The sequence below is a fragment of the Lygodium microphyllum genome, chromosome 7 (genome assembly GCF_053477565.2).
Source record: "Lygodium microphyllum isolate KBCC chromosome 7, Lygodium_microphyllum_v1.1.10, whole genome shotgun sequence".
Lineage (NCBI taxonomy): Eukaryota > Viridiplantae > Streptophyta > Polypodiopsida > Schizaeales > Lygodiaceae > Lygodium > Lygodium microphyllum.
The window spans coordinates 5,262,909-5,334,997 of NC_141141.1; the positions used below are offsets into that span (position 1 = coordinate 5,262,909).

A 72,089-nucleotide genomic window follows, 5' to 3' on the forward strand; every position below is an offset into this window, starting at 1 on the left:
ATTTAAAGAGTGCCGACCAGGCTTTGCTGACCCATGCAAATTGTGAAGGTAGATGGGCGGTAGGAAGGAAGCTAGGAAGATAGGAGAATAATGGAAAAAATGGCCTAGGCTATGGCCGCTCATGTTAAAAAGATAGAAGAACAATGTAAAAAAGGGCCTAGGCCATGTAAAAAGGGGATGACCGCCCAAGGAAAATAGGGTTTTATATATAAAGTTCAAAAAGTAAATGAGAGCTCATTCTTTGGTGCGTCAACTATGTGAAAGGTAGCCACTACTGCTCGCATGAAATGCTTGAATAATAAGTGGTCCATGGGTCTTGGCGGTTCTCAACTTGTGCTCACCTCTACACTCAGATCTTATGACAAATGGCATGCAAGTGACCATGTAGGTGAGGTTGTTGCCATGTGTAGAAGTAAAATTACCACCACTTTAGAATAAAATGTTGCCTTGTGTATGAGCAGCAAGCAATCATGACTCAGGGTGAGAGATGTGCATGACCAGTCAATAAATGTGCACAAGGTGGTGACCGTCAGGCTAGATCTATGCATGGGTCCCCCATGTGTCCTAATTTTTGTTGGAATGGATACCCATGCTTATCGACGTGTTTTGTTGGAATGGGGGACGCATGCCTGATCTTAAGGAAAAGGCCACAACTAGGACCCCTATGCACCCATTACAAAATTATCACTTGTAAGAAAATAACACATTGAACTTTATGTGAGTCATCAGCATATAGTTTATTAGAATAGTTAAAATCTATGAAATACCATGTGTTTGAGTCTCCACGATGTTTGCAATTTTGTGCAAGTTCAATGTAGCATACTATATTGGATTAAACTTACAATGTAAGTATAGAGTGTTATCTATAAATATTTTAGATTTTCTTATATACAATTAATATTTGCTATGACCAAAGTGTATACTTATAACTAAAAATATATATCATATATAGCACGTTGGCTCAGTGCCTAGGGTTAAAGGTCACCACAGGGGTTTGGCAAGAGAAGAATGTATGGGGATTCAAGAGCTTAGACTCCAGGGATGGTAGAGATAAGAGAAGGGTTGAAGGTTTCAAGCCAAGTTCTTGGAGTTAAGAGACAGCAGGGTGAAGGTAGATTTAGGGAGAGGAGTAAACGAAAGAAAAGGAATTCAAAAAAATTGAAGACGTAGAAGAATACTCAAAAAAAAAGAATTAGAAAATGTAGAAGAATACTAAGAGAGATGAAACCTGTAAGTTTCTTTCAGCATTATGAGAAGATATAACTCTAATAGACAAAAACATGTACAAAATAATACCTTCCTCTATGTTGCTTAGATCGCCAATCTGATGCTTCCATTGACTTTGAAATGGGGACAAAACACCAGCACACCTAGCTAGAATTCTACCAGATCACTCCTTCTTCATCTCCCCCTTTGAAGTGTTGTTCATTGTCTGAACACAGTGATCGAGCATTGCGTGAATTTGTCAATCTCTCTTTTTACGTAAAATCCTCTTCAATTGGTTGAAAGCTACATGTTTTATTTTACATGTCATCCTAATCCAGAAGTTGTCTATAGTTTTATATATTTTTACAAGATATAATATCTAGAATATCAAAAATTGGCTAAAAACTTGTCCAAAAAACTCTAATATTTTGAACCATAGACACTAACACTAATGCCTAAAGTAGCATTGGCTCTCTAAATCTAAAAGGAAGCCACACTCTAGATTTTTTATACGATGTGCACGTAGCGGCACGACATCCACCCGATGTCACAGTGCGTAGGATTGAAGGTCACCACAGGGGTTTGGCAAGAGAAGAATGTATGGGGATTCAAGAGCTTAGACTCTAGAGATGGTAGAGATAAGAGAAGGTTTGAAGGTTTCAAGCCAAGTTCTTGAAGATAAGAGACAACAGGGTGAAGGCAGATTTAGGGAGAGGAGTAGACGGAAGAGAAGGGGTTCAAAGAAATTGAAGATGTAGAAGAATACTCAAAAAAAATTTTAGAAAATGTAAAAGAATACTAACAGAGATGAAGCATGTCTATTTCTTTCAACATTATGAGAAGATATAACTCTACTAGACAAAAACGTGTACAAAATAATAACTTCCTCTATGTTGCTCAAATTGCCAATCTGATGCTTCCACTGGCTAGAAAAAGGGGGGTAAAATACTAGCACACCTGCCCAGAAGTTTGCTAGATCACTCCTTCTTAATCTCCCCCTTTGGAGTGTTGTTCACTGCCTGAAAACAGCAATCGTGCATCGCGCAATTTTATCAATCTCTCTTTTTACATAAACTCCTCTCAAATTGGTTAAAAGCTACATGCTTTAATTTACATGTCATCCTAATCTAGAAGTTATCTATAGTTTTATGGATTTTTACAAGAGATAATATCTAGAATATAAAAAATTGGCTAAAAACTTATAAAAAAAAACTAATATTTTGAACCATGGACACTAACACTAATGCCTAACGTGGCCTTGTCTCTCTAAATCTAAAAGAATGCCACACTCTAGATTTTTCTACAAAGTTTGTCCGTAGCGACACGACATCCACCCAATGTCGCAATGCGTAGGATTGAAGGTCACCACAGGGGTCTGGCAAGAGAAGACTATATGGGGGTTCAAGAGCTTAGACTCCAAAGATGGTAGAGATAAGAGAAGAGTTAAAGGTTTCAAGCTAAGTTCTTGAACATAAGAGACAGTAGGGTGAAGGTAGATTTAGGGAGAGGAGTAAGCGGATGAGAAGGGGTTCCAAGAAATTGAAGACGTAGAAGAATACTCAAAAATAAGAATTAGAAAATGTAGAAGAATACTAACAGAGATGAATCAACATCATATTGGGGAACATGGGAATTTCTCATAAGTTTGGGATACATGGTCAAATATTTGGATTTGTCATAACTTGAACACTATAACTCCAAATTGAGTGCTTTAAAGCTCAATAGATTCCATTTTTCAAGCACTTTCCAATGATAGGTTACATCATATGGTTTTGATAAACTTATACGCATGTTATTCAGGTGCCACCTTTTTAGTATTCAAAAAATGGGAGTTGGGAGATTCCCAAACTCGCTAATATTGTGTTAATCCTGTTAGTTTCTTTCAGCATTATGATAATATATAACTCTAATAGACCAAAACGTGTACAAAATAGTACCTTCCTCTATGTTGCTCAGATCGCCAATTTGATGCTTCCATTGGCTCCAACAGGGGATAAAATACTAGTACACATGGCAAGAATTCTGCCAGATCACTCCTTCTTCATCTCACCCTTCAGAGTGATGTTCACTACCTAAAAACAACGATCACGTGTTGCGCAATTTCGTCAATATCTCTTTTTACATAAAATCCTCTCGAATTGGCTGAAAGCTACATGTTTTAATTTACATGTCATCCTAATCTAGAAGTTGTCTATAGTTTTATGGATTTTTACAAGAGATAATATCTAGAATATCAAAAATTGGCTAAAAACTTATGCAAAAAAATCTAATATTTTGAACCATGAACACTAACACTAATGCCTAAAGTGGGCTTGGCTCTCTAAATCTAAAAGAATGCCACACTCTAGATTTTTTTACGAAGTGTGTGCGTAGCGATACGACATCCACCCGATGTCGCAACGCATAGGATTGAAGGTCACCACAATGGTTTGGCAAGAGAAGACTGTATGGGGATTCAAGAGCTTAGACTCCAAAGATGGTAGAGATAAGAGAAGAGTTGAAGGCTTCAAGCCAAGTTCTTGAATATAAGAGACAGTAGGGTAAAGGTAGATTTAGGGAGAGGAGTAAGCGAACGAGAAGGGGTTCAAAGAAATTGAAGACGTAGAAGAATACTCAAAAGTAAAAATTAGAAAATGTAGAAGAATGCTAACAGAGATGAATCCTGTTAATTTCTTTCAGAATTATGATACGATATAACTCTAATAAACAAAAACGTGTACAAAATAGTACCTTCCTCTATGTTGCTCAGATCGCCAATCTGATGCTTCAATTGGCTCCAACAGGGGGGTAAAATACCAGCACACCTCGCCAGAATTCTACCAGATCACTCCTTCATCTTCCCCTTTGGAGTGCTATTCACTTCTTGAAAACAGCGATTGCGTATTGCGCAATTTCTTCAATATCTCTTCTTACATAAAATCCTCTCAAATTGGTTGAAAACTACATGCTTTAATTTACACGTCATCCTAATCTAGAAGTTCTCTATAGTTTTATGAATTTTTACAAGAGATAATATCTACAATATCAAAAAGTGGCTAAAAACTTATGTAAAAAAATCTAATATTTTGAACCATGGATACTAACACTAATGCCTAAAGTGGCATTGGCCCTCTAAATCTAAAAGAAAGCCACACTCTAGATTTTTTGCACGGTGTGCACGTAGTGGTATGACATCTACCCGATGTCACAGCGCATAGGATTGAGCATCACCACAGGGGTTTGGCAAGAGAAGAATGTATGGGGGTTCAAGAGCTTAGACTCCGGAGATGGTAGAGATAAGAGAAGGGTTGAAGGTTTCAAGCTAAGTTCTTGAAGATAAGAGACAACAGGGTGAATGTAGATTTAGGGAGAGGAGTGGGTGGAAGAGAAGGGGTTCAAAGAAATTGAAGACGTAGAAGAATACTAAAAAAAAAGAATTAGAAAATGTAGAAGAATATTAACAGAGATAAAGCGTGTCAGCTTCTTTCAGCATTATGAGAAAATATAACTCTAATAGAAAAAATCGTGTACAAAATAATACATTCCTCTATGCTGCTCAGATCGCCAATCTGATGCTTCCATTGGCTCCGAAAGGGGGGTAAAATACCAACACACCTTGCTAGAATTCTGCCATATCACTCCTTCTTCATCTTCCCCTTCAAAGTGCTATTCAGTGCCTGAAAACAACGATCGCGCGCGTGCGATTACGTTAATCTCCCTTTTTACATAAAATCCTCTCAGTTGGTTGAAAGCTACATGCTTTATTTTACATGTCATCCTAATCTAGAAGCTTTCTATAGTTTTATGGATTTTTTCAAGAGATAATATCTAGAGTATCAAAAATTGGCTAAAAACTTGTCCAAGAAAATCTAATATTTTGAACCATGGACACTAACACTAATGCCTAAAGTGGCATTGGCTCTTTGAATCTAAAAGGAAGCCACACTCTATATTTTTTTACACGATGTGAGCATAGTGGCACAACATCCACCCGATATTACAACATGTAGGATTGAAGGTCACCATGGGGTTTGGCAAGAGAAGAATGTATGCGGGTTCAAGAGTTTAGACTCTAGGGATTGTAGAGATAAGAGAAGGGTTGAAGGTTTAGAGCCAAGTTCTAGAAGATAAGAGACAGCAAGGTGAAGGTAGATTCAGGGAGAGGAGTAGATGGAAGAGGAGGGGTTCGAAGAAATTAAAGACATAGAAGGGGGTAAAATACAAGCACATCTGGCCAAAATTCTGCTAGATTACTCCTTCTTCATCTCCCCCTTCGGAGTGTTGTTCATTTCTTAAAAACAACGCGATCGCCCATCGCGTGATTTCCTCAATCTCTTTTTTTACATAAAATCCTGTCAAATTGGCTGAAAGCTATATGCTTTATTTTACATGTCATCCTAATCTAGAAGTTGTCTATAGTTTTATATATTTTTACAAGAGATAATATCTAGAATATCAAAAGTTGGTTAAAAACTTGTCCACAAAAATCTAATATTTTGAACCATAGAGACTAACACTAATGCCTAAAAGGGCATTGGCTCTCTAAATCTAAAAGGAGGCCACACTCTAGATTTTTTTACATTATGTGTGCATAGTGGCACAACATCCACCCAATGTCGCAGCAGGTAAGATTGAAGGTCACCACACGGGTTTGGCAAGAGAAGAATGTATGCGAGTTCAAGAGCTTAGACTCTAGAGATTGTAGAGATAAGAGAAGGGTTGAAGATCATAACTACTTATTTCTTAACAATATGTCTCCATAGACATTGTTACATGATGCAAAAATTTCTAGTTATTTCTTCACCATTCTCATGTAGCAAACTATGTATCCATACACATAATGTACAATCCTATACTATTTTTAATCTAGTTCTCATTTCTCTTCAATCACAATAATCTAGTAGGAAGAACACAATTTTGCAACATTCCCTTTCTTATTCAAAGTAATCTTAAAGGAAGGTCTTATTAATATTGAAATTTTTTTATTTTTGAGATTTTTATTATCCAAGTATAATCCCAAATTTTCAATTTTAACATGGATTTCACAATATTATTTCAATACATATATAGAGAACTCTCTACTCAAGGCTTCTCTTACAAAACCATATTTTGACAAGAAACTCATGGGCGAAGGATTTTATGATCTCAATTACATAATTTGGTTATGGTGGAAAATAGTTTGTGTTGAGATGTTAAGCTTAGTACAAAATGACACTGATGTACTTGGATGATCGTTTCCACATTCATATCACTAATGTAGTTGGTACCTACATTGGTATATCATTTTAGTGATACTTTATAATAGACATCAGTTAGTCCATATATCCAAGTTACATTATATCTATCTATTCATCATTCTAGTTTACATTATGGACCACTTATATATTATGTATGTTATAGTCTATATTTATTCTTGCTAGATTCTTATAATGAAGAAGAAGAAGAAGAAGAAGAAGAAGCAGAATAAGAAAAAGAAAGGCTAGGGATTTTAATTTCTTATCATGTGTGCATTCTCTATGTCTTGCAAGAACTTAAGCTCCCTCTCTCCCTCCCCTCCCCCAATCTTTTCATGGTATCAGAGTGGCATTCAACCAACGAGCTTGAGTTGCAAGCATAAGAGTCTACAAGGAAGCCCCGTTATGAAGTACACACGTGGAGATCTCTCTCATATGATCTCTAATTAATGAGTTGTTTTTAGAAGCTTGGAGTGCTTAAGGGTGTTGGAGATCTCTAGTCTCATCATTTCACAAACAAGTTGCATGTGTTGGGTATAACAAATGGTAGTTGTAGACTATTAGCTATTACATGTTTTTCTTAGAGTATGCTTATATACCGAGTTTAGTACAGATGATAGTTTGCTTGAATTAGCAAGCTATTTATAAAGCCATTTTTTAAATTTTGTTACATAATATTTGAGGGGTTTGATTGGATTGTTAAGGACAAGCTTGACAAGCATAAAATTTTCCTTTCTTGAAAGTTTTGATTAATAAAGCCAAGGTTCTAGAGTTAACAAAGGAAAATGCCAGCTTAAGTAGGCCAGGTCATTTAATGAATGGAATCAAGGTACTCAAAAAGTAATGTATTGACTCTTCATTAGTGTTTCAAGTAACATGATTGGATATATATAGGATGTGAACAATCCTATAGAAGCATAGAATAATCTAGTCAAGCTATTTGGTACAAATATCAAAGCAAAAAATTATAGTTGAAGTGTGAGCTAAACAATATTTAAGTATAGCAATCTATATATAAATAATTATACATTGAAAATTAAGCACATTAACATTGAAGCTCTTGAATCTATTAAAGTATAGATTAATGATGATGATGTATTGGTTGCATGTTTAGATGGTTTAGATTATGAGTATAATAAATTCTAAGCCTCCATCACAGCACAAGAGACACCATTCCTCATTTCACAAGTCTAATATCGAGGCAAGATGAGCCATAGAGCATATGGCAATAAAAAAAGTTATGATAACAATGAATGGTATACTTATGGTTAAAAAGAATATATTATATATGATTATCCAAAAAATAGAAGAGGTGAAAATTACACAAATGGGAGAAGGTAGTATAGCAATTATGCATCTACCAGCAAGTAGGTTGATAATGAGAAGTTTGTGATGCAACACATGATAAATGTAGTGAACACAAATGCATTAGAAGTAATGATCAATGTGGATTCAAGTGCCTCTAACTATATAATGCCTCATGAAGAGTGGCTTAGAGAAATAAATGTGGTTGGACATCCCATAGGCTTACCATCTTGTATCTGTCATTTCTCTTCATTTACCTTTGAGATCTACCCTATGCATGATGTCTAATGCCTATTGCGTGTATGGTTTTTAACACACTATAGTTGTGATAGTCTTCAATGCCAGTTGTTCTTGCCTTTTTCTTTCTTGGTTACTGATAGTTGGTTGTTGGCATATTGTTGCAATTTATTATAGCAACCAGCACTATATTAGGGAATTTCCATGCACTTTGGGAACCTCCAACAACTTTGTTATTTGATCACATGGTCAAATATTGTTGTCTTACTTACAGCGTTAGTTCTATGCATTCTATTTGAGGACAGCTCATTACTTTAGCAGTATCTCATGTCTCCCACTTGATGTAGTAGTGGTTATGGGGCTGATTTGTAGGGTATTATAGTAGCTCCTCTTGCCAATTTCCACTCAATGTAGTTTTCAAAATTAAGGAGATAGATATCCTTCTCAAGAGCAAGAATGCTAAGGAACATTACAAAGCCAACTATAAGAGATTCCTTGATCTTAGAACAATTATATAGCCTAGAAGGAATGTGGTTCATTCTTTTAGTAAGCTGATTTTTAATAAAATCATTAGATATGATATTCAAAGAAGTGGTACCCACATGGTCATGATTCATGAAGTAAAACTACCTTGAGTAATTTCTATAATAAAAAGAATCATGGGTAACAAAAAAGTGGCATGTAGTTTAAAGAAAGTGGATTTAATTGATTGTAAAAATCTCTAGCTAAAGAGGATGTCATTGAACACATGCAAAGGTAGTGGTTGCTTGATAAGGAAGAAAATTTCCTTAAAACTTTTTTTGGGGGAAATATTATCCATAAGACCATTACAAAAGTTAAGATAGATTATCTTACAAGATAATATTTCTTTTACTACTTAACGGTGGAAATGCAATCATCAAGATGCACTCCTTTTCATTAAGACTATGGATTGAAGCTCTATTGGAAGCTTGAGTAGAGAATGTTTATACTCTATTGTCGAAATGTTAAGGCTAGTAGTGATTACTAGGATGAATAGATCCCTTAGATGTAGTCTTATAGCTTTTGGTTGTAGATTCATTACCACTCTTTAAAATTTGGAGGATTGAAGCATCTCTCAGTAATTTAACACATTCACCTTTTTTGCTTTGTAGAAGATTGGCACCATTCTTATTCACCATAAGATTTTTGGTAGTTGTAAGGATCATCTCTTTGAACTAGGAAAATACCAAAGAGACTTTAATAGCCTCATAGGCCTCCTTTGCAACCTAATTCAATAATAGAAACATAGACCCATGTAAATTTTTGGCACTAAAGATGGAATCCACATTATGCATAATGAACCATATGGCATGGTCAAACCATAACATGGTATTATTCTTGCATTTAGATATATGTCTAGAGATATCACAATAGCATTTTATGAAAGGCTTGAGATAGTTGAAAATCCCATAAAGTGATTTTGCATCATGCCTACAATCATTAAGTTTGGTAGAGTTTGTTGCAAACAGATACCATACAAGGAGGAACATCTATCTGCTATAAATATTGACATACTCAAAGGGCCATTAAGGACAGTAGTTTTTGAAAGAGAGCTGCAAGCATCCAAAGAAAGAGAGGAAAACTCTTTTTTGGTAGCCTCCATATTTTCTTCACTAGTAAGGAGAAGGAGCCACATTTTGGTCAGTATGGGAGCGATAAGTATAAAGATAGTATAAGACCAAGTCTGATGATTATATGCTTGTAAATATATTTCAAGGAGACCTGGGGGGATAAATGCATCAACATATGATCCCTGCTCTTGTTTTTTAACCCACTTGGGGGTCTCCCATGTCACATTAAGAAGTTTGGACTCTTCATTAAAGAAGTTCATAGGAACTAAAGCTTTACTTTTAGTGCTATCCGAAGGGATAATAGTCTCAAATCCCAAAGATTTTATGGGACATGGATTCTTAGCTTCTTGGAAAGGAATCCCAACATGAAAGAACAAATTCTTGATGATGGACATTCAAATAATCTAACTAGTTGATGTGTGCTTGTGTGTAAAGGGAAACATCGACACTAAATGGGATTTACAGTTTTAGTGTTTCATGTAAGCATGATAATGTAAAGAAAGGATTGTGCTTAGTTTTCTTTCTATATGTATGTGATACAATGGATGAGGCACTTGTGTGTGTATGTGTGTGTGAAAATGGTTAACATATGTGTTGCCATTAAGGAGTTGCAGAATTACTTGCCCAATGGCACACTTTGAAAATGGACTTAACAAATAAAAGTAGGGGGATGATGGGTACATTTCACAACACTTTATTTTTTCCACATGAACCCCCTATTAGAAACTTACAAGATGTGCATAGCTTTATAGTACATAGTTTGAGGCTTATGTAAGAATCAACATTTGTAGGGGCTCGTATAATGAGTTCAAAAAATGATATTTGCATGAAGAGAGCAACCCAAGGGCCAAGAGCGTTTTTAAACCTAAAAGAATACATTTACAATGAGTCCATATGTTAACAATGTTTTGAGAATACTGTAAAAGCAGAAGTGCCGGCTATTATTTTTTGGTAGATATTATTTTTGTGGAGCATCAGTGCCTTTTTTTTTTGTCACTTGGATTATATTTGTACTATATGGACATCACCACATTATCATGGATATATTACTTTGTGAGAAATGGGCTCACTCCCATGCACATTGTATTCACCACCACTCGCAATTGTATTTGTCACACTTGCAAGTGTTGCGTGGGTTGCACACATGTATTCATTAGGCTTGGTCTAATTAGGCTAAGGTTGAAGCGTGCAATGATGATTGATCAGCCTAGAGTCCACAAAGTGGGTAGGATGCCCAAGAGAGGATGCAAACCCTAAATGAAAAATGTAAAAGGGGCACAGACCCTAACCCTAACCCTATTCTTGGTCTCACCATACAAATAAGCTCTGCATAAACCTAGAATATGTTTCAAGTCTAGAAACAAAAGAGCTATAGATAGATCTTTTTCAAGTCTACACTTTTCTTTAAACAAAAAACATAATAGCTAAGAGAATCATGGCAGTACTAAGAGTAATGACCATAGGTTGTAACTTAAGAGACAAAGTAAAACGTTGAAGAAAGCTACTTAATGGCTTGATGTAGCTCCCTTATAGTGAATGTAGACAAATGTATGAACTTGTATATTCCTTCATTGAGTGCCAATCTTTTTTAATATATAGTATAGGTGTTTGCATGGCATGTACTTTCTTCCTTACTCAATTGGAAGCCCATGCAAGTACATGATGAGAACCTTGACATGACCGCCTTATATGTCTCTTCTCTTCTTTGGCTACCTTCAAAAGATATAACATACTCTACATGTTCATGTATGCCAATCACTTTTTTGCTATATACAACACATTCCATTTGAGCGAAAGAGTTTATTCTTGCATGTATTTCTTCTATCACAGTCTATGTCAAAATAATAGATTTATTATCGAGATGCAAGGGTCTCACATCCAAACTTGTAGCATTTGCATCCAAATTGTCCACATTAGCAAGCATTTCTCTCCAAATAGCCCTATGTTTTAAATTGAATCCTCCTTGCTCAAGCTCTTTATTTCTTATGCTATCAAATGAGTGCACCTTACAATTGGTAACTCTTGAGGAGACCTTTCAAGATGCTCTTCAACAATGTTGGATGGAGTCCATGTATGATCTAGATTGTTCCTGCAAAACCATACCATTTGCCTACTATAACCACACACATTGACTTTGCCCCAAAAGTTTAGAGCTAGGACACCAATCAAAGCAACCCTATGTTTTGATCAATTAGCTTATTACACTTTTTTACTTTGTCCTCAAACGTACCCTTAACATCTCATCTTGCTACTAGCATTGCTTTTCCAAATCACCCACATTGTTTTATGAACATATTCCTCAATGTTGGGGGAGATCCCTACCCTTTGAATGCTTCCACCCATCCCTAGTTTAATTTTTGGAGCTTCTCATATGGTGCATACATGGAAGAAGCCTTGATCCACCTAGGGGACAAAAGACAACAATATATTTGTACTTAAAAGGATTGGTAATAAAGGCCACATCCACAAATGGTGAATGCTTTAGATCCTTTGAAATTATTATTCCAACCTATATCCTCTATGTATCTCTCTCTAAAGTAGGCTTCCTTTCCCTTTTATGAGTGAGAAAATCTTACAAGAAATGCATATTCTTCTTCCTATTTTCTATTCTTATCCCCTTGTACAATCATCCATCTTATTATGTAAAATCTCACATTGAACTAGTAATGCATATGCACATCTCTCACATTCTCCATCCCTTGTAATCTACCTTCCCTCTTCCTTATCCTTTTCTTTTCCTTAAACTTTACTATCAAGACACCATGCACACAAGACGACTAAGAGCATTATGAAAGGAGATCCCATGCATCCTCTTACATTGCATAGCATATCACCCGAATCAAGACTATATCAAACCAATGTTAACTTTGATTACCTTGAATTAGCAAATAATATAATCCGACCAAAGGCCCATAAAAGAAGACCTCTTGGGCCTTTAAGGGGGCACAAATGATATACTCCACTCTATTGCTATCTCTATCCTCTCCCTCTTCCACTCTACCGTCTCCCTCTCCTTCATCATTTTCCCACCATTTTTTCCACTCCACCATTATCCTTTTCCCCCATCTCATCACTCCCCACCCTCTTTCTCTTCCTCTCAACCCATCCTCCTCTTTCCCGCTCTCATATTCTCCATCCTTTATTATCTCTATCATCTCTCACTTCACCACTATCAATCCCCCAAGATCATCCTCCATTGTCCCCATTTTATCCTCCATCAACATTCCCATTCCTCTTCTACACTGTTTGTTCCCTTCTCACATATCATTATGCCTTAATTTTCATCCTCCTCTCTCACCATACTATAATTACTATCATCCCCTTTATCTGTTCTTGTAAAAATATCCTCGACCATATATCCTCGACCATTTCTATATTCACTAATATTGTCTTCATTTGTTCACTATTCCATTGTACTATATCATCTATTCTCTATTCATTTTATCATTACCATCTCTCTCTCAATTCGTGTTAGTAAAAAGTGTCCTAGTCCACTTTTATTTTGACTAGCTAGTGCTCCATTATCTACCCTTAATAAAGAGAGGAACAATAAATGTAATTGTACTAATACTACAATTAGGAGAGATTCGGACTCAAGTTTGGACCTTGTAAGAAATTCTACCTTAGCATAGATATAGGTAATTCAAAAATCATTGAAAACAATATAGATTTAAAAATTAAATTTTCCTCTTTCTTAAAAATGCATAAATTAGCACAAAGTTTTTAAGTTATCAATTACCATCAATTAAGAGTTTAAAGGTCAGTACACAGAAAATAGATTGGTTAGTGCTTAGAATTTGAAGGCTTGTATCTTGATCAATTTGAAATAATGATGCACTTTCTTTTCACCAAAACTTGAGCCAAAATACCATGCCAAGGCTTCTCATTTCTTTGTAGCAACTTTAGATAATACTAAGAAGCTTGTGAGGATGGCTTTGGCTAAATCAACATCACAGAGGGAGATGGATGGGGCCTAATCATCGTGAAAGAGGTACAAGAGAGACATATATCACCTCCACACCAAGCTTGATAGATACAGATATTTGATGAAATGGTCTGATCAAAATGTATCAAATTCAATAGCCTACTTCACATGACCAACTCAGAAAACATGTTCAATTATCTAGAATGACAAAGATTTCTAACCAAGAAATTACATAGAGATTTAAGTACACAGAGTACAAAAACCACATAAATATACCTAAAAGTGACTGAGGCAGTATCAATTAACTTTTTAGTAATGAAACGAGCCAGAGAGTATCTAGAAGTTCCACATGGCACTAAATTGTTTCAAAAGTAACAAATGTATCAAAAATACAAAATGCTACAAAAAGATTAAGAGGAGGTACCAAAAAGCGCCAACTACACCAAAGGTTAAAAAATAATATACCAAGTTCTATCAAATGCTTCAAGTATCAAAGAACCTAAAATATACCAAAGAGTGCAAGAACTACCCAAATATCCCAAAAAGAGCATGAGGCAATATAAATAAGCTTATTACTGATGAGAACAACCAAACATAGTACCAAGAAACACCAAATGGTATTAAAAGGGTTTCAAGAGTACCAAATGTATCCAACACAAACAAGTTCTCCAAAATGATTAAGAAGCAATAAAGCACCAATTCCACCAAAGGTTCAATAATCCCAAAGTACCAAAAACCACCAAATTCACCCTACATTTTCATGTGTACCAAATGCAATCCCTAAATCTAATATAGCAAACAAAACCAAATGTATCAAACAAGACAAAATGTACCAAAGAGGACAAGAAACACTAAAATATACCAAAAGAGACAAAGTTTGTACTGATAATATTTTTAGTAAGGAGATCAGCCAGAGAGTTCCAAGGAGCACCAAAAGGGATTCAAGAGTACCAAATGTATCTAAAACCACCAAGTGCTCCCACAAGATTAAGAGACAATGCTAGGGACAAACCAAGACAAAGTACATTGAGTATACCTACTCAAGCTCAACCTCTTGTCCCTTTATGTTCTCACTAACACCGAGATGTTGTAGCATTCATTGGTCCTAAGTCAGCCTCCACCTCCTTTGCCTCTGCATCATTACACAAAATTTAATGTCGGAGCTCTTGAAGGCACACTTCATACACTTTAATGTCATCCTTTATGCACATTGGCCAGTGCATTTGACCCCTCATACCTAAGAAATGCCTCCTTTTGCTAGATCAAAGATTTCAGTTCCAACAACCTATTTAGTGTACTCTTGGTCTTGCCAGTCACCCTCTCAAACAATAGCTCCAAGTCACTAATTCAATCACAAAGTGGCCATACATACCTAGGCCTTGGCTCTATACAAATCTCACTCGCAGACTTTGCAAAGTGAGGATTCTTTCCAGGAAGGACACTGGCCTGAGAGACACCATTCACTCTACTCCATGTCTCAATCTTCCGCTCAAACGCATATCACTATACAAACCTAGTTATGATCTCATCAAAAGATGGAGGTTCTTGATACACTTTGTAGAAAAGCAATCTACAATCTTCTGCCAAAGTGAGGGTGTATGTAGCACAAGTAGATCTTTGCATCTTTTTGGTGCTTCTACTTAAAGACAGTCAACCACTGGTCTTCAGGAAGGGCATCTTTGCCTAAGTCCTTTGGAATCACCCCTTCTAGACTTAGGTCATACTATTGGTGCAACTCCCTTGCCATATAGCAAAATTTTCTCGGTTGTGGAAACTCTTCTATTCTATTTTTCCATGAGAGATGTCAATTGATACTTGGGGTTTGACATACCATGGCCCTGTTTTGAAAGTAAAGCAATACTTAATGCATATAAAATCTGGGATGATGTTAGACACACTTCCTTGGAACTATTATCAACTATTGCTCATTAGTGGGACTGCTAGAAGTTGCAATGTAGCTCATTTTCTTTATCAGAATTCGGTAAAGATTAGTCAACTCTAGTTTCCACTATCTACAATCAAGTGTGCAGAGAACCTTAGATTCTTAAAACTTTTCTACAACTTTTGAGCAAATGCTTATAATGCCATTGTTTATAGTGCTAGTTATAAAACAACCTACTCTCTACAAGATAATTTGGAGTAGCAAAATGGCCAAAATACAAAACAAAAATAGAGAGTCAATAACAAAAAAATATTTAGAAAATAAAGATGGATCTTCTATTTGATCAATACAACTTTGTCTAAATCCAAGGTGCAAATTAGCAAACTCAATATTGGTCCATTTGCAAGAAGTTTTGCAAGCAATCACATGGCACTACTGTATTATTAATTAAAAGGCTTTCTAGTGATGGATTGATCTACTTTGAATCTCAAGGAACAATTTTTTATGTGCACTATACTAGCCTTGCTACAGTTCCCTACTCTTTTGAAAGCGAACCTTCCATTGCTTGGTTCTTAAATGAACATTTTCCATGTTCAAATGTATAAACATAGTTAGCATCTCTGACCTTAATTTTTTGCTTCTCTATCTCAAGTACGAGTGCTAGCTCTATATCAATCACTACAAACTAGGATATTCATAGAAACAACTATAATTTCCCCTTCCAATGTGTTGATCAAGGCATATGCAACTACAAACTAGAGGGTTGCAAATTGCTTTGGAAAGTATACTAACTTCTCATTGTGCCCACATAGCACATCCTTCTTCATATCTTCATATATGTTTTGTTAAACCAAACCTAAGCTTAAAGAATAACCCTACCATGACATCTTTCCTATAAGATATTGTAGCTTCTCATAAATGTATTTTCTTTGTGGGTGATATTTTTTGGAGACTAAAAGGATTGAGTATTTCATTTGGCATCAATTCACCAACAACATCCTAGCTTCTTCCAAGCCTTATTTGCAACTTGAATGACTTCAATCTCTCCTGTATCCTCTTGCATTTGCACTACTACATAAATACTAGCTATGTAGATGTAGGATCAAGCAACAATTTTATCTATCTCAAGGATACAATCAAAATCTAGCCTCCTAAGCCTCATGGCCAACTTGGCTTGCATTGGGAAGAGTTGCAATTACCATGCATATGCAGGGCTACAGACAAAGGAAGGGTAGGCCTGGTTGCAATTTTTAGCACTGATTGACTCTCTAATCTATAGGATTTTCTCACCTTCTTGAACACAATTGTCACCCTCACCGCATATGAGGGTCATGACCATGTGATATGAGGGTCTACCACCCTTAAGATGGGGATCTCTCACTTAGTGCTGACGTATATGAGGTCCACCAAGCAATATGGTACTCTCTGCCATTGGAAGGGATCTTTCTTGCTTACTAGTGACCAATTGTGGGTTTAAACCTTATGAGGCTCACGACTGAGCAACAAGCTCTTAGGAATCAAAATAGTGAGATTGACCATATGTGCCAGTATGGCAAACTACATGAAGTCCTAACTAAATGTGGAAAAACATAGAACAAACAAATTGAATCCCAAACAAACTAATACCATGGAAGCTCACCTCTAGGTTTCGTCAAGGATTTCTCTTCATCATTAAATCGGATTGACATTATCTCATACTACTCCATGGAGCTACTATCCTTGCTTGCACTAGTGGTTGGGGTCCACATCTCCTCTGGCACAGATTACGGTGCCTTGTTAATGCTAAAAAGGGAATTTCATCCCCTCATTGCACTTCCTCATTGGGGGCTTTACTAGGGTGGTTTTAATGCTACCTTCCTTGATGGAGTCCTCATGGCAATAGTAAACAGGCAAATTGGTGCAAAGCACCAAGAAGAGAGTTTGAGCAACACAACAAAGCACCAAGAAGAGAGTTTGAGCAACATAACAAAGAGCCCTGAGAGCTACTTTGAGAGCTTAATGGCTAGTGGGGGCCTGTATTGTATCTCGAGTAGCGAGCTTTAGCATGTCTCTTATGCCTTGTCGATTGGATGATGGCAAGATTCATTTGTAGGATAGGACATTTCTCAATAGTTCAAACTTGAGTCTACTCAATTGAACTCCATCCATACACAATCATAATGACACCGTAGACGTAATTGTAGCTTGACATCATTTGGGTCGGTGACGTACTTAAAATGATATACAATTTTAAGTTTTCATATCTAGGGATCTCCCTCCAAAATCTAAATTAAGAATTAATGGAAGCACCAATTGGGCACATACAAAACTCGTCCTTTTATTGTACCACCAAGTCATGCTTTCACCCACCAAGTGCTAATTTTTTTGTGGTTTTTTTTTTCTACTGGTGTATTTTATAAATTGCACAACACTTTCTCTCTCCTCAATTTCTTACAAGGCAAAAAATTGACCTCAAATCTCCCCTAATGAACCAGTAAAGTCTTGCATTGGTTCTAGGTATATCTCAAAAGCAATGGTTAAACAAATCACTTATAGTTGGTCTCCAAAGGATGCCTAGGACATACCTATACACAATTATGGCAATGTAACTCATGCAAGGAAAATTCAATTGAAGTAGTAGTTAAATATATGTTAAGAAATGGCTGAAGTATACAAGCTTATACCATAGAAATCAAAACAATTGCAAATGAGCTTGCTTCTATTGGTTTGAAAGTTGAGGAATATACCTCCCTGATTAGGATGAGTTGCATACATTGTTACTACATGAAAAAGTCAAACGTCGGTTGAATACAAGTTTGAGTGGCTCTCTGAGCAAAGATACCATCTTTTATATTAGTCAAAGAGCTAGAGATGGTAGGGCTCAAGGAGCTCCTTGAGGTCATGGACACACTCAAAATAACTATGGGTAGCACCAACAAAATGCTTGAAATGATCAAAATATATAAGATCAAAGAGGATCAAGATCTTTTAGATGTAGGGGGAGATCACCCAAATGTAGAGGTGGTTCTTGGCAATCTAATGATCAGTCAAATAGAGAGAAGGATTGTCATTATTATGGTGGGTATGGACATATAGCAAAATATCATCATAAAAAGTAAGTTGATATGAAAGCTAAGGGCATACAATATGGTAACTATGTATCCTCTAATAATGATATTGATGATCAATCAAATAGGTTATTTTCCATGACACATGTATCAAAGGATATGCATAAGCAAGGTAAGGTTGATGAAAAGTGGTACATTGACTTAGGTGCCTCAAATCATATGACCCCACATGGAGAGTGCTTTGATAAGATGACTGCAAGCTCTCATGGCTATGTATCTACAGGTGATAATATGCAACATGACATCAAGCATATAGGTAGGTATCATTACTCATGCATGATGGGAAGAAAACGTGTCTCTATGATGTTTTACATGACTTGATCATCATTGGAGATTATGACTTTGGCTAAAATCATATCCATGCTTCAAGATGAATTTAAAGTGAATGACTTGGGAGAGCTGAAATATTTTATTGCAATTAAGATAGTGACTACACCTCACAATGACTTGATGTAGTAAGTCCTTTCCTAGCTTTCTCTCCTCTTCCTGTTCAATCAATATTTCATTTTCTACCCTCCCCTTGTACACTACCCTCGTCTTTTGATCATATTGCTCTAAAAGAAGTTGGATTTCTTCTAGGAATCCACTAGGGTAAAAACTAAAGTTATCCATGTTGTATCTCAATGTAAACATGGCCTTTGACTCTTCTTGTATAGGACTAGAGTTTCAATGAGGCTAATCAAGTCAAATAAGGAAGCAATCATTCTTGAGGAAGTCACTTTCTGCTCTTAGAGTTGGCAAAATGATTCATTTGTTGGTTGCTTGGGATCAGGCTAACTTTCTCATTTGTGACCTTCATCAACTAGTTAGGCATGTTAATGGCTAGGTCAACTTCTCATGGTATTTTTCAATGGTGGGCTTGTTATTCTGAGTGTGTTTCCTCCCTAATTTGTTTGCTATGGTTTCCTAATTTGGGAAAATTTAGTGTTTTAAAATTTGGTGTTAACTAGAGAGGTTATAATGGTGGCCAACACTTCTACAATGTCCTTTTATGTCTAAGGAAGAGGCCTACCAAGTTTGGTTGTCATCGAGTCAGTATGGAAGAGTTATTATAGGCATTGGAAAGTTGGTGGTGCTAACTAGGACTACATGCAAGAAGAGAATTGCAAGCTACACACAAATTTTTTTGGGTATAATCTTTTGGAATTTGGTCCTGATGTATTAATAGTAGTTGTAATTGGGAAGGAGTTGTCTATTGCAAAGTTCATATGTTCTAGCTCCAAGCTAGGCTTGTGCAATTTTGCCTAAGTGGTTTATAGTGGTTGTGGTTTTGCATTCAATTGATATTCCCCCTTGGCAATGTGTCTAGGGCAAGCCTATTTAAACTTAAGTACATGTTTTACCTTGCGTTGTAGGAGTTTAGGTAGGGTTCTAATTTTGTCCCTATAGCTAATTTCTAGAGTTGTTTCTAGAGGCATTTCTAGGGATATGTTAGGGCAAGAGTGGCATCTTGCATGTAATTAAGATGGGATTGAGGAATTTTGTGTGGTTTGACTGAGTACTCCAATCTACGTGGTGGATATAGTTGTAGGTTGGGTTTGAGCAATGCTCTAGTAATCTTCTCTGAAAGCCTAATCTAAGTGGCTAAGAAATGTGACTACTACAAAAACAATATGCATAGGATATACTACTCAAATATGGGACTAACCAAATATAATATAAATGATGAGTTATTGGCCATTAAAGGATTATAATAGCCATTAAAATCTTAATTACAAATGTACAAATCCATTTAGCCAAGTGGCCCATCATTAATGTCCCCATGTCTTAAGCTTGCTCAATAGGCAATGTTGGGGTAAAGGACAATGGCCAAAGGCAAGTAGGCATCCCTTGTACTAGTATACACTATATAGTCATATATAAGTGAAGATAATGAATAATAAAGGTACTCCCATGCCTACATAAACTTCTTGTGCTCACACACACACACACACACACACACATTGTATTGACTCTGCATCCCACCATGACTTTCACTCAAGTGGTATTAGAGTGGTATCCATGGTATCTCATGGTTCAAGTGAGGAGCATAAGGAGTTAAGATTTGTTGCAAGTTCAAGGATTCATGCTTGCTATTGACATTAGAAAGAGATATGCATCCTCTCATTAACCTCTTTATTTAAGCCCAATGTACTTAACAGAACCATTAAAAATGAGTTTAGGTCTAGCATAGCCCAATTGTGAAGTGTTTCAATAGCCAAAGGTGGCCAATGGTGGCTAGATTTTGGGAAATTTCATTGTCTTTTGGATTGCTCAATAGGAGATTTGTATGCATGTATTAGTGTATGTAAGCATGGAGGCTGCTTATGCATAGGGACATCTTGTCCTCAAAAGTAAGAGTGAACTTACATGGAAAAGTAGGGGAATTCCTTTGCTATCTAAAAGCTCAAAGGCTACTTGTGTTTGTTAATAGAGAAAACAAGAGAGAGAGAGAGAGAGAGAGAGAGAGAGAGAGAGAGAGAGAGAGAGAGAGAGAGTGTGTGTGTGTGTGTGTGTGTGTGTGTTTGTATTTCAGTGAGATTGTGATGTCGCTACTATCCATCAAAGTGCTATAAGAGGTTGTTCTTGAAAAAAATGACTTTCTTTGATGCATTTCCAAGAGCCAAGCTATCCAATATACTTTTCTCCACATTTTTGATATTTTATAAAGATACATGCTATTCTTAAATTAAAAACCTCATATTAATCTTTGAATTAAGATGAAATAATCCAAAGGCGCTTTCACACTATTTTTAAAAACTGCACGTGCTTTGGATGATGGGATGTTTTGTTTGATATAGATAGCCCAAAAATTGCAAGAAAATTTTATGAAATGATTGGCATACATTGAAGAGTGCTCGACCTATTTTGTTATTGCTTTTGCATTGATTAGCTATTTTAGTGAGCACTCAGGTTTATAATGTGTTGGTCTTCTTGGTAATGATGTTGATACTAACATTGTTGCTTGCTGGTTTACATGTTGTAGTAGTAACAGCTTTGTCTTTTGCTTCAAAAAATGCATTGTATAATATTAAGAAGTCTGATAGTATAAAGTTCTCATATTGAAAGAAGCATATCTACAATATCTTGATGCAAAAGAAGTAGGTTAAGCATATCAAATGTAAAGGAAAAAAGCCTAAGGACATGGAGAGGGATTCATGGGATGACATGGATGAACTTGCACACTCTCTCATTATGTTGAATCTCTCAAAATTTGTTTATTTTAATATTAAGGATATGGCTAGTGTTGTATATAGAGTTTGGAAGAAGTTATGCAATCTCCTCTGAAGCAAACTGCTACATCACATGTTTATTGGTTAAAGAAAATTAGTGACATTTGCATGGAGAAGGGGATATCCATGTCCAACTATTTAAATGAGTTCAAGACTATCTTTAACCATATGTCAACATAAAAATTTGCCTTGAGAATTTGAGTAAGGCTATATTTTTTCTTGTGATGCTACATGAAAGTTGGGATCTTTTAGGACTCTAATCAATAACTTACCAACTACTAATGGATTGACTAGCTTGGTTATGGAAGAGGTGAATAGAAAGAATAATGGAGGTTCCAAGGGCTATTATGTACTTGCAGTGAGAGGGAGGTCAAACACAAGGGGGGAAATTCTGTGATATAGAAAACTCAAGAATTAAGCCATGCAAAGGGAATATATGGAATGCTTTTACTACAAAAGAAGGGTCACATTAAGAGGGTTTGATTTAGGAGGAGGAATAAGAAAAAGGGAAACAAAAGAGTGATCAAGATGGCAAGGAAGAGGAAAAAACAAAGGCTAAAATTGAAGAGGTAAACACCATATGTAGTAATAATGACAATGGTGATGTGGTACATATTTCTACTCATGGGGATGCATTCCTTATTACTAAGAATGATTGTATATCTCAAGATTGGATCCTTGATTCAAGGATATCATTTCATGTTACTTCTCATAGGGAATGGTTTTCTACATATGATGTAGGCAGAAAGGAGTATGTACAATTGAGAAATGACTGAGCATGTACTGTTGTTGAAGTGGGAGATATATATTTATCACTTGGTTCATGTTTTGTGCCTAGTAATGTTCGTCACATGTACCAAAATCAAACAAGAGTCTAACTTCTCAATGATTGTAATTACCATATTGTATTTAAATTGTGAAGGTTCACAATTTAGCTATTACTAGACAATCATGGATATATATTTGGTATTGTCATTTAGGCCATATGCCAATGCTAAGAATGAAAGCTCTTCTTATTTGTAGTATCTTTTGTCATTCAACTTCTTTGAATTTGAGTTGTGTGAGCACTATATGTATAGAAAACAAACTAAGATGTATTATAAGAAGGGTCTTGGTATGAGAAAATCTGAACCATAGGAATTGGATAGTGATGTCTATTGAACCTACATTTTCATTGGGAGAAGCATCTTATTTTGTTACATTCAGTGATGATGCTACTAGAAAAGTATAGGCTTATCCTATTTGTAAGAAGAGTTGTGTATTTGATGCATTTCAAAAGTCCTTAGCTTATGCGCAAAATTACTTAGGCTAGAAATTTAAATGCTCAAGGACTAATAATGGTAGGGAGTATACTTCTCATGTATTACAAAACTTTCATGAGATACTTGATATCAAAAGGAAGTTAACTACTCCTAAAAACCTAGCTTAAAATGGGGTGGCTAAAAACTATGAATAATACCATACAACAAAGAGTTCAATGTCAATCTAAGTCTCACTTATAGTTTTTGGACTAATGCTATTAATGCAACTATTCACTTGAGTAATCAATCACCTAGCAAGTCATTGGATGGTATAATTCTTGAAGAGGTGTGGTTGGAAAGAAACCCTCTTATGATCAGGTGTTTCATTATGAGGCTTATATGCATATCTCAAAGGACAAGTAGAACAAGCTTGATCCTAAGTCAAAGAAATGCATTTTTCTTGGGAATGGAGATTTAAGTGAGATGGGGACCATCCTTTGATTGTGAAGCCAAGTAGATATTTCACAACCATTATGTTATCTTCAATGAGGAGAAGATGCACAAACAACCCATCAAGATAGTTAAGATATGTAGGGTGCTACTCTAGGAGGATGGATAAAAACCATGCAAGTAGCCTATATGGCCTATCCCATATGATGTAGGGCTTGGATATCCAAGAAATATTGAGGTAGATGTACCACAACCAAGCAGGTAACCTCAGATACAAGAGAACAAACAGTTGGGATAATTGGATGCTCAAGTTGATCCAATGTTGAGACAATCTATGAGACTCTCTAGACCACCAAAGAGACCCACTCCATCTCTTAAGTATGTCATGGTGATAGATTGTGAAGAGTTTCATGTTATATTGATGCTATGAGAAGGGATGATATTTGTAAGTGCGAGAATTCTTTGCAAATAGAGGTGGACTCTTTGGTTGAGAATGATACTTGTGAGTTTATTCCTTTGTGTTAGAAAACACACATTACCATATAAATTGTACACAAGCTAAAACTTTCTCCATTTGATTCATTGCCTAAGTACAAGGCAAGATTGGTAGCCAAGGATATAAGTAAGAGAAGGGAATAGACTTTGATAAGATCTTCTCACCAATACTTAAGATGGCCACCCATCATATAGTGCTTGTATTGGTTGCCAAGGAGGATCTAAAGCTAATCCAAATGGATGTTAAGATAACTCTCTCACATGGAGATTTGCATGAAGATATTTATATATAGTAGCTAGAGGAGAGCTAGAGGGCATTATTGTAAAAGACAAGAAATAGTCAATGTGCAAGTTCCACAAGAGCTTATAAGGATTGAAATAATCACTAAAGTATTTACACCACAAGTTGCAAGTCCAACTTGCAAGATTTAATGTACTCTAAATCAAACTCTAGGTATGTAGAGCAGATGTCTTGCCATTTGGCTAAGTCTTAATATTCTTACACCATTTCATCTATTGATCTTGTAGTGTTGTACCATGACATGAGTTTTGTAATAGATTTACATCAAAACATATGCATTAGTCAAGGAATGAGAGGGAAATGTCATAAAACTTTACATGGAACTCATTTTCTTGAAAATATTGTTCATATAAATGACTTCTAGGTCTAGGGCACATCACCTCAATTGCATACTCTTTCCTTTTAAAAATGCAATGTATGAACAATATTGTAGATATACACGAATGCAATTTTAGTACAACCCAACATATGAAATCACTTTGCTTGCTTTCTAGGAATCTGACGTGCAATTTTTATGGGGTAACAACTTCCATAAGAATTGAAATAATTTTAACACTGTTGTCACTCTATCCATGTGATGTTTACAAATTCAATAAGCTTAGAAGGATTATTTGAAACATGCATTCCCTTATACAAGGTTACTTTAAAACATGTTGAGTATATTCTTCTCTTTCATCGTCCTCTTTTGCTTCTTCAAGGAGTATCCATATATATGAATACTTGTAACATTTGTGACCAATGCATCCAAAATTTTATCTATAGCCTTTTCAATGAAGTGACACATCTTACATAGATTCCTAAGGTTCCTCTAAAATTTTAATTGATTATATTATCTAGATTCAAAGGATCTCTCTTTTCTTATGTTTCTTTCACTTGTTATATAGTGTTATCATATTAAATGTGTTGGCAAGACAACCACATCACCTTGCATATCAATTAACTTGATCTTCTATATCACAAATAATAAAAAATGCATTACACACATATGATATACACATCATGTGAGATACTTTTGCTCAAGAAAGGGCTCATAATTCAAAATAAGAAGATTGATACTTTTGGCCTTTATTGAATAGTTCAATGTCAAAATTGTTATTTTGCGAAATCATTGGTTTCTCTACATGTTTCAAAGCTATGCTTCATTGGTCTCGCTTTTGGTGCTAATTTCACAATGTGCATGTACACATCACCCACTCTTTCAATAATTGCTTGGATCCAATTTTCATATCTTTGGCACCTATCAATACAACCCCAATACCAAAATGTGGATATATGCATTTTACTTTATAGTGATACTAACATTTTTTGAGTTGGTTGTTTATACAGCATATACCAATTGGCCTCCATTTGGAATGTATGTTACCACATTAAAACTAAATACATGAATAACTAGCTCTTTATGCTTTATTTCAAAGGTAGGTATCAATCAACCTAATCATAATCATGGCACTATGAGACATAGTGCCATGAGTGTTATAGATTGGGCCATGCAAGAAAGCATTTCTAGAATCATGTAGCTAACTTTGTATTAGATCTCAACATAGAGCTTCTAAAGTGAGACTCCAAACTATCTTTATAATATAATTGAATTGGAAATATAGTTTATTATACACCCTAAATGACAATATGGCTAGAATAAAGCTCATGCAAGAAATCAAGGGAGACATGCGTGAGCAAGGTGTTAAGAAAACATGGTACCATAATAAACATTATTGTTAAAACCTTTTTGGTAAAGGCATAGTTTAGATGGCTCACATACTAAAGGGGATAAGTATGTAAAATAGGATTAAAATGTCATAGCATCTTGGGGCATACTACTACATGCATCCAAAAAGTGGTTAAAGGATGTTGAGAGAGCATTAAGCTAGAGTGTCATAAGTTGATGACATGGAAATTTAATTGAGGGACTCACTTTTGGACTTACATGCTTCATAAATTGGAACTTAAATGGTAAATTACACTTGTTGAGAAATGAACGAGTTCTTTTTGTCCAAAGATCTCTTGGGAGTGTTAAATTAGCCTCCAAGCTAATTGTCATTAATACGCCTAATCATGTCCTTGATCCTTTGAGTTTACTCGCTTCCACTATAGCCATTCTGAAAGCTAATTGTTATTAGTGCCAAATCATTATGAATCCTTTGACTTGACTATGAAAATATGGGAGGAGAGAAAGGGAGCTTGAGCTCTTGCAAGATGCACAACACAGAGAATGCACACAAGGTAGGAATATGAAAACCATAGTTATTATTATTATTATTCACTATAATAGTCTATCAATAATAAAGAGAGTATAACATCCATAATATACAAGTAGTCCATAATGTGAACATGCTAACTAGAAATATGACTAGATAGATATCCCGTAACTCAAGTAGGTGGACTAACTAATGTCACTAATGTCTAGCTATAAAGCATCAATGAAATGAAATGTTGATACATGTATCACTTGTGTCGGTGATATGAATGTGGAAACTATCATCTAGGTACATGGGTATCAGCTCGTGTTAAGCTTGATATCTCAACACTTCCCCTCAAGCCCAACTCCATGATCTATACTCCAAGTGAGCTTTGAAATCATCGAAGCTTTTCTATTCCTAGGAGCTTGGTGAAAATATTTGTAACTTACTCCATTGTGCTCACATATATGAGATCAATGTAACCTAACAAGACCAGTCTCTAATGAAATGGTCTTCCCCAACTATATGCTACTCATGTTATCACAATAAATGACAACTCTCCTATCTATGTGTATTCCTAAATTATCAAGTAGCTTTCTTATCCAAGCTACCTCACATGCTACCATATAACACCATTGTACTCTGCCTCTATATTCGATAATACAATAACAGTTTACTTTTTTCTATTTCAAGTCATAGCCCCACTTCGAAAGGATAATACAATAGTTGCCAAGTGCAGTCGCCTGTTTTGAGGCGGTCTTTGGCTTCGAGGTAGCTGAGGATGTACCAGATGCCACTGATGGAGGTGTTACCTGTTGACAGCATGAAGAGTATCGATAGGCAAAGGAAATCAGACTCCAGGGCGAGAGGAGTAAGCCGGGGGTACTGTTATTTGACAGAAGAGAGAGAGAGAGAGAGAGCGCTAGAGACTGACGTAGGGAAAACAAGCAATGGAAGAGAGATCCCCTTTTCTTATGAAAGACTCATGGGTAGAGCATAATTACCGAAGCGATGGAGGGTCATTTTGGAGGGCTCAAGATCATACTCGGAGAGGCCCAGCTTCTTGCCAATGCCATCGATGATGGTGCGCCCGCCGGGGTGGATGCAGAAGTGCGAGAAGGCCTTGTGGAAATCCAGGATGTAGGGCTGGCCGTTGGTGCGACACGCGGCGAGGGCAGCCCTTAGGAGCTCGCGGAGAGGCATGGTGGGCGGCAGGAGGGGGGCGATGTCCAGGCGCAGGGCGTGGCCAGCCACGTCGAGCAGGTTCTTGGAGAAGGCCGCCCCTCGCAGGCCGCCGACGTCCTCGCGGCAGAAGATGGAGCCGTAGGCGTCGTCGGAGGCGGCGATGGTGGTGCGGACGGAGGCGATCAGCCACATCTTGGTGCGCCGTCGATCGCTGGCCCGGCCCGACAGCAGCAGAGCGCTGCCGCCGCAGCAGTAGAGGCAGTTGGTGACCAACATGATGGTGTCGGTGCCGGTCAACACGACGTACATCCTCGGGTGCGCCCGCAGGAGGTCCCTACCCTCTTACATTAGTTCAAGAGTATTAGGGAAAAGTCTAGAGAAGAGATAAAAAGAGTTTTGCACCGACCCTACATGAGAAATTATGGGGGCTATGAGATCCTAATTGAGAGAGGTAGGTTTTACTCATGCATGAAGCTATTCGAAGGAAGCATATGAAAATTATTATATTCAACGCATTTTCAATGGCTCCCTCTAGGACAACCATGAAGTCTAAGAGACATTCTTAGCTTTACACTATGAAAATTATTTTAAGAATATATATATGTTTCTTTCTATTATATATCCAAAATCACAAATGAAAGTGTGGATATTGTTCTCATATGGATTTGCATATCAAATATCACAAGAAAGAGTAGAATAGAACTTTAATAAGCATGGGCAATAATGGTTACTATAAACCTGGACGTGATTAATCTAGGTAGTCACAAAAATCTCAACAAATGATGGAGGGGACGTCACACCACATAAGTTCAATTAGTATAAATACCTTTCACTTCGATTCACTCCTCAAGAAGACAATGATGGAGATGAACTAATGATTCTTGGTTTATTCACCCCTAGCCCACAAAGAAACAAAAGTTGGGTTACACATTGCAAGTCCTTTTAGGGGGAACGATTATAATGAAAATAATAATGCACAAAAAATAAGCCAAGGCTATAACAATGTTGATGGGAGATGTATGATATAATCTAAAACACGTCTAAACTAGCATAATAAGGAACCAAAAGAAAAGAAACTACTTATGTAGTCACATCTTTGTAAAATTAAGTAGAACAACCTACAATTATCAACAATTATCCTAGCGCCCTCATAATATTAAGCTTCTTTTCTTCTATGTGCCATCTATTTCAAATATTCAATGTTCTTTATAATGTGAAGTCCATCATGTGGCAAAACATTTAACATGGTACTACCAAAATTTCATAACTATCTCTGGCCAATCAACACATTGAGCTTAGTGATAATGTTCTAAAACACATCTACAAGTAGATAACATTTTTTTTGGAAAACTTCTACCTTACCTAGAACTCTCTATCAATGCCTATTTATGTAGGAGGAAACCCTTCAATTATGCAAGCCCTTGTGATCACATCACCTTGTTGACTTGAGTGTGACCTTTTAACTTTGCTAATCATATGCACGCCTAATCAAGTTGTTAGACAAAGCCGTGGTAGCGCTCCAGGCAGATGGTTATCCTTTGAAAGATGGTGCACCATTAATGTGAGCTTTTTCTATCACCATTAATTCTGCTCCAACTTTCATTACAGACTGAGCTTTCTTTCTATAACAGCGGCAAAAGTGGCGGACGGTGGGTCTCGAGCTGCTCCCGCAGCTCCGATGCGAGCCAGCATGGAAGAGTCTCGCCCCTCTGATGGTGTCGGGCTGCCGGGCAGAGGGAGGAAGAAGAAGAGGTCGCTGCTGGCCTTTCTGGTGGGGCTGCCGGGCTTCCTCACCTCGGATGCGGGCTACGAGAGCATGGAGGTGGCGAAGCTGTTCGTTCTGGAGTATGCAGGGTACGTGGTGGTGCCGGTGCTGGTGGGGTGCATGGCGGCGGGGGGCTGCGAGGTGGCGGGTCGATGGGGGAGGCAGGATGAAGGGGTGGCGGTGGCGTTGGCGGGAACCGGGGCTGCCGCGATGATACTGTGGCTATGGATGGCGGCTTCGAAGAGGCGGGGGGTGGTTTGCTATCTGGTGGATTACGGGCTGGCCAAGCCGCTGGACGGGCAGAAGATGCCGGCCATGCGGTGCGCAGAGGTGATGCGGCGCGAGGAGGGGTTCACGTCCAAGAGCTTGCTCTTCCAGCTCAAGCTGCTGATGCGGTCCGGGCTCGGCGAGGAGACCTACGGCCCCAAATGCTTCTTTCTGGAAGGCTCCACGAAGAAGAGGGCGACGCTGGCGGACGCACGGGAGGAGGCGACGGACATGCTGTCCGGCGCCATCGACTCGCTGCTGCGCCGGACGGGTATGCGGGCGGACCAGATAGACTGCCTCATCGTCACCTGCTCCATGTTTTACCCGACCCCGTCGCTATGCTCCATCCTGGTCAATCACTACAAGATGCGGCCGGACGTGAAGACGTTCAATCTGTCCGGCATGGGAGGCTCCGCCTGCCTGCTGGCAGTGAACCTCGCGGTGGACCTCCTGCGGGCGCACCCGGGGATGTACGTGGTGGTGGCCGGCACCGAGACCATCGGCCTCGACTGGTACTCCGGCAACGAGAAGACCATGCTGATCTCCAACTGCCTCCACCGCTGCGGCGGCTACGCCCTGCTGCTGTCGGGACGGGCCAGCGACCGGCGGCGCTCCAAGATGCGCCTGGTGGCCTGCGTCCGTGCCACCACCGCCGCCTCCGACGACTCCTACGGCTCCGCCTTCAGCCGCGAGGACGCCGACGGCCTGCGGGGGGTGGCGCTGTCCATGAACCTGCTCGACGTGGCCGGCCACGCCCTGCGCCTCAACATCGGCCGCCTGCTGCCGCCCACCATGCCTCTCCGGGAGCTGCTCAAGGCCGCCCTGGTCGCCTGCCGCTCTAGCGGCAAGCCCTACACCCCGGACTTCCACCAGGCCTTCTCGCACTTCTGCATCCACCCGGGTGGCCGCGCCATCATCGATGGCATTGGCAAGAACCTGGGCCTCTCCGAGTATGACCTTGAGCCCTCCAAGATGGCTCTCCATCGCTTCGGTAATGCTCTCCCTTGTTCTCTTTCCTACGGTCTCTAGTGCTCGCGCTCTCTCTCTCTCTCTCTCTCTCTCTCTCTCTCTCTCGTCTACTACGCTCTTGTGGAATATATAACACCCCCGGTTATACTCCTCTCGCTCTGGAGTCTGATCTTCTTTGCCTACCATACTATTCGTGCTGTCGACAGGTAACACGTCCAGCAGTGGCATCTGGTACGTCCTCGGCTACCTCGAAGCCAAAGACCGCCTCAAACCAGGCGAATGCATCTGGCAGGTCAGCCTGGGCTCCGGCTTCAAGTGCAACAGTGCCGTTTGGAAGGTGCTGGGGAATCTCCAACCCAAGCATGAGTGCAACCCTTGGCTCGACCGCATCGACCAGTACCCGGTAACAGTCGTTGACACCATCACACCCGATCATCACCTCTATCCTTTCATCAGAGAAGCCGAGACGTTAATCGTAGCGGAATCAAAAGCCGACTTCGGAAACCGAGAGGAATGTTAGCGATAAACAAATACTTCGCCTATTTCCCTATGGTTCAGTATCTATTAAGTTTTATTTAAAATTACGAATGTATATATTGAAGCGTCACAACCTAACTGAAAAGGCAGAACGCTTCTTGTAAATAACCCACGAACTTGATTAATGAAATACACAGAAAACTTGTCTACACAGAGCAACCTGTCTTGTCATCATCGTCTACAATTCTGATGAGATTCTGAATATGTTCTCTCTTCATAACTCTGAATATATATTGTATGTTTAATAGTCGTCTACATGGTATCAAAAACTGACGATTACTAATTCTGTGATCCTTTAGCCCTCTCGCTTCCTGTTGCTGCAGATTTAGCCTCTTGATTTGATCCGGACCTATCAAGAAGCAATGGCTGCGGCGTCAACTTCCTCATCCCTCACAAAATACTACCAAATCGAAAAGCTTCAAGGCAGTAATTATCTTCCGTGGAGTCTTCGCATCAAGATGGTCCTTGAGAAAGCTGGAAATTGGGGAGTTACTGATGGCTCAGAACCTGACCTTGCAAAGCAACCTATTGCAGCCGGTGCCCAACCTCCTACTGACGCAGAGAAAGCGGCATGGAAGAAGAAAGATCTGAAAGCCAGAACGGAGATCATTATGCATCTTGGTGATTGTCAACTTCAACTTGTTCGAACGCTGGAAACTGCTTACGAAATGTGGGCACTTCTCAAGACGCAGTACCAACAAACCAATGTTGTCTCCCTTGTTCTTCTTCACAAACAACATTGCCTCAGCGAAGCTTGGCAGGCTGCGAATGACAATCTACTCATTGCGGGACTTCACCTCCCTGAGGAGGTCCAAGTAAACATTTTGCTTGCTGCTTTACCTGATTCATGGCAATCTTTTGTCTCGCAGCATTCTACCACACCTAATCTGAAGCTAACTACCTTGCTGGCTAATATAAGACAAGAAGATCAGATTCGAAACAAGGGCAAAAACACCATAGCCCCAAGTACCTCTCCCATTACTCCTCAAGCCATGCTTGCTGGTGGTTATCGGCCAAATTCCCGCTTTCAACCACGTCAATTCAGCACCCAACAAATCCGTCCGTCTTTTGGAACACGGCAATCACGTTCCTTAATGCAACCGATGTTCAATCCCTCTTGTTTTCGCAACACTATGTGACCTTCTCCTTCTAATAATAATGTCTGTCTGTAATTTCTGCCATCTCAAAGGCCATACTGAGCGACAATGTCGCACTAAAAGACGCCAGCTTCGTAACACTCCGAGCCCTCGATTGAATGCAAACTTGGCCTATTCTGCTGATGAGGCGATTGATGATGTTGCTACCATGCACCTTTATGCTGCTATAGCCACTCCAACTTTTGGTGCTGATGCTTGGTACCTTGACACCGGTGCCACACACCATATGACGGGCACCCAAGAATGGTTACATGACTACCACCCAACCTCATCTCTTGAGGTTCGTCTGGGTGATGATGCCTTATACCAAGCTGTTGGAAAAGGGTCTCTACATTTGAAGCTACCTACTGGTGCTACTACTGTGATTCCAAATGTGTATTATGTCCCCGGCTTAACAAAGCACCTTCTTTCAGTCAATGAACTGACAAGCCATGGTACTTCGGTGGAGTTTCAACACAACTATTGTGTTATCAAGACCCCTTCTCCTTCTGGTGTTCCCACACACCTCATTTGCCCCAAGCAAGGTCATCTCTATCCCCTAGGATTGGCTGTTATTAGCCCCAGCATGGAGCTTTATGCTGCTGCTAGCACTCAAGATGAGGACACCTTGCCCTAGGATTGGCTGTTATTAGCCCCAGCATGGAGCTTTATGCTGCTGCTAGCACTCAAGATGAGGACACCTTGCTATGGCACTATCGGTTGGGTCATCCTCATGTACAGGCAATGCGTACTCTACAAACACACCATATGGTGGAAGGTTTTAACCCCAAACTGAGCCGAGTTTCCTTATGTGAGGCATGTATCTTTGGAAAGATGACCCTGCACCAAATTTCCTAGATCCAAGAGCAAGACTAAAGGATCCTTGGAACTTGTTCATTCTAACCTCTGTGGTCCCATGCCCACTACTTCACTTACCGGCTCCTCTTACCTTCTAACTTTTATTGATGATTGGTCCAAGTACACTATTTTGTACTTTCTAAAGAAAAAATCAGAAGTGCTTACCCATTTTAAGCACTACAAGACTTTTGCCGAGCGACAACTGAATAAGACACTTCGAAGCTTCGCACCGACAACGCTGGCGAGTATATCTCGAATGAGTTCACAGCTTATTGTAGTCAAGAGGGAATTTTCCACCAGTTTACCGTTCCCTATCCCCATAACAAAATGGGCTGGCTGAGAGAAAGAATCGCACCTTGCTTAATGGGGTGTGCGCTATGCTTCAAACTGCGGGGCTTTCACAATCTTTTTGGGAAGAAGCTGCTGCCACAGCCTGCTATGTTCAAAACCGGCTTCCTACTCACACTCTGCCAAATTAAACTCCCTATGAGCTATGGCATGAGAAACTTGATCTTTCCAATCTTCCCATATTTGGCACGCCTTGTTACACTCTAATTCCATCTGAGAAGCGTGACAAACTCTCCTCGCATGCTGAGCGGGGTATTCTAGTCGGGTATGGTGATCGTTTTGGTGTGAAGGGCTACCGCATCTATAACCCCACAACTCGTACATTCTTCTTCAGTCGAGATCTTCTTTGTCAAGATCATTTGCTGATTGTAACTCCTCCTGGCTGTGAACATTTTCCTGGTACATCAACTACCACTTCTCCTCTTGCTGTTCCCAGCCCATCTAGTGATCCCGGCCCATCTTGGAGCTATGCTGAGGCATCCTCTACTACATCACCACCTGTTCCTATAGTACCTGGTGCACCACCTCTGCCACCTACTGCTCCTAGTGGTCCTGTCCTTGGCTCTCAGCCTGTTACACCTGCTCGCCCAGAAGTGGTATCTCCTGTGCTACTATCCCCAGCTGTTAGTCTTCGCTCAAATACTTCCTCACATTCAATACCTCGGAGACTTCATCATCAGGCTGCCATTTCACATCCTCCCTCTGAGATGGTGTTACCTACAACAATTACAAGAGTTCCTCATAATCGCTTTACACGCCTAAATTATACATCTCCTATATTCCAGCCCACAAATGCACCAAGCTCTTCTCGAGATCAGCCTCGTACTGACTCTAGCTAGAGTGCGTCATCTTCTTCTCTCGAGTCTCCTCCTCTTAGGACTCAGCGGATCCAAGACATTATCACTGACCTTAACATTGCTACAGCACAGTCATCAAGTAATCATTTAAATGATGGCACTATTAATGTAACTGCTGCTCTTGCCTCTCCCAAGGCCCATCTTTGGCGTGCGGCAATGGAGGCTGAGATGGCCTCTCTCCGACATAACAACACTTGGGTATTGGTCCCACTCCCTGTTAGATTTCATGGAAGCAGGAAGGAGAGCAACACAGAGTGAAGCAACATGCTTACACTCTCTATTCTTCTTCTTATTCATTTTGCACACACACATAGTGCATATACAACCTAAGGTCATAAAGACCATTCACACTAGAAGTAACACGGACTTATTTAATACACCTAACTAATCTAGCCAGACTAGCTGTGTCCAGCTCATGTTGGTCAAACACACATGTACGAGCTTGATATTCTAACACTCCCCCTCACGGTCAAGATAGCATATGTACTCCAAGCAGCTGTCTAAAACCACAAAACTTATATTTACCCAAGGACTTGGTAAAGATATCCGCTACCTGTTCATCAGTCTTCACATGCATAAGATCAACTCGTCCTGCAAGAACCATCTCTCTAATGAAATGGTAGTGTACCTCAATGTGTTTCGTCCTGGCATGATAGACTGAATTCATAGGCAGGAGTACACTACTCAGATTGTCACATAGTAACTTCACTGGAGCATCTACCTGTATGTCCAAATCAGCCATAAGCTTGAGCAGCCATGAAATCTCGCATGCTGCCAATGCAACACCCCTGTACTCTGCCTCAGTACTTGACAGAGCAACCGTAGGTTGCTTCTTGCTGCTCCAGCTAATCATGCCGCTACCAAATCCAAATGCATATCCACTCGTAGATCTACGATCATATGAGCAACCTGAACACCATATTGGAGAATATGGGAATTTCCCATAAGTTTGGGACATATGGTCAAATCTTTGGATTTATCATAAATTGAGCATTAGAACTCCAAATTGAGCGCTCTATAGCTCAAGAGATTCTATTTTTCAAGCTCTTTCCAATGATAGGTCACATCATATGGTTTTGAGAAGCTTATGGGCATGTTATCCGGGTGCCACCTTTTTAGTATTCAAAAAATGGGAATTGGGAGATTCCCAAACTCACTAATATTGTGTTCCTGCCCAATCTGCATCCGTGTATCCAGTCAATATCAAGGGCTTATCTCTGACATAGAACAGCCCATACTCTACAGTGGACTTAACATATCTCATAATGCGTCTAACTGCATCCAAGTGCGGCTTTCTAGGCTTCTGCATAAACTAGCTTATGAGCCCTACAGTATAGCTCAAGTCAGGCCTAGTGATGGTCAAGTAAATCAAGCTGCCAACCATCTGCCTGTACATAGTCACATCCTCTACTTCAGTCCCAGTGTTCATGTCTAGCTTGACATTCTGATCAAGAGGTGTATCTAGCGGTTTGCATTCAGCCATGCCATACTTCTTCAGCATCTCTATGGCATAGTGCTTCTGCATCAGCCATAACCCATTGTCAGCTGGAATTACCTCAATGCCTAAGAAATACTTCAGTTCTCCCAGGTCTTTCATGTCAAATTCAGATTTCAGCATCTTCATTGCATGCTGTATGCCCAAGTCATCATCACCAGTGATTATCAAATCATCAACAAATATGACCAGCACTACTAAACCACTGTCAGTCTTCTTTGTAAATAGGCTATGATCAGCCCTACCAACAGCAAAACCCAATCTTTGCAAGTAGTTACTGATCCTAGCATGCCAAGCTCTCAGAGCCTGTTTCAGCCCGTATAATGCCTTTTTCAGCCTGCATACATAATGCTGAAAATCAGGGTGCACATACCCTTTCGGCTGAACTATATAGACATCCTCTGCTAGGTCACCGTTAAGAAATGCATTCTTAACATCCATCTGCTGCAATTTCTAGCCTTTAGCAGCAGCCAAGGCAATCACAGTGCGTATAGTTGCCATCTTGGCAACAGGGCTGAATGTTTCCTCATAATCAAGTCCATACTGTTGGGCATACCCCTTTGCAACCAGCCTGGCTTTGTATCTCTCCACACTGCCATCTGACTTGCATTTGATTTTGTAGACCCATTTGCAGCCAATGGTCTTTTTCCCTTCAGGCAGTGGTACTAAATCCCATGTTTTATTTTCAGCCAAGGCATTCATTTCTTCATCCATGGCTACACACCAATTCTCATCTTTCACTGCTTCAGCATATGTACTTGGTTCTTTGACCTCCATCACTTTTGTCATGTACGCATAATGCTTTGCAGAGTAGCCATTGTATGTCAACCTGTCAACAGGGTATCTGACCCTCTGCGAGCATCTAAGCTATGGTGCACTACTCGATTCACCTCTCTCATGAGGTGGAATGTACCTGTTCTGCCTTGTGTCAGGTGTATAGACAGTCGGAATACCAAGTTCGCTATCTAAAGTATCACTAGACTCATAGCCCGAAGTCATTCTGCCAGGTGTCATCATACCAGATGCATCCTCAATAACTTTCTCTTTTCCTTTGCTGTTCAAGACATCATGTCTCCCCCTCACTGACATACCCGTGTCAGTGGACGGTGAGCTCCTCAATCTCCCTGTCCATGGGGATACTGTCTGACTGATAGGTCCTGCCATAGCAGTGCTCTGCTGCAAATCAACTGTAGAGACATGAGTGGAAGGCATATCGGATGGCACTACAACTGGTAATACATACCAAGAACCCATCTCATCAAAGATAACATCCCTGCTTATCAAAGTCTCCCTGGTAGAGGGATCATATCATTTGTATGCCTTCTTCTCCTGCGAATATCCAATGAAAACACACTTATGTGCTTTGGGATCCAACTTCTTCCTTTTCTCATCTGGAATATGCACATAAGCAAGACAGCCAAAGACTTTCATGTGACTTACATCTGGCTTATAGCCATACAACTTCTCAAACGGTGTCATCTCATGAATACCTGCAGTGGGAGTCCTGTTCAAAATGTATACGACTGTCATAACAGCCTCTGCCCAATAGTAAAGTGGCATATGCTTTTCATTCATCATAGCCCTAGTAGCCTCCATCAGAATTCTATTCTTGCTTTCAGCTACTCCGTTTTGCTGCGGAGTGTAGCGGCAGGTGAGCTGCCTACGAATGCCATTTTCAGCCAAAAAATCATCAAATTCATTTGATACATACTCCCCACCACTATCAGATCTCAAGCAAGAGATGTAGCATTCAAACTCCTTCTCAACCTGTGCTTTAAATTGCTGAAAAACAGCAAAGACCTCATCTTTTGTTTTCAATATGTAAAGCCAGGTATATCGACTGTAGTCGTCAATGAAGGATACATAATATCTAGAACCTCCCATAGATACATTATGAGCTGGCCCCCAAACATCAGAATGCACTAACTGCAATGGACGTGTACTCTGTCGTACATTCCTGATAAATGGCAATCGTGACTGCTTACCAAACTGGCAAGCCTCGCATACATGACCAATATCTGAATATTGGAACTTCGGTAACCCTGTAACCAGCTGTTTCTTTTGCATAATTTGTAGCCTTTGCAAATTTACATGCCCCACTCTCTTATGCCATATTTCCAAATCCCTAACAGTGCCAGAACCATGGGCAAACATAGCTGAATTCAGCTATGGCAAAGAAGCATCAAGAGTAAACATTCTGCCATTCCTGTGACCACGAGCTATCAACTTGCAGCCATTTCCAAATTCTTCAATAAAGCAGCCATGCTTATTGAATCTAACCTGCAAGTTCTGCTCCGTCATCTGACCAACAGATAACAAGTTCTTCGTAATTGAAGGGATATGCAATACATCATGCAAATTTTTCTTTCTGCCATTATGGACCACAAGAGGCACTTTGCCTTTATGCTCAATGCTATGTTGTGTGTCATCACCTGTGCATACATAGCCATGCTTTTCAGCCACCATATCCATGAACCAATCACCATGAGGGGTCATGTGATTCGACGTCCCCAATTCAATGTACCACACTGCATCATCAGATGATTTTTCAGGAGCCTTATCTTTGACATACTGCATGGCAAACAGTCTATCACCATAGTCATCTGCCTGACTGGACGTAGCATAATGTCCATGCTACTTGCCCTTCTGATTTCCCTGCTTCTTCCAGCAATCCTTTGCAATACGCCCATACTTTTCGCAGTAATGACAATCCTTATCTTTATTTGGATTGTCTGACTGACGCTGCTACTGCCATGAGCCTTTGCCACGGGAGTTAGATCTCCCCCTGGCTCGAAAGTTTCCACCACCTCTTGCATTTGATGACTGCTGATTGCTATTACTATAGGATGCATTCTGCTGGCCTCCTCTGCCAGATCCATAGCCTCTACCACGGTTACCACTACCACGCTGATTCGAATAAAAAACTGCATCCTTATTCTTTGAGCTGCTTGACCCTGTAGCTAAGCCAAGCTTCACCTCTTCATGAATCAATAATGCAACCAGCTCATTAAAATCAGGCATCTCAGCCCGCACAGATACTGAAGTGTCAAAATACTTGTACTCCGAACCCAAGCCATTTAAGGTCATTGCAACCATATCCTCATCTTCTACCTGTGAGCCAACAGATGCCAGCTGATCTGCTATGGTCTTAACCTCTGTGACCTAATCTTGTATGGATCTATTCTTCCTCTCCATGTTATTGAATTTCTGCTTCAGTTGTATCTTTCTTGCACTTGTAGTTGTGCCATAGTATTTGACCAATATATTCCATGCATCTGTTGGGGATTTATAGTTCATGATCTGCATCACCATAGCATCTGAGATACATAATGACAACCAATGTAAAACTCTGCGAGCTCTTTCCGTCCAAGCTCGATGCGCTCGTCTTTGATCAGCTGTAGGATTCCTATTTGGAACTTCGGGTTCAGCCTCAACACCTGTCACTAAGTCCCAGTATCCTTTGCCTATCAGAAAGTTCTCCATGCGGAACTTCCATATTGCATAATTGTTGCTATTAAGCTTTTCTCCCACAATCTGGGTTACATTATCAGTTCTATCAGCATTTGCCATGTTGCAGACCTTGCCTGACTACCTGCAAACCAAGATCTTCTTAACAGTTCAACTTCAACCCGGAACTGTTTATGACAGTTTTCTGCAATTAATTGCAGTAAAAAACTAGGGTATTTCAGCCCACTAACAGTCCAAAACAGCTCACACCAAGTGGCTTAACCTGTGAGTAAAGCAGTCAATGCAAATACTATGTATTCACTTCGGTTTGAACTCCTGCAACCTCATTGCCAGGGTACATATATGCAGTCTGAAAACTGTAATTCTGTGAGTGACCAACAATGATTTCAAGCCCAAAACTGAGTAGTATACATGGCATACATATCCCAAACCTTCATAGACATCTGCTAGTACATGTAGCAAACCGAGCATAACCAATGGGGCACAAATAAGTGCATAGATAGCAAGTATAAGTATCAAGCCTTCTGCTTACAAATTGCAGTTAGTAACTTCTCAGTAAACCACCGTCAATCCAGCTCCAAAAATAGCCTCAAATCATGTTAGACATTCACTTTGAAGTTTTAGGTTCAATACATGAGCATTCGGGTAACTATAGGCATCCTGTCTTCATGAATCCAATTTATATATTGCATTTACTGCTTGCAACCACTGAGACAATGTCACTGCAGTAATCACCAGCCGTAGACTTCAACTTCCATGATCCCTTGATGCTCAACCCAATCCATAAACCTCCAGTATACATATCCCATGTCATACATATGGTAGATCCCAGCCAAGTGTCAAGTAATGCTTCAGTGAAAGCTAATGCTTGCTGCCCACTGTTCTGAGACAGGTTTCCAGCCTGTTTACACTTCCAAATCTGAGTATTTTCTTCAAGGAACTTCAGCTCAAAGTCTTGAGAACTGATACTTATGTCTTCTAGAATGCTCCTAGGCTCCAGTGAGGTCCATAAAGCATGTCAGAGAGCTTCAAGGCTCTTCCAAAGTATTGCATATGCTGTATATACACTGTATACAGCAGTTCAGCCTTCTATTCCAGGTCTGTGTACTCTGATTTTAGCTCATAAGAGAGCTCCAACACAAGCAATGACTTCTTGTAACCCTGAACTACCTTCCAATGTCTATTCACTAGCATTTGATGACCTCTTGTACAGTGCTCATGTCAATTTTGCTTCAGCAGAAGCCATGCCTTCAACAGGCGCAAACACGCAGGCTGGGCAAATCTGTGCTGCTACACATCTTGCTCATTACTATGATAATGATGCACTCACTGGTGCTCAATCAGTCCTTGGAAGACTCCTCAGCAAGCCACAACCCTGCTTCAAGCAATGAGACTCCAATGCTTCACAGTACATACCTCTGTGTGACCAGTGATGGAAATGACAGTCAGTCCTCTTCTTTTTCCAGCTCTTCAGTTCACTCTTCAAGTCTTCTTCTTGAGTGCATTCCACCAGTGAGCCCATTCATGGCTCTGATACCATGTTAGATTTCATGGAAGCAGGAAGGAGAGCAACACGGAGTGAACAACATGCTTACACTCTCTATTCTTCTTCTTATTCATTTTGCACACACACATAGTGCATATACAACCTAAGGTCATAAAGACCATTCACACTAGAAGTAACACCAACTTATTTAATATACCTAACTAATCTAGCCAGACTAGCTGTGTCTAGCTCATGTCGGTCAAACACACATGTACGAGCTTGATATTCTAACACTCCCATGCAATTGCAAACCCATTACCTGTAAGTGGCTTCTTCGACGTAAATATCGTCTTGATGGCTCCATTGAGCGCTATAAAGCACGCCTTGTTGCCCATGGTTTCTCTCAAGAACCTAGAGTGGACTACTTTGAGACCTTCTCTCCTACACTTCGTCTCGCATCTTTGCGAACTCTATTGGCTGTTGGAGTCCAATATGACCTGGAAATGCACCAAATGGATGTTGAAACTGCCTTTCTAAATGGTGAGCTAGAAGAAGAAATCTATATTAGTCGTCTACAAGGAAGCAATTAGGGCTGCCCTCGCACGAGCAGACGAAGCAATGAAGGCCCCCGCCGCAATCAAAGAGGAAGCAAAGGCCATCCATTCTTAGTACCATGACAACCAAGGTACAAAGCATGTTGCCCTCTTCATTTGTATGATGCCCAACATGAAAATGCCTATTCTTCGTGAACGTTCTAAATTGCCACAAGTAACCTACCTTAAACTTGAGCCGATAATTGCATTTTGTCATGTCAAAGGCGAGCTAAAGAAAGCTACATGCCTCCATGGGCATATATGTGTCCATAAACCTTGCTACATTATGCCCACAATTCTTATTGTCCCTTCACTATTCTCATGCAACAACTATATAGTCATCCACATAATGTATAATTCTATAGTATTTTTATTTAGTTCTCATTTCTCTTCAATGGCAATAATCTTGGAGGAAGAACGCAAGTTTTGCTACATTTACTTTATTATACATACTAATAATAAAGGAAGGTGTTATTAATATTTCAAATTTCTTATCTTTGAGATTTTTATTATCCAAATATAATACCAAATCGCCAAATTTGACATGGATTTCACAATTAAATACAAGTAGAAGGGTTCTTTAAGTCAAGGCTTCTCTTGCAAAACTATATTTTCAAATTAAACTCATGGATGAAGGGGTTAATGATGTTTGTTAGCTAATCTAGCTATGTGAAAGATAGTCAAACCAGAGGATTGAGGACAAAATTAGGTACTAATGACAACTACCTTTTAGAACGGTTTACTCAACAAGCGCAATTTACCATTTGAGTTTTAATTTATGAAGCATGTACTATAAGATATAGACCATATATCGATGTCTCAAGTGATGAAAATATTCATTTAAAAATTTCCTCATTGTCACTAAATTCATTAGTATATACATCTCTACTAAGATATTACTAATTTTATGATGTGAATAGTAATGCACATAGCGATGTAGATAGCGACATCGATATATACATTTAGTAATGCAAATAATGACATATGTAAGTATATTTGCGAACAATATTTTGTAAAGCATTTATAAATAGAGTACACAATTGTCATCAAAACATGTATATCATGAGATATTGAAAAAAAAGAGTTGTTGATTTAATATTTGAATAAGAACAATATTGATAATGATATCTCATAAAACTATACGGAATGATAGGGTGAAGAGTTTAAAATAAAGAGAGAAATGTAGCCATAAATATGGTAAAACACAAGTCCATACAAAACATGGGAAATATATCTAAGAAAAATTGTATAGAAAGAGCTTGCATAGATCATAGGCCCAAAAAAGGAAAGGATGTGCGCTTCATGAATTCAAGTGATTGTTGTAACTTCTCATTGTATAAGAGCTTGTCTCAATGCAATGAAGTGTCAAATAGACTTTGCAATATAAACAACTAGAGATTAATCCACAATACTTAATGTATCACAAAAAAACTAATAACTAAAAACAAGGAAGAAGCATGACTTAGTAGGTCTAACGAGTAGGATACATAAGAACTAGGGGTTAGACACCTAGTCACACTGACCGAAGTATATAAGGTGTAAGTCCTAATTTAGGACAACCATTGATTATTAAGAACTTACTCTTCACCTTTATCTTCAGCTTCCATGGCTTTCTTCTTCTTTCTCCTTTCTCTTCTGTCTTTCTCTCTCCTCTTCTAGTCTTTCTTTCTCTCCTTGCTCTCTTTCTCTCTTCAGCACATTCTCCTCTCTCCTCTTAGTTTCATTCATTATAAGTGGTATCAAAGTATCAGGCTTTGATCCTTTTTTTCTTTTCCCTTTCTCTCTTTTCAAATCCTAAAACTCTAGTACTCAGGTTATAGGTACAGGTATAACATGAAGGACCACAGTTAGTCTTAACTTTTTGGAGCAAGCAGGAGCTATGGTTGGAGACTCAAATATATTTGGAGGAAAAATGGCTAGCTTAGAAAGTCGTCACTCCTTTTCATGCAAAATTTAGGGGTTTCAAACCAAATCTAGAGACGCAAGAGTTGCAAGAGGGTGAAAATCTCAGTTACTTTTTGCCACAGCCCTCCTCTCTATTCTCCTACAAGTTGCCATAGTTGCCAGCCCCTATAATCTCCCAAATCTTTCTCTAGCCCCCTCCACGACATCAACCACCACTAGGAACTAATCCCCCACATCTCCAGGGATAGTTGCAAGTTGAATACCTTGGAGGCTAGGGAAGCCTAGTCATAAGCCCTAGGCAATAGCTCGCAATTTGCGGTGCAAATTGTGTTGCTGCCCTTGCCCTCCTCCTGCCTTCTGCTCCAACATCTTGTAGCTCCTTTGGCCTTTTTGATCCCTGGGCAATTAGCTGAACCCCCTTGAGCAAGATTGGTACCTTCCCCTTCGACATTGAGCTCTAGTATGTGAAAACCTTGTTGCACACTATCTGAGAGGCAGTCATTGAAACTTAGTTCTCAAGCTGTTAATTCAACCCACAATCTTTGGAAACTCAGCCCTCTTAGGAGGTCCTTCATCCCTTTTTCCCCCTTTTAACAACCGAATTGAAGAAATGGAGCTCAACATGCATGGGATTCTTGTGGGTAGTCATGATAGCTCCATTTGAAGCTTTCCATTTTGAGACTCAAGCTGAAGAGCAAGCACGAGAGACCCATCATCAATGGAAGCATTTGAATGCTTGAAGTCTTTATCCATTAGAGTGCTCCAACTAGCTGGGCTTGCTTGATGGAGCAATTGGCACTTTGTTTCTTTTTCCCTCAGTCTCTCTGCCTCTTTGTTTCTTTCTCTCCTTTCCTCTCTTTATTTTTCATGAAGCCCCTCTCTCTCCATTTTTCTTCCTCTCTCTTTCTATCTTCCTATCCCTCCCTCTCTCTCTCTCGATGCATCTCTCCACAAACAAAAATAAAGAGAGAAAAGAAAAATAATAGAAAAACAAAGAAAGGAGAGGCAATGTCTTCCTCTCTCTCTCTCTCTCTCTCAATACATCTCTTCCTCCTTTCTCTATTTCTCTCTCCCTCTCTATTTTTCTCTCTCTCATACTTATCTCTTTCTCTCTTCCTCTATTGTTTTCTCCCCTCTCTATCTATTTATCTCTCTCTCTCTCTTTTTCTCTCTCCTTCCATTTCCCTATTTCTCTCTCCCTCCCTCTCTCTATTTTCACTCTTGTGCCTCTCTACGTCTCTATCTTCTCTCTCTATTTCTCTCTTCTCTCCCTCTCTCATGATGTCTTTGTTTATCTATTTCTCTCTCCCTCTCTATTTTTCTCATTCCCTCCATCTCTCTATTTGTCTCTTTCCTCGCCCCTCTTCTTTTCACTCTCCTCCCTCCCTCTTCCTTCTCTCCCCTTTTTATTTTGATCTCTCCTCCCTCCCTCCCTCCCTCCCTCTATTTCTCTCTCCCCCTCCCCCTCTCTCTCTTTCTCTTTCCCCCCTCTCTCCCTCTTTGTTTCCCTTCTCTTTCTCCTTCTCTCCTTCCCTCTCTCTATTTTTCATGAAGCCCCTTTTCTCTCCCTTTTTCTCTCTCCCTCGTTCTCTTTTCCTCTCCTTCTCTCTGTTTCTCTCCTTTCCTTCCTCTCTCTCAATGTATCTTTCCATGAACAAAAATAAAGAGAAAAAAAAAGGAAAAGGGATGCAAAGGAGAAGGGAGGGAAGCCACAAAGGTAAAGAAGAAGGGAGGCACAAAGGGTTTCATCTTCAAGCCTTTGAGGTACGTACATTGCCTCTCCATTATTTATTTTTCTATTTCCTTAATAAGGAAATAGAAAAATAAATAATGGAGAGGCAATGTACGTACCTCAAAGGCTTGAAGATGAAACCCTTTGTGCCTCCCTTCTTCTTTACCTTTGTGGCTTCCCTCCCTTCTCCTTTGCATCCCTTTTCATATTCTTTGTGTACATCGGCAATGGTGCTAGAGGTGTTAATGAGCTCTCTCTCTCTCTCTCTCTCTCTCTCTCTCTCTCTCTCTCTATTTTTTTTCCTCAGTTGCTATTGGCACCGTAACATGTTGCTATTGGCATCGCTAATGCAAAACAGTGATGCAAATAGCGACACTGCTATTTTACATTGAAAATGGGCATCACTATTTCCCTATTGCTTTGCAGTGGTATAAGTCCAAAAGTGAGTCCCTCAATCATGTTGGCATGCCAACAACTTATAGTGGTCTAGCCTAACGTCCTTTAAACCTCCTTTGTCCACTTTTTGGATGCATGTAGTGAGTAGCATGCCCAAGATAGTACGATCTTTTTATCCTAAGTTACATACTCCCCCCCTTTGATCTATGAAACCCCCCAATCTATGTCTTTACCAAAAAGGTTTCAACAATAATGTGTATTATGTATCATGGCACCATATTTTCTTATCACCCTTCCCCCTCCCTCGATGACATGCACTCACTTAAATGCTTGCACGATCCTAGCCATGTGATTTAGGGTGGATATAAAATTCCAATACTATTCAATATCTCATACTCCGCTAGATTATATTACAAAGTTTTTTGGTGTCTCACATTAGGACCACTATGTTGGGATTTGATATAAAGTTAGCTACACAGTTCTAGAAATACTTTCTTCCATGGGCTAATTTGTGACACTCATAGCACTAGGCCTTAGGATGGGGTGATTAGGAGTAGGTTTATTGATACATGCCTTAGAAATAAAGCATAAAGGTTTAGCTATTCATGTATTTAGATTTTATGTGGTAATAGAGATTCCAAATGGAGGCCAAATGCCATGTGGTATGGTTAAGTGGCTAAACTATCTTTTAGTATGACTATAAAGTAAAAGGCATGCATCCATATTTTGGTATTAGAACTATATTGGTTGGTGCCAAATGTACAATTTTTTTATTCTTTATTGTTAGTTGTGCAAAAAAAAAAATGGTGGCTTGAAAGCCCAAAAACACCAGAATTGAATATGTTTTTATACTATTGGATATATTCATGCTTGAGAAATACTAGCCATGATGCATATGAGTTATAAAATACTCTTGAGAAATGCAAAAAACCTAGAATCTATTGTTGTTGTATGGTCCAAAGTCTAGCTCTTGCAATGGACTTTGGTGATGAAAATGTGCAAATTGGCTCTAAGAAGTTATTGAGAGTGGGTGATGTGTACATGCACATTGTATAAGTATCAAAAGTGATGCCAATGGAGAATGCCTTTGTATTATGTAGGCAAAACAATCATTTTGATGTTGAACCATTCAATTACGGTGAAAGCTATCAAGCATCTTCTTTCAAGGCGCAAGTTCTTTCTAAAGATCTATACTTTGAGAAAAGGTATCTCACCTAATGTGTATATCATATATATAAAGTATACTATTTATTATTTGTGATGCAAGATATCAAAGTTTTCGATATGATGTAGATATGTTGCCAATAGTCATAGTATAAAAGTTATCACTATACAACAAGTGAAAAAAAAACTTCAAGTGGAGAGAGCTCCAATGCTTGTTCATACATAATGTGCTTGTTGACAGCCAAGTTGTATGGGTAATGGATTGGGTATTATTGAAGTAGAGGATGGCTCTAGTGGCTTATATTTTGATCTTTCGAAAATTGATGAATTGCATTGGATGATGAGGCTTTTCTAAAGATAATGCTATTATTGATATAAAAATGAGTGGTGGAAGGTGTAAAGGATGAAAAGCTTATTGTTAATAATAGAGATAAGAATTCAAGGTCTCCATGAGCTTTGATAATTGTAATTTGAAACCTCACTTGGAGTTAGGTTCCAAACCATTTGGATAACTTGCATGTTTCTCCTAAGAAGATTCTTGTAAGAAAAATTCAAAAACAACAAAATGAATCAAATTTAGCATGTGGCTTCTAAAAAATAATCAAAATTTGGACCCTTTCAAGGTTTGGTGAGTTTTAAAGACTGTGATTTGAGATTATAAATACAAAATTTTGAGAATTTTTACATTTAAGAGATATATTTTTCTCTCACAAAAGTACTTATTATTCAATAGATTAGATTTTGTTGTAGTACAATATATTGAATAAGAGAGTAGGTTTTATCAAATATAATACTTTCACGTGTGAAATTAGTATTCAAAATTAAACCTAACTTGAAAAAAAATGATTTGGTACCCATAGCTATTTTGCACCATTATTCAAAACTTGTACAATACAATTATAAGAATTTATCTCCATATTAGAAGTAATAGTTGAGTTTCCAATGTATGAGTATTTGAATGGAGACTTGAATACAATGTGCAAAGCTTTAAAAACATATGTATTGTAAGACCTTTTAAGATCCATTAACCTATCAAAAAACCAAAAGATATATTTTGGCTTATCCATAGGGGAGATTCCAAATTGTATATGAATAAAGCCAAAAATGCAAATAAGTGTCACAAGTGAATTTGCTAGAATAGAGGATAAACATGATAATACTTAGAATATGTTATGGAAGCTTCATATTGTATATTGAATTGCCAAGAAATGTTAACAAGTATTTTGGTAACTTGATGTATTGCATCCAATATTCTAGAAATACTTACCAATTTATAGCTAACTTCATGAATTGCATCAACTATCTAATAACTTTGATAAATTTTTGGCCAACTTGATATAGTGCAGCAAGTTTCTTAGAAAGTTTGATAAGTTTTTTTCCAATTCAATGCAATTTATCAAATTGCTAAAAAATATTGGTAAGTTTTAGTTAGCTTATTGCATTACATTAAGTTGCTTAGAAATTTTGTTACTTTTATAGCTGTCAAGTTTCCTAGAATTTTGTGACAACTACTTGGCCAACATGATGTAGTGTATCAATTAGCCTAGAAATTTTGTTAAATTTTTTAAGAGACTTGATGCATTGCATCAAGTTTTATTGCTTTTCCCTTAGTTTTGGATCATCCTATCTAAAAGTCACAAATTGTGTAAATTTTTTGGCAAACTCTTGGTGTGCATGAAGTTTACATCATCGAGGAGAAGTTTCAAGAACTCTCCAGAGTTAAGAATTTTTGTAGAAAGAAATTTATGGATGCATCTATTTGCTCTCCCAAATTTAAGATTTTCTAGCTCCTTTTTGCATTCTCCCTTGGCTTCTCCTTACTTTCTCTACATTTTTGCCATGGCCATCATGATATTTTTCTTCTTTCTTACCTTGATGGTGCTTATGGTAGTTCTCAAATGATTTTATAAAAATAATGTTACATTCCTTGAGAAAATTATGCTAATATGTATATTTGTCTATCATGTTCCTATGTGCACATGTTCAACGAAGCAAAAGAAAAGAGTTTGCTACCATGTCTAATGTTCCATCCCAAGATGTAATTTGTAACAAAAACTTTTGGCTCAAGTGGCTTTAAAGAAGGAAAAAACATTGACATTTTAACCTCACCATTGTCTTTAACTTTGAATTTTTTCAAAATATATGTTTATGCAATACATTTAAAAAATCAATTCTTTGAGCCCAAGCATACAATCTTGTTCATTGATCTATTTTTCATAAAAAATACATCTAATTTTAGCATTGAAGAGTTATTTGCATAATGAAAATTGTGGTTTTAAGTGGATTTGTCAAATGTGTACATGAAGGATAGAACTTGCCCCACTGCTGGAGAACATAGTCTTGTGGTGAATGGGGGTGTTTGACACAACAATATAGTTTGGACTTAAGATTTGCAAAAATCAAAGCATACGCCATTTTGAACAAATCATCTAAGGTGGGATGGAAAATGAACATTGAAAGGTGAAGTTGAAAACCTTGTCTGTGGAGTGCTAACTTCTAAGCAATCTTATAAGCCAAAGGATGGACATTATGATAACTTCTTTTTTTTTTTGCAAAGTTGGTGAGTGCAAAAAATAAAATCAGTAAAGGAGTCCAAACATGAAGCATAGTCTTTAAAGTAAGCCTCAGATAACTAGAATCAATCATCATCACCACCACAAGTAATAATTCTCTTCTCGAGGAAGTTATGATATGTATATCCTCTACATTACATGCATTCAAAGCCTATTTATAAATATCCTTATCTATGAACTTTCTTGAATAAAACATAACCCTTTTCTATTTCATCTGTAAATAGTCCCTTTATATTACATCCTTCTATATGTAAAAAATGGTATTTTAAAAATACCTTATTTTGAACCCATGTGATGCACACATATATTCATGAGTAACTTACCTGAGATTTTGTTGTGGAAGGGTCACCATATTTGAATTGGTCATGAAAGGCTCATCATATTTTAATTGGTGATGAAAGGTTACCATATTCCATATTGATCAATTGATAGTGGCCTATTGGAAGTAGTTAATGGTCAAAGTATAAACACACATCATATGTAAAGGAATCATAAATTGAACGGTGGCATGTGACACTTCACATACATGCTATGCTCCATGTATTGGTATCCATCTCATCATAATCAAGATTTATATTTTGAGCTCTATTTGTGTAAGCAATGTCTCTGTAATCATTGCACACATGCAATTTTTTCTTTTTTCCACATGGTATCAAGAGGCCACACAATCCCCTATGCATCCTTGTCTACCTTACAAGCACCCTCAATCTCTTTGAGAGATTTTACACAAGAGAAATCCCTATGTGGAAGGTGACAAATCTACCCTTCACCAAGATGAAGGCACATCGTTCTCTAAGCCAACATGCAAACTTTCTACTCTAGTGAATTTCAACCTATAGAAGGGCCAAGGTGTGAGATTAGAAGAGGCACCCTTTGAGTCCCCCAATTTATCAAATTGGCCAAGATGTCCAAGAAAGATTCTTTGAGCTAAGATCTAAAAGCCTAATCAAATTGGATAATCCCAAATTAGGCACTCCCACATCCATTTGTCCCAAATTCAATACATCCAAATTTGAAGCAATCCTAATCAATAAAGCACCCCATGCCCTTTATCTAGCTAGTCCCATAGTTGCTATTGGTATGCCTTCATCAATCAACTCAAACCGTGCCTCCCGTGGTTCATGCAATCCATCCACTAGCCTTCTGTTCAAAGAGAGGGAAAGAGACATAGAGATGTCAAGTCAGAGGGTAGTGAACCCTCATCTTCTTCATTATTCCATTCATTTAGTGTAACACACACTCTACTACTAAGCCACACATACAACTAAAGAGATAGGCCACTAACTGACCACACAAAATAACCATAGTTGAGTCATAACGACTCATTTATTATATCACACATTATTGATGATAGCTAGTGTACAAATATCCTATGATATCCAATTTCAGTGCTACAGCTTGATTCCTAATACTCCTCCTCATGCTCAAGTCAACTGCTATACTCCAAGTAGCTCTTTGAAGTAAATTAACTTACCTCTCCCAAGTGATTTGGTAAAGATATCTACTACTTGGTCTTCAGTCTTCAGATGAATCAAATTTATGTTTTTTGCAAGTACCATCTCCTTGATAAAATTATGTGCTTTGATCTAGCATGGAAGTGACAAATTTCTTCACATGTAGCTAAGGCTATATCTCTATATTCGCCCTCTGTGCTAGATAGAGCAACTATAGGAGGCTGCTTTTTGCCACTCGAGTTGATCATACTACTTCCAAGACTGATGGCATAACCATTGGTTGATCATCTTTCATATGCACAACTAGCCTAATCAACATCTATTTATTGTGTCAACTCAAGTGACTTGCCAAACTCATAAAACAACCCATAATTAGATGTACCCTTCACATATTGCATAATCCTCTTGTTCACATCCAAGTGGGTTTGTGTGGCTTCTACATAAACTCACTAATCAGCCCCACTAAGTAACTGAGATCAGGATATGTAATAATAAGATAGATTAGGCTACCCACCATTTTCTTGTACATTGTAACATTATCTATCTTATTGCCAACATCGACTCTGAGCTTTACATTTTAGTGTAACGGGGTTCCTATGGACTTATACAACTACCTATAATTGGCATTGTGACGTATCTGTCAGGCTAGGAGAAGCATTACATCGTAGTCACTCAAGCACCTCTTCATAGACAACACCATCTAAACAATTGTATACATAGCCTTAGTTGGTTGGGTAGTCTTTGAGTCTACCTTGCAACAAAACATCTAGGACTCAACCTAAAGGATCAACTTGAGGGTTTTTAAACTATGAAGGTCCCCTAACCATCAGTATAACACCCATCTAAGAAGGGTTACTATTTTGTAACCAATCAAAGATGGAATGGGCTAACACTTCACTTGGTTCAAAGAGAGTGGAGCTATCGTTTAGACTTTCATGGCCATTAGGACTTGTACTCAATTGCACTCTAGTCTCCACCCAATCCTAGACTCTCAATCTTCAAGATCAAGGTCTCCCACTTTCCTTGACAAGTTTGCTTTAATTATCTAATTGGCAAAGCATATTACTACACTGTGAGAACATGTAAAATCCTCTTCCTTTTATTTAAGGTTTGTTACACATAATTTAGTCATAATATATATTTGGGATTCAATTCTTTAATATGATCCCCACAAGGATCTCAACTTTTACGAAGCCATTTTAGTCCCCCATGAGGACTCCTGACCCCCTTGAAGGTCATTCTACCTCTTGACTTGTATTTGAGGTCATCCATCCCTGAATTGGTGATGGGGACCACAACGCTCTACACCCCTATAATAGACTATCAAGGGATTTATTGGCTTAGAGCCCCTCCAAGCTCTTCCACCTAAGGTGATGTAGCAACAATATGATTGCCCTTTTTCACCACTTAGCTCTCAGTCCTAAATGCCAAGTAGTGCCCTTCTAGGTTTATCTCAAACACTCTAGTATTTTCATTGGACCTTGGGGCTAGCCCAACAACCAATGGATTTGTTGGTCCAGTGGATCCAATAGCCACATATCCTCTTAAAACTTATTGTTAATTCACAAGCAAAGTCATAAAGCAAGCATACTAAAATAAGGAATATAATCTTTTCCCATCAATAAACAAGCACAGATAAAGCAACATGAATCAAAATAAGAAAATATGAATAAACAAATCAAACCTAGTTATTGTGACTTGGTATGATATAGTCTATATCCTTGATGCCATCTTCTACATTTTTCCCTTGGGGTATTTGCCTCAAGTTCTTAAGAAGTGTGTGCTTTTTAGAAGGACCTTCTTTCCTTTATGATGTCTCTTGGGACCATCATTTAGAGGAAATTTGAGAGAACTTCCATATAAATGTGAAAAAGAAGAGAAAAAAGCTAGGTACATTTTAGTAGAGTTTCTATATGAGCTTAGAGAAGAGAAAAGAAGCTTGGTGGATTTCGACAAAGCTTTATGTGATAGAGGAAATATTTAGGGAATCTTGATAGATCTTCCACACATGTATGGGAAAGAGGAGAGAAGCTCGATGGATTTTGGTAGAGCCTCTGCACATTTGTGGAGAAAATGAGAGTAGCTATGTGGATTTTGGAGAAGCTTCTACACAGGTGTGGAGAATAGAGGAGAAGCTTAGTAGATTTTGACAGAGCTTCCACACATGTGTGGAGAAGAGAAGAGAAGCTCAATAGATTTTTGGTAGAGCTTTTGTGCATGTGTGGGAAAGAGGAGAGAAGCTTGATGGATTTCAAAAAATCTTTTATGCAAATGAGGATATGTGGAGAAGATGGGAGAAGCTTGGTGAATTCAAACAGAGCTCTCACACAATTGTTGAGGAGAGGGAGAAAGCTAAGAGAGAGATCTTCCCTCTATCTTTTCTTACACCTCCAGAGTGGTGCCTCCTCAAGGAGTGTTGTGTCTCTATGTGGTACCCTCCTCCCCTTTATATACTAGTTGGAAGTGGGGGGGGGGGGGGGGGGATTTCTTTTAGTGTTTATAGCTTTCATAATTGATGATCAATGCAAAAGATACCTAGTTTGAGTGCTTTTTGAGAGATTTCACTTAAATTTGTGGTATCCTCCTCTCCTTTATATACTAGTTGGGGGGGGGGGGGGGGATTGCTTTTAGCGTTTGTAGCTTACACTATTGATGACCAATGCAAAAGCTACCTAATTTGAGTGCTTTTTGAAAGATTTTACTTAAACTTTAAAATGTCTATGTTTTTATGAATTTATGAGTCCAAAAGAAGGAAAAATGTGACCCCTTCATACTTTCACATAGCTTGCGTGGAAATTTTTTTGCACATGATTGGCCATAACTTTTGATCTCATACTCAACTTTCAAACCTGCTTAAATTGTTGCAGTTGTGGCTATGAGATAGACGTTTTTATTACCTCACTTTACATTTTTGAGAAACTTTAAAAATGTCAATTTCAATCATTATGATTTATCATAAAAAATCCCTAGTAATATCTTTTAAAAATCAATAAAGACAAGCCATTTGATACTTTCAAATGATATTACTCTTGAACTTATTGATGTACAAAAAAATGCATACCTCTTTTGATTTCTTTTGTCACTAAATATTACATAATGTTTGAGATATTAAGGCAGGTACATTACATCCCACCCCCTTGAAAAAATCAAGATGTCCTCATCTCGACGGAAATTAGGAGTAAATTCTTCAAAGTGATTAACTATTCTTATAACTTTATTGTTAGGATAAGTACAAATATAATATCCTAATACATAGTAGTTGGGTAATATAGTTGATCCATTATTGATGATATAGCTAGGATTCAAAATTTGTGTACTAATTCTTTACTAAGGTCTAGTCATTCCTCCCTAACTTTCCAATGATGGGGTTTGGACATTCAAACCTGATGTAACCGAGCTCATTACAATTGTAGCACTTTCTTTTTTGTCATTCTTCCTTCAAGTGATCCACTTCATCACAAATGAAGCATCATCTATTCCCTTGAGTTTCTGTTACCATGCAAACATGGCCATATTGTGTGGTAGACCTTGCACTACTACAGCCATTCATGTTCCTTCTCAGAATGTGAGTGCTCCCACAATTTGTACTAATCTCTTCAACCAAGGTCTTAGCTTGCATTAGGGCATCTTTTGAAGTGGTTGGTCCAATCCAAGAAAATGATTAAGAGGAAAATTCAAGCTTGGAAAAGCCTTGAAATGTGTTGGGTAATAGACATTTATGGAGTATAATTTTGAAGGGTAACAAAACTTTGAGTAATATTGCTGTAGTATATAACCAAAGAATTCATTTATCTTCAGGATTTCAAAAGATGGCGGAAGGTATCTTTCCCTTACCACAATTTTTATCTCATCTCAAGATCTTGACCCTTTTGACATCTCATTATCACGGTACCATTATTTCTACCAGAATTTGGATTCACTACTAAGGTGTCAACATGCTACCATAGATTATTTTCTTCACTAGTTTTGTCAGCTACTGAGAAACATAATCCATACCATCAATCCAAACGTCCATATCTACCCCAACATTGTCATCACCATTGAAGTTTGGAGCTTTAATATGCTTGAGAAGGAATTTATTCTCTTGGAGTCTAGCTATGGTTATATCCAGACATTTGTGAGGTCATAAAAATATTTTTTCTTAGATTCTCGAGTCACCATGATCAACTTAATAATTATTTCAGTTACCCATAACCCTCTCAATCCCTTCCTCACAAAAAGTCACATCAATACCACTTTCTCAATCAAACCCTTTTGAAAATGACTTAGACTAAGTTTCCCAAGAAATTGGAATGCATATTCAATTACTTAAATAAGTTTAAAATAAGACAATTATATCTCATCTTCTCATAATTTTATTTTTTGATAAATCCTACACTTTGATAAAAAAATTCTCTGGTACCATGAGTGATATACTTGTTAAGATGTCGAGCTCTATATAAGCTGGCATCCACTATGCGCCTTGGCGATATGGTATGATATTATTCACTAGCATGTTAGGTGACTTACATGAGGATACACTAGTGATTCTACAGTTGGACTACACCCACATACTCCATCCTTGGTTATGGCACATTCAATGTGCCACCTCTTCTTTTCTTAGCTTCACACTTAGTGACTACATACACATACATTGTGGTACTTTCATATTGGTGTTATATCATGGTGTAGACTTAGTTATTTTGTGTAGAGGAAGAAGAAAAATTTAGCTCTTGTTGAGATATCGAGCTCCACTCGTGATACGCCAGGGTGACCGTTGAGTACTTATGTCACCGACTTGTCAGTTGCAGACGCGGTTGGTACACCGCCGATGAATAATAGCTACATGATAGCTATTCTTATCTACTCTAGTTCGTGGCTCAGTTAGTATGCCACCTTAGTTAGTTGAGTTTGGTTTAAGACCCATATATAGGGTTCTTCTATTTCTTTGTACTTGAGTTCTTTTGGCTTACACAACTAAGAAGAGGAAAACTGTTTTCAGCCTCCACCCTTGTGTGTCTTCCCCCATTGTGCAAGCAAGAAAGCTTCAAGCGAGACTCCTTCCTTCTCTCTCACAATCTTGACATGGTATCAGAGCCTTGTTCGTGGTAAGGAGCTCAAGAAAGCAAGCCAAGCTCGCGGTGTTCTGGTAAGAGGAGCAGTGTTGCTTTCATTTTCTGTCTTGGGAGCAGATCTCTGCAGGTAGCACAGCTAGAAATTGCAGCAGTGCATTGTCTCAGGTTGAGACGCCCTTCGCGGTGAAGCAAGAGGGCAGTATATGCTGCGAGAGAGGGCTTTAGCCCGTGGCGACCTTGTTTTTTTTATTTGAGGCCATTTCGGGGCCTGTTTTGGAGGCGGAAGTTTTCTGCACGCACTTAGGAAAAAGCCCAGTTTTATGCTGTGCAACCACTGTTCTACAGGTCGGTGAAAAGTTACTGTAGAAATTGCATCGTATGCTTATGTGCAGAGACATTGGGAGTTACAGAATCATCCTTGGTTCCTGTTTATGCAAAATCGTCACTAGGAAGTGACTGTGTGGTCAAATACCACTTTTGCCAGTTTTGCAGATTTGCCCTTGTGAGGCTGAAGCTGTGTTCTTTGCAGTGACAGAACTTTTTGCAGTATTCTGTAATGGCATCTGATTCTCTCTCATAGATTGTCACTGAAAAGCTTGACAAGAATAACTTCCAAGCATGGAAGTTTAGAATGACAAATTTCCTTATGGGAAAAGGATATTGGGAGTTTGTTGCAGGAAATGAAGAAGAACCAGTTCTTCCTAATGTTCCCAATCAACAGCAAATGCAGGCATTCAAAGCATGGCATGAGAGAGCCAGGAAAGTTATGTACTGGCTGTCTATCAGTATTTCAGACTCTATGATTGTGCATATTCAGGATGCAAGTACGCCAAAGGAGGCATGGGATACTTTGTAAAAAATGTATAGCACAAATACGCAAGCCAGGAAAATGCAGCTCAAGCAAGAGTTGCATAATGTGCAAAGAGAAAATATGAGCATCAATGACTACCACATGAAGGTGAAGAAGATTGCAGATGCACTTGCTTCCATTGGGTCGCCAGTGGAAGATGATGATTTAGTTTCCGTGACCTTGAATGGTCTAGGAAAGGATTATGCACAGTTTCGAACATCCATTTCCGTTCGTGAAAGATTTCCTGACTTTGAGGAGTTGATTGCTCTTCTAATTTCTGAGGAGCAGAGAAATGGTGGTGCATATTCTTCAGGAGGAACTTCAAAAGAAGCTGTCTTCTACTCAAATGCTGGAAGAGGTAGAGGCAGAAGTAGAGGAGGCCGATTTGGAGGCCGTGGTAGAAATCAGAATATGCAGCAAACTCAAGAAAACCAGTCCTATGGAGGAGGACATGGTAACTCTAGAGGCAGGGGGAGCCAAAGAGGTCGTGGTGGATGGCAAAGAGGTCAAAATGCAAACAGTAATGTTGAATGCTACTACTGTGGTAAAATGGGTCATATGGCTAAAGACTGCTATAAAAAGCAGAATGACATCATGAATGGAAAACTGCAACAAGGGAATTATGCATCTTCTAGCAGACAGGGTGATGACAGAAATGAGCATCTGTTTATGGTGCAGCACATGAACAATTCTGTGACAACTGCAGAAGAAAGCAACGATGTATGGTATGTTGACTCAGGTGCGTCAAACCACATGACAGGTCATGCAGAATGGATGGAGGATGCAAGGAAAATGGAAAAACCAGGATTTGTGGAGACTGGTGATGATACTGCACATCCGATTGTGCAGATTGAAAAAATTCCTTTGTCTATGCAGGATGGGAAAAAGAAATACCTGTCCGATGTATTTCATGTCCCGAATATCACCAAGAATCTGGTTTCTGTTGGTCAAATGGTTGAACAGGGCTTGCAGGTCAGATTTAATCCTCATGGATGCTTTGTTGAGGATATGAAAAATAAAGGTCGCTTGATAGCAAAAGGAAAGAAGAAGGGCAAAATGTTTACGTTGGATGCAGACATGTCTGAATTGAGTGCAGCAATGTTTGCACATGGGACCGGTGTAGTTGCAGATATTGATATCTGGCATAAACGCATTGGTCATGTTAATGTACAGTGACTTAAATCAATGCAGGCCCAAAATATTGTTGCAGGATTGCCAAACTTCAAGGTTGCAGAAATGCATAAGGTATGTGAAGCCTGTCAGTTTGGAAAACAGGCAAGGAAACCATTTCCTAGACATGTTCAAGAGAGTGAGAAGCCATTGGAATTAATCCACTCTGATGTGTTGACTACTAAAGCTGCATCTCTTGGAGGCTGTCATTATTTTGTCACTTTTATTGATGACTATAGCAGAAAAGTTTGGGTGTATTTTATGAAAAAGAAAAGTGAAGTTTTTGGGCATTTCAAAACCCTTAAAGCTATGGCTGAAAAAGAAACAGGTCTGCAAATAAAATGCCTAAGGTCAGATGGAGGGGGAGAGTATCTCTCGAATGAGTTTGCAAAGTTCTTGCAGGAGCATGGCATAAAGCAGCAATATTCATGCAGTTATACCCCACAACAAAATGGAATTGCAGAAAGGAAAAACAGGCATATTGGAGAGGTATCTCGTGCCATGCTCAATGAAAAAGACTTGCCAGATTTTTATTAGGCTGAAGCAGTTGCTACAGCAGTCTACATAATGAACAGGGCTCCCACTGCGGCAATACATGGAATGACTCCAGAGGGGAGGTATACTGGTAGGAAACCAGATATTTCTCATTTGAAAATTTTTGGTTGCATTGCCTATGTACATGTGCCAGATGAGCTGAGATCCAAGTTGGATCCAAAAGCTGAGAAGTGCATCTTTATTGGTTACTCTCTGCAGCAAAAGGGTATAGATGCTATAACCCTTCTACTCGTAAGTTTACAGTGAGTAGAGATGTTGTTTTTGATGAGATGAGTAGCTGGTATAAACCAGTAAATGTGATTGATGATGTAGATGCACAAAATGGTAATGCTGCATAGAATTCACAGCAGCAGTCACAAAATATTAGTGGACCTGGAGCGTCCTCTAGCAGTGGTTCACATTCTTCGCCATGGACAGGCAGATTGAGATCAGGAGAATCTTCTCAAAGCAATGCAGATAGTGGTATGCAGGTATCACGAAAAGGAAAAGAGAAGGTTGATCAGCCCATGTTTGATGTGAATGCAGGTCACTCTTATGTGGATGGTGAATCCAGTGGCTCAGAGCAGAGCATTGATGATGAGTTGGGTATTCCTTCTATTGTTACACCTGGAGTAAGGAAGACCAGGGATGTTTTGAGAGCACCTAGGAGTGAACCTACTTTGCGCAGGTCTACGAGAGCTAGGTATCCTGTGGATAGGCTGAAATATGATGGATTTACAGCCATTCACTATGCATATATGGTCAAAGTGATACAGGAACCAGAACCCACTTCTTTTGAGCAAGCCATGGGAAAAGAAAAATGGGAGAAAGCCATGGATGAAGAAATGGATGCCTTGGAAGCAAATGCTACATGGGAATTGGTACCTTTGCCTAAAGGTAAAAATGCAATTGGCTGTAAGTGGGTTTATAAGGTGAAGCACAATGCAGCTGGTTCTGTGAATAGATACAAGGCAAGATTAGTAGTCAAGGGGTATGCACAAACATATGCCATTGACTATGAAGAGACATTCAGTCCGGTTGCAAGGATGGCAACCGTAAGAGCAGTCATTGCTATGGCTGCATCAAAGGGATGGTCTTTACATCAGATGGATGTAAAGAATGCCTTCTTGCATGGTGATTTGCAAGAAGAGGTCTATATGGAGCAGCCACCAGGTTATGTGCATGCTGTTCATCCTGAGTTTGTTTGCAGGTTGAAGAAAGCCTTGTATGGCTTGAGGCAAGCACCTAGAGCATGGTCTAACAAGATAGGACAGTATCTTGTCACTATTGGCTTTCAGATTTCCAAGGCAGATTTCTCACTTTATGTGAGAAAAACAGAGAAAGGTATTATGCTACTTGTCATTTATGTTGATGATTTGATTATGACAGGTGACAGTGATGAAGATATCCTTCATGTGAAAATGCTATTGAAGTAGAAGTTTCAGATGAAGGATTTGGGAGAGCTGCGTTATTTCTTGGGCATTGAGGTGATTAGATCACCAAGTGGGATACAGCTCTTGCAGAGGCAGTATGGATTGGACATGCTGTCCAAATATGGGATGACAGGCTGTAAGCCTATTTCAGTTCCTTTGGAGCAGAATGTGAAGCTCAACACAGATGCAGGTGAGCTTCTAGAAGACCCTACTATGTACAGACGCATAGTAGGAAGTTTGATTTATATGACTATTACCAGGCCAGATTTGAGCTATGCTGTTGGATTGGTAAGTCAGTTTATGCAGGCTCCAAGGAAACCACATTTGGATGCGGCTAGACGCATACTCAGGTATGTGAAGTCCACATTGCAGTATGGACTATTTTATGAGACTGGGGTTCAGATACAGTTGCATGGATACACTGATGCTGATTGGGCTGGTAGCATTTCTGATAGACGATCTACCAGTGGATATGTGTTCTCTTTCGGGAGTGCTGCAGTCACTTGGAGCAGCAAGAAACAGCCTACAGTTGCCTTGTCGAGCACAGAGGCCGAGTACAGGGGTGCAGCAATGGCTGCATGTGAGGTAGCTTGGTTGCATAAGCTACTTTATGATATGCATCAGTCTACAGATGGGCCAGTTGTCATTTATTGTGACAACATGAGTAGTATACACTTGGCAAATAACCCAGTCTATCATGCTAGAACGAAGCACATTGAGGTGCATTATCACTATGTGCGAGAGAGGGTTTTACTAGGTCTTATTGATCTAGTTTATGTCAGCACAGAGGATCAGGTAGCTGACATATTCACGAAGGCATTGGGCGCAGAGATGCTGCGCAAGTTCAGAGACCTGCTTGGTGTGCAGGAATTGGGATTGAGCTCAAGGGGGAGTGTTGAGATATCGAGCTCCACTCGTGATACGCCAGGGTGACCGTTGAGTACTTATGTCACCGACTTGTCAGTTGCAGACGCAGTTGGTACACCGCCGATGAATAATAGCTACATGATAGCTATTCTTATCTACTCTAGTTCGTGGCTCAGTTAGTATGCCACCTTAGTTAGTTGAGTTTGGTTTAAGACCCATATATAGGGTTCTTCTATTTCTTTGTACTTGAGTTCTTTTGGCTTACACAACTAAGAAGAGGAAAACTGTTTTCAGCCTCCACCCTTGTGTGTCTTCCCCCATTGTGCAAGCAAGAAAGCTTCAAGCGAGACTCCTTCCTTCTCTCTCACAATCTTGACAGCTCTATCTTCTATGTGTTCAAGTCTCCATTCCTTTTGTGTGTGTACTCTTGGTTTCTTCACCTTTCTCTCCTTGTGTCTATTTTTATGATATCGAAGGCATCCCATGGTTGTGCACAGCTCAATTGAAGACTAAGGCAAAGGCATTTGAGTACAAAAGTAAATATGTAAGTAATGAGTAAGAAGCTCTTCCACCTTGCTCGATTTGCCTTGGGTTATAATTGTACGAGGCTCTTGAGATTGGTAGGGTTGTAGCCTTTGATTGACAGTGAAACTTAGTAAGTAGAAAGAATGGTATATATATTACAAATAAGCCCTTCAAGGCTTTCCTACCATCATTTTTACCATCTAAGGTCATTTTGGCCTCCGTTCTAGACTTGCCAGTGGTCTTCATAGCACTTTTTGGGTATATTGTAGTTTTGGCTATGTTGATCATTTACAAGTGCATAGGTTACAAATTTTGAATGGATAAGGTTTCAAGTATTTGCTGGGTTGTAAACATAGAAGGTATATGTGTACAAATTACAGAGGATAGTTATTGTTGTGGAGTTAGTGAAAAATGTTCTGTGTTTAGTTGTGGTGCACTTGGTATCGGATTGGTTTTGCAGATTGTACTTTTGTTAAGTTGTTTTTTTTGTCAAAATGGCTAACAAATTCAACTAGATTGTCAATGAGAAGCTTGATAAGAACAATTATCATGCATGGAAGTTTAGGATGTCAATTTTTTTAAAGGACAAAAGTGTTTATGTACAAAATACTACTATGGAACAAGTCAAAACTAGGAAAGATTGGAACTAGATATAGAGTAAAGTCATGTATTGATTGTCTATTAGTATCATAGATAGCATGATGGACTATTTGTAGGAATTTGATACCCCCACTATTGCATGGAAGAATTTGACAAGGTTGCTTGAAGTAAACACAAAGGCCAAAAAGTTGTAGCTTAAGTCACAGTTAAACCAAGTAAAAAGAGAAAACGTGTCCATTAATGATGATACCTTGAAGATCAAGAGTATTGTGGAAGCTCTTGGATCTATCAATGTGGTAGTTGATGATGATGATTTCATGTATGCACACTTAGATGGTCTTGGAGATGAATACAAGTGCTTTAGGTTATCTATGAATATGAGGGATGATATCCTTGATTTTATACACTTGATTTCTATGCTAATAGTTGAGGACAAGAACCTTGGCCTGGATCCCTCTTCTTCTCAAAGCAAGAATAAACCTCAACAGATATTTTACTCTATTAGCAAAGGTAGAGGTTGTGGTAGAAGTTAAGATGGTGGTTGTGGCCAAAGTTATTCTTCTCAAAGTAAGAATAAGTCTCAACAAATGTTTTACTCTACTAGAAGATGTAGAGGTTGTGGTAGAGGCCAAGATGGTGGTTGTGGTAAAAGTTACGGTGCACAGCAAAATAAAGAAGGAAAGTCATGGGGAAGGGGGAGTCAAAGAGGCCAAGTTGCAGATTCTAATAGGCAACAGAATTCTAGAAAGGAGTGTTGGCATTGTGGTTAAAAAGGCTACATTTATAAAAATTGCTTAAAAAGAAGGCTAAAATAAAACATTAAAAAAAAAACAAGATAACTATGCATGCAATAGTAAAAACAATGATGAGAGAAGTGAATTGTTGTTTGTTATGTAGTGCTCTATGAATCTTATGACTACTAATGATTCATAAAAAATGATGTATCATATGTAGACTTAAGTACCTCTAGCCACATGACTTTGCATGAAGAGTAATTTAAAGAGATACATGGTCTAGAGTCTTTGGGCTATGTGGAGACAAGGGATGATATAGCTCACCCAATTACTCATGTTAGAAATGTTCCTTTGAGTATGTAGGATAGTAAAACTAAGTAGTTGGGTCGATGTGCTACATGTACCAAATATTACAAAAAATTTGGTTTGTGTTGGTTGGAGGGTAGAACAAGGATTGTAGATTCATAGTTTACATTTGATGGTTGTTTAAAAGATCCTAAAAATGATTGTAGCCTGATTGCAAAAGAAAATTGTAAAAATGATTGATTGAAAAAAAACATATCAGCAAATTATTTACTCTTGATGTAAGTCTGCTTGAAATGGATGTTGTTATGTTTGCATAAGGTTCATGTGTTGTGGTTGATATTGAAATATGGCATAAGAGAATTGGTCATGTGAATATGCAACGGTTGAAAGATATGCAATCAAAACAGAAAGCTTCCACATACATGCGGTGAAGGGAGGAGAAGCTCGATGGAATTGGGTAGAGCTTCCATGAATGTGTGGAGAAGAGAGAGAAGCTCGATTGATTCGATAGAGCTCCCATACAATGATTGAAGAAAGGGAGAAAGCTAAGGGAGAGACTCATAGAGTAATGCTTTTTCTAGGAGTATCGTGTCTCTATGTGGTACCTCCTTCCCTTTATATACTAGTTGAGGAGGGGTGAGGCAGGAGAGGGCAATTGCTTTCGGTGTTCTTGATTGGTGCACTTATACAAAACCATCTATATAACATGCAAAGAAAGGATATTAAGAAATATCCTTTATTTATATAAAACCATAAAATGACTACTTTTACTTTACTAAACTTATCTAATTTTTTAAATTATAATTAAAAACCCATTCTATAAATATAATACTATTAGTATTTATAAATAAAATACCCTTTTCTTTGAGCCCACGTGGTATCTTACATGTTCTATAAGGTGGACTCCTAGCTTAGCATTTGCAAATCACATCATCAATCACTAATGCAAAAGCTACCTAATTTGAGTGTTTTTTGAGAAAATTTACTTAAATTTGAAAGTATCCACGTTTTTATAGATTTATTAGTCCAAAACAAGCAAAAACGTGGCCCTTTTGTACTTATGCATAGCTCAGGCATAAAATTATCTACACATTGGATAGAACTTATAACAACCATAACTTTTGATTCAAAACTTTAAATTTGAATCTATTTGAAACTTATGATCATGTGGCAATGAGGTCTATTTATTTATCATTACAATTTATGTTTTCAAGAAACTTTAAAATGTCAAAATTTAATCTTTATGATTTTTTATTAGAAATCACTACTAATATCTCGAAAAAAATCAATAAAGGCAAAGCATTGAATACTTCAAAATGATACTACTCTTGAAGTTATTGATATGCAACAAATTACATAACATCTTTGATTACTTTTATTACTAAATATTACATAAGACCTATGATATCAAGATGGGTATATTACATGTATAGTTATAGCACCAATTGATTAATATAGTTAGTTATGTAATATTTGACTTAGCATGCCATTTTTCTTTATGTTATATCTTATCTATACTTTTCCTACATTGTATAGTAAGTAGTAGAAAAAAAAACCAGCTAGAAAACATTTTGGTCTCCATCTCTATTCTTGAGTTTTTGAGTGAGCTTCTCCTTGAGTGTATGGTATATGTTTGGCATAACAAAATAAGCAAGTCTCCCCATGACATGATTCATAATATAGTATCAAAGTTGTATCCCTAATAAAGATTGGTTTTTCAGATGTTTTAAGTGAAGAGAATGAGCAAGGATTCAACCAAGTAAGCAAGGGTAAGAAGTTCTTCCATTATGTCAATCTTTCTCTTAGATAGGACCTCTAGAGGCACTAGAAGTAGGCTAGAGGGAAAATCCCATATTGTAGTGAGATTTGGTATGTAAGAAGTACAATTATGTAGTGCAAATACACTTGTAATATTTTTAAACTTATTTTTGGCCATTTGAGGCTATTTCAGGCCTTGTTTTAGCTCCACAAAGTTGCAGACAACAATTTTGATGTATATATCAATTTCATATTGTGTCAACCATTCATGGATATACAAGTTATAGATTTCAAATTTGTAAGTTTTGACATGTTTTTCATGAAGAAAACACAAGGTTATCGACAAAAAAATTACAAAGTGTTTGTATTGTTGAGTAGTCACAATGGAAAATGCTACTTAGTTTATTGTTGTGCACTTCTTGTGAAAGATTGTAAAAGACTTGCATGTTATTTGGTACTCAGTTTTGTCATAATGATTAAGAATAGTGCAGATCCTACTATTGAGAAGCTAGACAAGAATAGCTACCCATCATGGAAGTCTTGTTTGATGAACTTATTGGAAAAGGAAAGAGAGGTGGTAGTCAAGTGCAATGCTAAATCAAGAGCATGAGATGGACGTCTACCTGGGGGTCAAAGGAAAAACCATTCTCCGGGTCATAGAACTGCTCTTGGTCCACCTTAGCATGCTCTTTATTTTCAACAAGTATTTCTGCCTCATCATTATGCCAATCTTCCATTATATACATGCTATGACTTTGACCTTGGCTATCTTGTGAGGGCATTTGAAGGCATGGTTGGCTATATACTTGTTCCCACATTTAAGGCACATGCCTTTTTCTTTCTGTTCCTTCACAACATATGAGGGAATAAACCTTTAACCACTTGAACAATTCGAGGGTGATGTAGTGTGGTGTCTATTTTCAACATATTTGGTCTTACCATTAGAGCCAAGTGCTATTCCAAAAGTGCCTTATTTTCTTTGAGCATGGAAGAGGAGGTAGCTGGGTATCTTTGGGCTCTTATTAGGTGTGCAATTACCTCTAAAACTATCCCCATATCAGGCTAACCTCAATGGGCTATGGGGTCGTCCATAACCTTGCTAAAAACTCTCATTTTTATGATACTTTCTTGTATATCTTTTAGCCAATTCAATTACATCAAATAGTGTAGTAGGCTTTTGAGCCATGACATCTTCTTCTACTGCCCCTGATAGGCTTAATTTCAACCCATATATGTACTTAGACAATTTGGCATCATCACTAATGCTCTCCACATACGTAGTCGAGTTTATAAACTAATTTGTGTACTCTCTATGATGAGATTACATTTGCTAAGAGCGTACCAAAATCTTGCCAACCACTCTTTTTCCATGGGGGATACAAACACTTGAACCTTATGCATTTTAAAGTATTCCCAATTAATAAATGAATGATTCTCTTGATTGATATAGTGCCAACATGTGTCGACAAATCCTTTCAAGTGGAAAGTAAAGATAATTTTTTGATCATTCATGTGGGGGTAAATATTGAAGTAGGACTCTAATTTGGAGGTCTACTCTTCCAAATCTAATGGTGATGGGGAGTATCCATTGTACTTAATGAGAAAGATCTTGACATGGAGATCATTAGGGCCTTATTGCCCCCATGGAAACTTGTTGTCCATGCATACCATGATGGCCATACATACCTTGTTGTCCATACATACCATGTGCATTCATCCCATGCTACCCATTATCGCCATAATGTCCATTATTGTCATGCTGCCCATTATTGCCATGTTGGCCATTAATACCATTGTATCCATGATGGAGCCGAGCCATATAAGTTCCATTGGGGCTCCTAGGAAGAGTAGGGGAGCTTCTACCAATGGCGGGTGAGGGTCTCACTAGAGGGTTGGTTGCATGGATGATGGGGGAGCTCAACAAAGGGTTTTCATTAGTATCAGAGGATTGGTCGACTTCATAAGTGGAAGAGGGAGTACCCTTGGATCCAAGAATTCCCTGTGGATCATGTAGTGGCTCTAGTGGTGGATGCCATCAAGACTTGCACTTGGATTCATTTTTTCTTGGGCCGGTGTAGTAGCTAGTTGAGCTAAAAAAGTGGTAAGCTACTCTAGGGTTTATTGAGTCCTAGAGTTTGAGAGAGCCATTTTCTCAATTGCTACATCAATTTTAGACATCATTTGATGATGGTTGGAAACCATGTCATTATGCCTCTCCATTTGACAAAGCTCATGTCGACATATAGGGTGTGGTTGAGCAGGCTATAGGGATGCACATCAGGAAATTCCTCATACATATCACCATGACAATCTTATGCCGAGCTAGGTTCATCATTCATTGAGGTCTTGGAGTCCCTAATCTCCCTATGGACCTTTGCATGGGCCTTACTTTTGCCTTTTTGGCTAGCCATTTAGATACAATCCATAGGAGCCATTGCCACTAAATGCGGTGTAACTTTTAGTGGGAAAATCCAATCGAGGAGACTTTTAATTCAAATTGAAGAGGAAGAATCCCTATTTGAGATGGCTATTAATCTTTGTGGCAAAAAATGATCAGAGAATTTTACAATTGGATCAGAGATGTCTACATCCAATGGCCTCATTGCACAAAAATGGCCATTACTTTTAGACTGTAGCTCTCATTGGGAGATTTTTTAATTCAAACCAAAGGGGACTAAGCCCTATTCAAGAAGAGATATAGGGTTCACTCCCATGTGTAATAAACAATTTTGTGTAATTGGATCTTTGTGACTATCCCTAAGTTATTGTGTCCCTTTTCTCAATTGCATTGTATGAATGGCTCACGGGTTGAGGGGTCCAACCAAAATCACAAATTAAATCTTGGGAATATTAATCATAATCTCAAGTACATTTACATGTCCATTTGCTCTTTCATCATTGCATAAGTGGATCTTAGTGCCATACATCTCCTTTGACTGCATACATATCAAGTGTCATACATGGGTGCCATGAGCACTGAAAGGGTATCCAAATAGCGAAATTTTCATTAGGAGTGGAGTGACCATGGAGTGTGCCTAAACTTGCATACAAGTATTGGGCTCTAGATCACCGATTGATAGACAAAGTTTTCCCTAGGCTATCGTGTTGTGCACTCCTTCAAGGTCTTAAGTGGTAACTGAGGGTCACCTCTCTTTTGGGTTACCAACTTTCTCGCATCAGCCTTTTTCCTTAGCCAGAGTATACATGGTAGACATTTTTACTTAACCAACTTGCATGAGGTGCATTAGAATGTAAGTAGCATTGGATCTTTTCATGGGATGCAGGGGTGAAACAAGAGCTTAGGTAGGGCTTACCTTGGCAATTTTCCACTAGTTACCCTTTTCACAATGGCTTACTATTCACTTGGGATTAATCTAAAGCATACAAGATCAAGGAAGAGTTAATGTCAACAAAAGCAATTGATTTAGATTTAATCATGATGCATTAGAAGGAAAATGGGTCACTAACTTTAGGTGGATAACATGCATACAATGAAGGATTTAACAAGGAGTTAAGATCTCTTCTCTCTTTCTATATTCTCCATCCCATCTTGGTGAACTATGTGCATGAGTAAGAGTTTAGGTGGTTGAGAGAGTGATGGAGTAAGGGATGTGTGGTGAGAAGCTCTCTATTTCTCTTCTTAACCTCAACCTTACCTACAATTCCTATCTTTAAATGGGTGACAATGGAAACAAGAATGTGAGTAAGCAGTCATGCATGTGGATCATAGATCACCACTTAACAAGGTATATACCTACAACGAGGTAAGTTTGGCAATCAAACTCAAGATAACTTCCTCGAATCAAATTATTATTCAATGAGTGATAAATTAGTTCATTGTATTTTATGCACATGGGTAGACTATTTGAGAGATAGCTGACTTCATGAGCAGAGTCCCTTAAAAAGAATAAGGTTATGTCAAATGATTACACAATGAGCATATGTAGTATAATATTTTGGTTTAGTTGCCAAGATAAAGGAAACTTTGGTTGTGAAGTCACTTATGCACTTCAAATTTTAGATTAGAATGTGATATGTATGTACTAACTTCAAAACATGGTGGAATAGTTGAGTTGTGATTTTTCTCTTGATTGAAATAACATTGTTAGTGTAGTTTGTAAACAAAGAGATCAAGACAGAAAAGACGGTTTGATCATGTTTATTGAACATTAGAAAGAAAAAGAAAAAGTGTATGGCCACTTAATTGCAAAGGGAAAAGTAAGATTAAAAATGTATTAAATATATTTAGAAATCTATAACACACACTAAGTGCCTTTACATTTTATGAGATATGCCTCTTAAAAGTGAAAAGAGAGAGTAAGAACATGAAAGGAAGTGTTAAGATGTTTGGACATGTGAGGGGGCTTAAACTATGGGTTGGCAGAGGAAGTGGAAAGAAATACATCCCTAAACAAGAAAAAGAGTTACACCACAATCCCCAACTCTTCCCTCTATTATCATTGGTGTTATTATATTGTTTATTATTAAATTAAAAACAAAAAGGAAAAAAAAAAACAAAAAATGACAAGGACTTTATAATTTTAGTAAAAGGGGGGAACCCTTAAGGGTTTTATCCCCCCTCCCATTTTTTTTCTTGTCTTGAACTCTTTGATGGCATCTTGCCCTTTTCGTCAACTACTAGTACATGTGAGTGATTGTTGAAAACGTATGCAAATGATCACCAATAGTGCATGTAGATAATCCCACACATCATCAAGGACATTTGCCCATACAACATACTTTGGCCTATGCATTCTTACCATATGAACTATCACTATTCCTATTGGCGAGCCATTGGCGTTGGTAGGCATAGTATAAGGGAAGTCTAATGGCAACATATTTCCACCTTTGTCTTCTTCATCAACATCAAATTCATAATCTCACAACTCAAGTACATGAAGCTTTAAGTTTTTCTTCAAAACAAAAAAATATTAATAGTGATAGAGGTAAGATAGCCATCAAAATTTTAGAGGAATATAGTAAACTAGCACAAGCAGTAATGAGTGGGAGTTTAGAGGGGTTCTACCTTTTCTTCTTAACTCTCTCATACCTTCCATACATGCAAGGGAAGGTAGAGAAAGAGCTAAGAGGAGAAGAGTGGATCATTTAATGTGTTTAGTTAGAAAGAGAGAATTGTCATACCTTTAATGCATTTGGTTATTGAAGGTTTCTTTTGGCACGATTCTTCTGACATCGCATTGAAGGTTGCAATGTTCCTATCATTGAACTCACCATCGTCTTTTCCCTTACCCATATATTTTGAATTGAGAACACATAGAGTAGATCATTTACCTTTTCGCACTCACCATCATGCACTAGTGCACCATCCTTGCACACATGCACTACCCTAGTACACACATCTAGCCACTACCAGTGTAGTAGTGCATCATCCTTGCACATGTGCACTATGCATTTATGCATATGTAGGATGCACTGGGCATTGGGAATTCCCCTAAAGCCATCCTTGCAACACCAACATCTTGGATTTGAACATTCCACAATTTTCATTATGCTTGCTTAGTGCAGATGCACCTAAGTGATTGTAAGTGCATTTTTGCACCTTTTGAACACTTGCCTACTGCACACTCTGTGTGCACTAAATCCCATCTAGTGTGCATGTGCACTTGAATCATCTGCTACTATACTAATGCACTAGTGTGCACTCAATACACACCCCACTACACTTTGTGCACACCCCTCACTCACTATTGTGCACTCACCACCATGCATTATGCACTAGTGAACTTGCCCACTAATGCACCCAATATAGTGCACCATGCACCCATAGTAAACACACCTCGCACAATATCTTGCATTAAACTTGACACACATTGTGGGAGCTTTCGCTCATCCGCCAAGACCCACAGATAGCTTATTGTTTCAAGCATTCCAAGCCAAGCACTAATGGCTACCTCTCACGTAGCCGACGCGCCATCCATATCTACGGGTGTAGTGAGATTACCTCCATACTGTTCGAGTTACCTCCTCTCCCGCGCACTTCGGTAGCTCCACGATCCTAGTGCAAGCTTCATCCTCAAGCTCCACACTCCAAGCTCCATAGCCGCGAGCAAGACAAGAGAAGAGAAGAGAAGAGAAGAAGAGAGGAGAAGATGGAGAGCTTCTCCTCTTCAGTCCCTCACCCTCACACACTCACTCCCTCACACTCTCACACTCCCTCTCTCAAGCACAAGCTCAAGCAAGCAAGCAAGCAAGCAAGAAGAAGAAGAAGAGAGCCACTTTTGCCACACACAAGAATGAGCTTTTCATTCACTTTTCAACTTTATATACAAAACCCTAAATCCCTTTTGGGCGGTCCTCCCCTTTTCCCTTTTTTGCATGGTCGGCCGTAGCCTAGGCCCTTTTCCCATTGTCTCTCTATCTTCCTAGCTTCCTTTCCACCGCCCATCTATAGTCACAAATTGCACGGGTGAGAGCCCGACGCTCCCTGAATTAAACCATGACATGCTTGCGCTCTTTTACAGAAGTTTTGACTTGCACTTTTCCTTGTGCGCCTTTGTCTTCCGTTTCTCTTTGCCTTGGCCTTGTCTTTGTCTTTTGTTTTAGCTTTTTGGATTTTCCACCACTTGGCACTCTTTTACAAGATTTCAAGGTGCGCCTTTGTATTTTAAAATGCACCTTTCCCCTTTTGCATTTGCCTTGGGATTTTTAAGGTTGCCCCTGGGCTTTTGGCCTTTTCTTTTCTTCTTTCTTTTGTCGAGCTACCTTTTTTCCGCCTTTGCCCTGTGTCTTTTTTATTTCCTTTTGCTTTCTTTGTGTTGGGGTTAACATTACTCCCCTCCTAGACGAGTGCCAGCCCCATGGCACTCTTCGTTGAAGGTAGCATTCGAAGCTTGCACCAAAGACGTGGGTGGAAGGGACTGTTGTGGTTTGCCTTGGAGGAGTTCTGATGGAGGTGCTGATGAAGGTCGTTGGTAGCACTTTGCTATTCTGATTGGCTGGTGATAGATTGTTGTAGGTGGCGATAGGGCTACTTTTTGCTGGGAATGGTCACTCATAGCTGGCACAGGTGTTGGTGTTCTTGGGATGCTCATGGTGGATGCTGCAAGTGATGATTCTCCGGTGGTCTTGCATGATGAAGGAAAGGACAAGAGTTCAGAGTTGAGTGTTGATGTATATGTTGAGATATCGAGCTCCACTCGTGATATGCTAGGGTGACCATTGTGCATTTATGTCATTGACGTGTCATTACAGATGCGGTTGGTACACCGCCCATGAATAATAGCTACATGATAGCTATCCTTATCTACTCTAGTTCGTGGCTCAGCTAGTATGCCACCTTAGTTAGTTGAGTTTGGTTTGAGACCCATATATAGGGTTCTTCTATTTCTTTGTATGAGAGTTCTTTTGGCTTACACAAACTAAGAATAGAAAAACTGTTTTCAGCCTCAACCTTTGTGTGTATTCCCCCATTGTCCAAGCAAGAAAACTACAAGTGAGACTCCTTCCTTCTCTCCCACAATCTTGAAATGGTATTAGAGCCTTGTTCGTGGTAAGGAGCTTAAGAAAGCAAGCCAAGTTCGCGGTGTTCTGGTAAGAGGAGTAGTGTTGCTTTCATTTTCTGTTTTGGGAGCAGATCTCTACAGGTAGCACAGCCGAAAATTGCAAGAGTGCATTGTCTCAGGTTGAGACGCCCTTCGCGGTGAAGCAAGAGTGCAGTATATGCTGCGGGCAAGGGCTTTAGCCCTTGGTGACCCTTTTTTTTTATT

The 72,089-nt window shown here is 38.8% G+C and overlaps 2 protein-coding genes across 7 annotated transcripts; one reads left to right on the forward strand and one right to left on the reverse strand.

Annotated features, from left to right (window-relative positions):
* Positions 1-25,907: 25,907 nt before the first annotated feature.
* Positions 25,908-30,850, reverse strand: LOC148033139 (3-ketoacyl-CoA synthase 20-like). Of its 3 annotated transcripts, XM_087680895.1 has the most exons (4): positions 30,713-30,850; positions 28,355-28,424; positions 27,348-27,869; positions 25,908-27,155 (listed from the first exon to the last, which is right to left on the reverse strand). In XM_087680895.1, exons 3-4 carry the CDS (start codon positions 27,835-27,837, stop codon positions 27,037-27,039), a joined length of 609 nt encoding a protein of 202 aa, XP_087537021.1. In that variant the 5' UTR covers positions 27,838-27,869; positions 28,355-28,424; positions 30,713-30,850; the 3' UTR covers positions 25,908-27,036. The 3 variants fall into 3 exon arrangements, with proteins under 3 accessions (XP_087537021.1, XP_087537020.1, XP_087537019.1); XM_087680894.1 differs by lacking the exon at positions 30,713-30,850 and having other exon boundaries at positions 28,355-28,748; XM_087680893.1 differs by lacking the exon at positions 30,713-30,850 and having other exon boundaries at positions 27,348-28,748.
* On the forward strand, positions 27,925-31,532 carry LOC148033140 (3-ketoacyl-CoA synthase 13-like). Of its 4 annotated transcripts, none has more exons than XM_087680890.1 (4): positions 27,925-27,979; positions 29,160-30,551; positions 30,736-30,932; positions 31,366-31,532. In XM_087680890.1, the coding sequence occupies exons 1-4, from the start codon at positions 27,940-27,942 to the stop codon at positions 31,393-31,395; spliced, it is 1,659 nt and encodes a 552-aa protein (XP_087537016.1). In that variant the 5' UTR covers positions 27,925-27,939; the 3' UTR covers positions 31,396-31,532. The 4 variants fall into 4 exon arrangements, with proteins under 4 accessions (XP_087537016.1, XP_087537018.1, XP_087537014.1 ...); XM_087680892.1 differs by having other exon boundaries at positions 31,390-31,529; XM_087680888.1 differs by lacking the exon at positions 31,366-31,532 and having other exon boundaries at positions 30,736-31,049.
* The last annotated feature ends 40,557 nt before the right edge of the window (positions 31,533-72,089 follow it).

Bases quoted from the DNA above. Each gene is read 5' to 3' on its own strand.
- LOC148033139 (XM_087680895.1), bottom strand. From the start codon at position 27,837: ATGTACGTCGTGTTGACCGGCACCGACACCATCATGTTGGTCACCAAC. The intron at 27,156-27,347 runs GTAATTATGCTC...TGCTGTCAACAG, and splicing joins AATGACCCTCCATCGCTTCG to GTAACACCTCCATCAGTGGC.
- LOC148033140 (XM_087680888.1), top strand. From the start codon at position 27,940: ATGAGAAATTATGGGGGCTATGAGATCCTAATTGAGAGAG. The intron at 27,980-29,159 runs GTAGGTTTTACT...TTTCTATAACAG, and splicing joins TGAGATCCTAATTGAGAGAG to CGGCAAAAGTGGCGGACGGT. The intron at 30,552-30,735 runs GTAATGCTCTCC...TGCTGTCGACAG, and splicing joins GATGGCTCTCCATCGCTTCG to GTAACACGTCCAGCAGTGGC.